Here is a 72089-nt window from a genome sequence, read left to right as displayed (position 1 = left end):
CTTGGAGGTTTGCAGAAGAAGAGATCTCATTGTTTAACTTATAAAACCTACTAATGAGCCCTCTTTTTTCCAGTCCTTTCCCACATCCATTTTTAGTTTTCTTGGGCTTCTGTACAGCAAATGGGTTTGTTTCTCATTAGCACTCCTCCCTCCTCTCACAAGTACCTAGCTTTCAGCTTTCTCTCTCTTTTTTTTTTTTTTTTTTGGTTTTGGTTTTTCTCCGGTACCAGGAACCGAACTCATGCCCTTGAGCTTGCCAGTCAGGTGATTTGCCGCTGAGCTAAATCCCCAGCCCCGCTTTCAGCTTTCTCAAGGAGTTGTGTCAATTGTTCAATATTCATTCTTTTCCACAAATTTGAAATTATATGGTCATTTCTTGTCTGCTATTGTTTTCTTGGGTTCTTTTTCTCTTTTAAGGATTTTCTTGTTTTGTTTATTGCATTTCACCATTTTAATGTTGTTTTAGGGATTTTAGCTAGACAGGTATAAGGGAGTATCGAATGTATTCCATCCACAACATGAGTTCAAGAGACATACTCAAAATACTGGATATCACTATATTACTGTTCTATATTGGAAATGCAGAACCAAATACTAGAACTAAGAAGACCCAAAACTAGGTCCCAAAATACCCTGAACAAATCCATATCAGAATATATCTTTTGAGGCTTTCCAGTTTATATATATATATAAGCAAAAGCATATATATATAAAATGTAAAGCAACTTGTGTTGGTTTGGTGCTTATTTTTGCAAGGGGGACAATATATTACAGGACACATACTTTATGTGATTATTTATAATAGTCACCCAAAGAATGATATACAAAAGGGTGCAGGAAATCTGTCCACACACTAAGACCAAGGAATCCAGCTGAGGGCCTGGATCTCGCAACAGTGTCCTACACGAGTCCAGCTGAATACCTAGAGCTCATAACAATGCCTCCCACAAATCTAACTGGAGGCCCAGAGCTCATGACAACGTCTCACGCAGGCTGACCAGGATGACCAGTTCGCATTAGGAAAGCCAACACAGCAAGCTTTTCCAGAAGGCCAGCAGTGCACCATCCTCCCCTCCGGAACCAGGAAGTGAAGCTCAAAGTGAGGACCAGAGCTCCCCCATAGTGAACCGAAGCCATTCTCAGTGCCAGCGAGGTCCCGGGCTCCTCAGAGGATGAAAACAGCCAAGTTCATCAGGAAAGCCAGCTCCCCACAGCTTCTACCAGCTCTCAACAGCCTCCTTCTTCTTCTCCAGGTCTGCCTCTTATGCTGCGGGCAACAGTCCTCAGGTGGGCCTCCCACACCCAGCACCACACTCATTCAGTTCAGCTGGGGGTTATAAGTTGACCACCAGTTATCAATCTACTACACAACTTTTTACTTAAAATAAACTTTCAAGTAAGTTGTCTCACTTAATATTTACAGAGATCTAAAAAATAAAATTTTTTTATTTTATTACCATTTCACAAGAGAGGAAATTCAGGTTCAGAAATATTACATGACTGCTTAGGATATCATCACCATTAAAAAGGTGGAGATCGACTCCAGACTTTCCAATTCCCAATACTGCACTATGTCTTCATCACTACTACTGTGGGCTGAATATTTGTGTCAGTGAGCCAAAACCTCCTCAGTGGGCTCTCATGGGTGCTGTCCATGGTGCGGCTCGATCATCATTCCTGATTAGCACTCGGGATTATAGAATTTATCACTGAATGTGTTCTATTCATATCTAGGTTTCTTTAAATCAGACTTTTCAAGGTCCTGATGTCTTACATATTTATTTCTCATCCCCTCTATGCTACTGGAGTTTGGAAAGTATTGCAGAAAGAGAAAAAGGACCCCTAATCTCCACTTTGCTATTAAATAGGTGACACTGGAGAGATTATAGGATCTCGATCTTCTTGCGTATGGCCGTTAGGTTGCTTAAATTTTCAAGCTGCTGTACAAAGTTTTCCTGTAGCTGTGCACACTGGCCCTTTAGAGGCATTACACAGAGATGTTTTTAAAACACAAATCAAAATATGCTTCTTAAAAGAATCTTCCACAATACTTTTTCAGGAAATTGAATATTATACTAAATTGGAAACCATTACGTTATTTCAGTTTCCAGAATGGATTCCAAAGGTTTCCTATAATTGCTCATTGAAGCAGGGCTCCTCTGCAAGTCACCACTAAGGAATAGAGTTGGTTGACCATCAAACCCTGTTATCCATTAGTCATAAATATGCATTATCTCCTGAGAGCTATGAGAAAATATCTCTTTGCAAAGAAAAATGTAATGTCTTCTGTCATGAAATTCAAGTGCTAATGTTGATCTGGAGGGAGAAAATGTGAAGAAGACTAAGAAAAATGATAACTTTTATCTAGAGCAGAATTTTATGGGGGGAAAAGAACTTACTATAGTTTTCAAATCCAGGTCATTTATAAATGAACACCTCAGATCTTGAAAAAATATTAAGGTTTGTTATATTTTAAACTTCAAAACTGTAAAATGCAAACTTCTAAATTTAACTAGGCAACTTTTCAATAAAATATTATTCTGCATTAATTTTTAATCACTTTGTTATGACTTGTATCTAGATAATTCTAAGGCTTCTTGCACTCATAGGTTGGGCTTTATAGGTGGCTGGATCATGTGTGTGTGATGCTGGATCTAGGGTGTGTGATTGTGGATTAAGGATGTGATAATTGGGTCAGTTCACTGATTGGTTTAGCATTGTTCTGGCTGTGGGAAATGAAAAGCCCTATGCTGGGTGTGGGTGGCACCAACCCGTGACCCTGTACTCTGGATGAAATATAAAGGGAAAGATGAAAAGCAGGCTGGCTGCTCCTTGCCTGTCCTGCCATAGATTTTCTCTCCTCTGTGTTGCCCCTCTGCCATGCTGCCCTTTGATGGAGCCAGATGACTATAGATGAAGCTTCTGTAAATTGTGACCTACAATAAACTTTTCTCCTTTAACTTGTCCCAGCAACAAAAATGTAACTAAGACAAATTTTTTAGTTTTAATCCTACTTTTCTCCTAGATAATAATGGGACACTTTCCTCAATGAAACCAGAATTTCTGAACTTAAAGACTTAAACCACTTCACAAATAAACATGGCTATATTCTTTCCACATCTTATCAGATATCTATGATTCTTTTCTTCCACAGGATTTAATTACCTTACCAAGAATGCCAATGATATTTAGAAATCTTCCTAACCTGCTATATCTCTCCAGTACTTACGGCTTGAGAAATATCTATATATGTATGTGGCCTTGGAAGAATCCTTTCACTTCTCAAAGACACAGTTTCTTCATTCATAATATGATATGGATAACAGAATGGTTAAAATAATTTGACTGTTTCTAAGGTCCAGCTTTACATCAATAAATCTATATTTACAGCTTATATTTAAAAGCACTGAGTCCAAAGGAAGATATATTTGAGTTATAATATTAGCTTTGCCATTCACTACCCACTAGGCCTTAGAAAGTTTCCTTAATCTACCTAAACTTCTATTTCCTTTAGATACTATCATCTGCAAAACAAAATTATTCTAACAGTTAAATGAGATGATTTGTTTATTTTTTATCAGTACATGTTTGCCGTACATAATGATTACATTTTTCATGGAGCATTGCTATACGTACCTAGCACATCTGAATTCTCTTTTCATCTTCTTTCCTCTCCGATGTCTCCCCTCCTTCCATCTCTTGGTTATTTTTCCTTTTGCAAAAGATTTATCTAATGAGATAATTTATGTAAAATAATTAACATAATCCTGAGCCATGACTAGTCTTTAATAACTGTTAGTTCTTATATGTCCTTTTGATTATGAACTACAGATGTTCTAAAGGATTTTCCTGGAGATTGTTGTTCTTCTGCACCTCCTAGAAACTGTAAGACTTTGGAACACACTTTCAGGGACAATCATACCTCATAGTGTTTTCTCAGGTATTTCTCAGAAAAAGGCAGCATTTCTCCTTATGTACCTTTCTTTAGCAATATATCTCTTTGTTTTCCAACAGAAACTAAAAGGCTTAGAGGTGAACTTGAGATAAAAAATCTTATGACAAAAGTAATTATTTATTAGTTTATTGGTTTAGCTCTAACATTTTAAAGGTCTCCATTTCTCACTGGCCCTGTCTGTTAATATAATTTGTAGCCATTTAAAAAAAAACACAAAACTATTATCGCCAGCATGTAGATTAATAGGCATCCAATCATTTAGTCTGGTGCTTATGCAAATGCTTTGTCTGCCTCTGTACAGTGTGGTCAGAAGGCCAGGTGGTGAGGGACAGTTTGTTTTTATGATAATTTGAATGACTTTGTAGGTCAATTTAGCCCTCAAATCTGATTTTCAAATAGAAGAATCAAATTCATAAATTACCCCAAGTCTAGTCCAATAATTTGTTCTTTGCCTTCTTTACTTGCTCTTTATAAAATGGTATGTATTCAATAAGGCAGTAACTAACCACTATCCTGAATCCCATGATGGACTCCTTTGGAAAACTTCCAGGAAAAGCTGGTCTATTCGCTGAAGCCTTGTTACCAACTGATTGAAATGATTTACAATGTCAGTTCCCCAATTAGTTTGTGATGATTTATTACACAGCAATAGATAGTTTACAGAAATATCAAAGTGCCTGACATATATGAAGCCCACATAAATCATGGACTCAAGCAGTATCCTACTCTACTCATTTGCAACAAAGATATGAATGCAGGTACATCAGGTCTATGGCGCACCCTCTATTACATCTGCCTTCTATTAAGAAAAAATACTGTGACTGGCAGTATATTTTCAGCATTCTCAATTAATGATGTCTATTGACGGGTTCATATGGTTCTTTCACTAATGAATTTGAAGTACAAAAAAGGACCAACAGATTTGGGGCTGGACACCCTACATCTACTGGTGCTCATTGATTGCATGACCTTAAGCAAAGTGATTAACCTTTGAAATTGAAATGCTCCTTCTAAGCGCCATTTCATCTATCAGCAACTCTTGCCCTAGCTCCTTTAAGTATAGCTTGACTCCATATTTTTCCCTCCTTACCACCATTCCAATCTTTCTCATCCACATCTTCTTATTGGACTCTTTTAGTAGCTTCTAATCGGGCATCCCAGCTTCTCCTAATTTTCTACAGTCTAATTCCTGTGCAGAATGATCTTGAAACAAAGAGATTATACTCCTCCCTTGTTTAAAATTACTCTTTGGCTTCCCATACCTGAAGGTTCTTACCAAGGATTCTGAGACACTGCATAACCTGGCCCCTGCCTACCTCTCAGACCTCAGTTCCTCCTTCCCTCTGCTCCCACTGCACCAGCCTCTTTGCTCTACTTTAAAAACTATGGTCATTCTCATCACCGTGCTTTTGAACTCTTTAGTGAGTCTGCTTAGAATACACTTTCTCCAGATTTGTATGTGATTGTTTCTCCTTCTCCTTCATACTTTTCTGTATGAATGTTACCTTATCTAAACACCACCCTTGCATTACTATTTTTCACATAAATCTGTTTCTATAGCACTTATCATAAATTAAAAATATCTACTTAATACTTTCTGCCTGTCCCAGAAAATGTCTTCTCAGGACAAGAATCATGCATATTTTTTTCAGTTATGTCTCCACCATCTAGTTTTATTTTTTTAAGAGTGGAAATTTATTGGAGAAAAGGAATGGGGAATAGAAAAGGGGGATAGGGAATAGGAATAGCTCTTGAAAGACAGGAGAATTCCTGAATGGGTTGCCCCACCATATAGTTTTAACAGGCAGATTTATAAGATGACCCCAAAGATTGATCCCTACTCCCATCATGATGCAGAACATATTTAGCCCCCCTTCCTTTGAGTGTAGGCAAGATTTCTGAGTAAGCAGAATTTTACTCCCATGAAAGGAGTTACACTATATAGTAATTAAGGTCCCTAATCAATAGACCTTGAGTTCATCAAATGGAGGTACAATAATTTAATTAAGTACATCTTAAGAAGTAGCAGGTGCCTACCTAGAGTCATGTGAGACTAGGAGTCTATGTGACAAGGGTTCCAAGGGAGCATCTGGGAGCTGAGAGTGGTCCCCAGCTAGCATCAGTCAAACAACAGGAATCTCAGTCTCACAACCACACACACACACACACACACACACACACACACACACACCAAGTAAATTCTCCCAAGCACTTGCAAGGGTGACAAAGCACACTAAGGACCAGATAAGATTGTAACCAGGCTTATCCCTAGATTTCAGCCTAATGAGACACCGAGCAGAGAATCCATTTAACCCATGCTTGGCTTCCTCATTCATAGAAATTGTGGCATAACACATGTGTATTGTTTAAGCCAATTAGTTTGTGATGATTTATTACACAGCAATAGATAGTTTACAGAAATATCAAAGTGCCTGACATATATGAAGCCCACATAAATGTGGTCAAATGCATGGTTATCCAATTTTATTTTTCTATACATTCCCAGATGTAAATTATATATTTAGTTATGAAAAGGGAAGGGAACATGAAGGAAGGGAGCACTTAAATGGGCGAATGAGAGAGGAAAGAGAGAAACCAAGTATGGACAAATGCTTCACAATTGCTTCCATAACGAGCTTGACCCTTACATCTCAGGAAGTCCAAGTAGTCTGGAACCACTTGCCCAAAAGTCAGGAACCTTTGGAGAAGGAAATACCAGGGAGGCAGACATGAAATGATTGCTTTAACTCAACATAAATTTTAAAAGGTTGCACTCAAAAGAAACAGCCAGAAAAACAATTCAACAAGAATTCCAATCAAAAATGGTAAAGTGCAAATTTTATTCCTGGCATTTCCAGAAACTTAAACAAAGCAAAGACTTTTGCTCATATAACACTCAGTACAGTCTGAAACCTTCAAGTCAGTGCACAAAAAGCCTTAGAGGGCTTTTTGTTTGTTAGTTTTCTTTTGCTTTGTTTTGTTCCTCTTTCCCAAAGGAGTTTAAACCTATTATGCACACCTTAATTACAGCAGTGAGCATTACCTCCTAAAATTTATCAAGCTGCTCACGGAGGCCTCCAAGGGCCTGAGCCTGTGTGAGAACAGAACTGCAGCAAAGTTGAGAGACATTGATTTCCTTTGCAATTCCTGGGCTGTGAGATTAGTGACAAGTCCCTTCAGTTCTAGATCCCGGTAGTTGTAAAGGGGGAATAATAATTTAAGCTATTTATCATCACTCTGGAATCAGTGCAAGGATTGCATGAATAGAGTTAAGTGTAGGAAGCCCTGCAGATGTGCAGCTTAATAAAGGCTGATCACACCGACGAGTCAGTAACATGTTAACTGGCAGAGATCTTGTCTCTCTTTATCTTCTGTTCAACAATCAGGAAAGGACTCTGGACCTAAGAAATAATCAATCTTCCAAGGCTATTGCTGAAGGACTCATTCCATCAACATGCCCAGAAGATAGTGCATCAGGAAAGTGTAGAACAGCTATTGTTGTAACAGCAGTGCACTGGAATTCATAGGTGGTATTCTAGTTATATTGTTGATGCAAATTTTTACCTACTACTTATGCAAGGGAAGTATCTCATGTATCAAAAACTTTCTGTCTGGCTATAGATATTAGAGGTATCATAGCAAATGAAAAAAATCCCTTATTTTCATGCAGGTTCCAAAGTTCTTTAAAGACAATCTTTGCCTGTCATATGCTTTCCTGACTTCAACCAACCCACAAATACTTCCAGGTCTTTTAATCATACCACATTGACGAATTACCTCTTTGTGAAGACTTCACTCAGTTTCCCAGATAAAACTGTCCCCAGAATATCTAGGTACTCTTACTGGGGTGGAAATCACCAGGGACTATCTTCTGTAATATACTTTCCCACTTTATGGCACTTGATCTTCTTGATAGTACCTACAACACTTTGCAAAATACCTGATCTGACTTCAGTGGATTCCCATCAATACTAATGGCTCTCTGCTTTGTTCTTTCAAGATATAATGTTTTGTACAACTTATTGTTGAGAAAAATATAAAGATGATGGATGCCTTTACTTTTAAAAATAATTTACAGGTTATTGAAGATTACCATTATAATATATTACTTTGATTCAAATCATCCTTGAATGTGAGATGAAGAATTAGGACTACCAATCGGGAGCTACTAGCCATTCATGGTCTGAGGTTAACAATAAGAATTTATAATTAATGTGATTCTTATAGATGAATTGGATTATATAAGCCAACGAATAAGCAAACCTGGAGAGTTGATTCTTCTAAGACATTTTAAAAATATTTTACTATATAACATATAAATTCTACTATCTATGCCTATCTGTATTTATATATGGATTCTTTCCCTCTGATCTGACTGCCTCTCACTAATCATTGTTAACAGGTTGGTTCATGGTCTTTCAGGTTTTTTTCTATGTGCATATATAATCATACTCTAAATGAAGTCACTCTTTAAAGCTTTATCCTATTCTACATAAGACAGACATAGTTTTCCACCATATAGTTGCACTGTAATTTCTTTAGCCAATTAAGACAATTAAATGCCAGTTTTGTTAAACAATACTGCAATGGCCAACCCTCTGCATGCAGCTTGATGCAATAGTGTGAATGGATTTTGGCAGGAAAAATTCTTAAAATGTTAAGGACCTCATCTCAATCTGATGAAAGCTATTTATGACAAACTTACTGCCAACATCACATTAGTGAAAAATTGAGTTTCTTCTCTAAAATCAGGAACAAGAAGGGGTTATCTACTATTGCCACTCCTGTTCAACCTAATACTCAAAACATTAGCCAGAGCAATCAGACAAGAGAAAAAAATAAAAGGGATATGTATAGGAAAAGAAGAAATCAAATTATTATTATTTTCAGACATGATACTCTAAAGATAAAACCCAAAAATTCCACCAAAAGACTCCTGAAATTAATAATCAAATTTAGTAGCATACCAGGATACACAATCAACATACAAAAGTTAGGTGTTCCTGTACACCAGTAATGAACTCACTGGGAAAGAAATTAAGAAAATAATATGCTTCAAAACTGCATCAAGAAAAATTCAATGTGTATGAATTAACCTAACCAAGAAAGTGAAATGTTTCTAACAACAAAAACTACGTTACTCTAAGAAAGAAGATGGAAAAAGACATCAGCAAATGGAAAGATAGCACATGTTCCTGGAAAGACAGAAAAAAATATATTCAAAGTGGCCATATTACCAAAACTGTAATACAGATTGAATGCAATCCCAGTCAAAATACCAATAGCCTTCTTCACAGAATGAAAGAAAACAATAAAGTTCATTTGGAAACAGAAGAGACCCAGGATACCAAGTGCAATCCTGGGAAACAAGACCAAAGCAGAAAGCATCACAATTCCAGACTTCAATTTATATTACAAAGCCACCATAAGAAAAACAGCGTGGTACTGACACAAAAATACTCATGTAGATCAATGGAACATAATAGAGGATCCGGGAACAACCCCAGGCACAGTCAGCTATCTGATCTTTGACAAAGGGGCCAAAATCATATGTTGGAGAATAGATAGCCCCTTTAATAAATGGTACTGGGTAAATTTGCTTATCCATATGAAGAACACTGACTCTAGATCAATATCTCTCACTATGTACTAATCTTAAATCAAGATGTACCAAAGATCTAAATGTTAAAATCGAAACGCTTAATCTGTTAGAAGATAAAATAGATAAAATTCTTGAAGTCATAGACATAGGCAAGGACTTTATGAATAGAAATTCAGTTGCACAAGAACTAACATCAAGAGTCAACAAATGGGATCATATCAAATTAAAAACTTCTATACAGCAAAGGACACAAGCAACAGAGTGAAGAAGCACACTTCAGTAAGGAAAACATTTTTCAGCAATTACTAAGACAAAGAACTAATATCTAGAATACATAAAGAACTCATAAAAATTACATCTCCCAAAATAAAGACCCAATCAAAAACTGAGCAACTTAAATGAATAGACACTTCTCAGAAGTACAATTGGTCAATAAAAACATGTTCAACATCTCTGGCCATTAGGTAAATGTACATTAAAACAGCAGTGAGATCCCACTACTCCAGGAGAAATGGTTTTCAGCATGAAATTGAAAAATAACAACTGCGCTGCAGGGAAAATAGATTCTTCTACATCGTTTATAAGAATGTAAATTTCTATAATCATTATGGAAACCCATATGGAGTTCCCTAAAAAAGCTGAAACTAGAAATTCCACTCAACCTTGCTGTTCCTCTTCTAGATATCTTCCCCAAGGAGTTAAAGACAACATATTGCAGTGATACATGCCTATCCATGTTTATAGCAGCATAATTCTGATAGTTAAATCTTGGAAGTGGCATATATGTGCATCAGTAAATGAATGGATAATTAAAGTGTGTTAGTAACACACATGGAATACTTCTTTTCCCTAAAGGAAGATAAACTTTAGTTATTTGTAGAAAAATGGATGCACCTTGAGACCAAAATGGTAAGTGAAATAAATCAGACACACCAACCTAAATATTGCATGGTTTCTCTTATGTGAGAAGACCAAAATAAAGAAAAAATAAAATGAGTAAAGACCAAAATAAAAGATACATAGTAGGAAATAGGAAGTAGGAAGCTCTTTTGCAAAAAGGGAAAGGAATCAAGAGATGAAGGGAGGAGGAAGGAATAAGAGGAAGGAGATTTAAAAAAAAGAATTAATATGTGCTATGTAAAGATACCAACTCTCCATAGGAAATGGAATCATGTACTGTAAACGTGTACTAAAAATAAAAATTAAAAAATGTGTTCTTTGGCAATGTCAGAAGTCAAAATGCACCTTCTCTTTGGCCCTATAGTGTTATATCTTGGCTATTTTTAACAGATTGTTACCTACTCAGTACTTTCTTGTAGTCTTTCACTACAGAAAGTTTTTGAGGAGAAGAAGAAAGCACTTTTATGATACCCAACAGACATGATGATTTCTACCATATGACCAAGGAGGGTGCATGGTTACACTATCTACCAAAGATGAGAATACAAGCTCAAGGATTATATTTAGCAGCCCATTTTATGCAACTTCTCTGAGAATTCTGATTCAGGGAAGTTTCAATGATTTGAAACTCACTTGCCTGAAATTCAGAAGTTGACCTAGATATAATATAAAGCTGGGCATTCTCTCATTTTCCTACCTGCTACCCATCATTTTTATCTCAGATAGTCAGTGATACTTGTCTTGTGGATTACATTCTCCCTGTCATCAGGCAGAAACATGGGGAAGAGAGGACAGATAAAAATTGCATTTCTTTCCATGCATTGACCTATAAATTAAGCAAAGTGTTCAAAGATCTTTCTTCCACAGTTTCTCCACCCCTGCTGCAGATGCAAGGAAACATAGTGCCTCAGAATATATCTATGTTCTTTAAGCCACTCTGAAAGTGAGACTATAGAATGCAGTGAAGGTCTTCAGTGAACCTGAGCTGTTCTTGAACACCACTGAGTGGAACCAATGAAAAGTAATGACCAACCACAAAAAGGTCACCAGGTTTCAGCATGCAGTAGTGGAGAAATCAGGCTCCTGAAGCTTCAAAATCTGCTAGCCTACGGAGAGAATCAAGCTAGGGATTTGTATGGTTGAAATTCTGCAGCAGGGCAAAGCCACCCATTTACTTTAGGTAAGTGCTCACACTGAATGTTTTCAAGTATGCCTACACAATCCTGAATCATTTCAAGAGAGACTCTTTAATACCTAAGCATGGATGATCAAAATCAAAATACAGAGGTAAGCAAGTCCCATGTTTACCTCCTACCTGCTCAGGGGAGTGACTCTGAATGTTAACTCAGGTAGGAAAATAACCATCGTGAACAGGGGAGGGCTTGACAAGCCTATATGTAAAGCTAAAAATTAACCTACACTACACATAATCATCTTTCTCACCACAGCCAACAAGGCAATGTCTATTCTGAGTATGAAATGGACAAAAATTCACCTCATCTCCTGTGATAAAGGTGATGTGTAATGGCATTGCACAGGAAGTAACACAGCAGGGTACCTTTTCGGCTTGAATTTGTTGAAGATTGCCTTACCTGCTTATAAGGAACAAAAAGAAAAAGCCCTCCTCTTTTCACCAAAGCTCAAACAGAATACAGAAGCAGCAGTAGGTGAAACACAGAAGATTCCATAGAAATAGAGAAGTTATTTCTGGATAATTGGCAGCAGACATGTTGCACAGCACATGAGAGGAAGAATCTCCATAGCAACACAGCTGATGATGGCTCCATATTTAAATTAAATGTTGAGTTTTTATATTTCCAGAAACAGGTTTTTTGTAATTTTGGTATTAAGTTCTCTAACTGAGGAAAGCAGACATTCCAGCAGAGGTCCACATAAGGCAAGAAGAGCCTGAGACATGCTGAAAGTAATTCACAGATCTTAAGAGTTTTAACAAAAGGAAGAGAAATTAAGATCAAATTAGAGAACCACTGACTAAACTTTTAATAATTCCTTATAAGTATAAGGTGGTTATTAATTGCAAATCTCATTATACTGCATGTGTAGTTTCTCACATATAATTATTCTGTGTCAAATGTTTAATAAAATTGTACATAATATTTCATAATATTTATTTTCATTGCTCCCTTTGGCCTTTATAGAGTTTTGTGTTATAGATAGAGGCTATCTTGATTACTTTTCTCTCATTGCTGAGACAAAATACCTGATTCCTAGAATTAAGGAGGGAAAGGTTTATTTAGCTCACAGTTTATGGAGTTTTCAGTCCATACTCGGTTGGCTCCAAGGCAGAGTGGCACATGGCAGAGGGCAACAGTTTATATGGCAGAAAACAGCAAAAGTAACAAGAGCAAAAGGGGGAGGAGCAGAGCAAGCAAGCCTCTTTCCCTCCTTTACATTGTATGCAGGTTACCCAACCTAAGGTATGTGTAGCACAAATACCCATGATCCCAGCACTGGATCATGAATCAATCAAAAACTCTAGAAGCCTGCCCCATGACTGGATGAGTCTTTGAGGGTACATCTCGACACAAACACATAACATTGGCCGCTCTCATACAATAATCTGGGTTGACAGCATCCATTGCAGAATTTCTCCTTTGCAACACCTACTTAGGGTGAGCACGGCTCTCCTTCCACTGCAAGGCACGCCAGGATACCCTTGTTCTTGGTCTTTATTTTACTCTGCTCTCACTTGTTAGAAAATGTCATAATGTGGCTGGGGTGTAATGGTGATCTCTATGATGCATGCAATTTACTCCTATTCATTCCTCTTTTAACACTAGATATATCAAAAATTGATTATTGGTTCCTTTAGGAACCTATTTCATTAGTATATGCTGCCCAAGGTAGACACCTTCATGTATCATCCTTGATCCACTAGCAGTGCCACCCTTACTAATCAAATCTTGGTTAAAGATCCAGTAAAATAAAATATTTGCCTTAGTGTATAGTATTAAACCTTTCTATTACCAAGAGTATTAATAGTTCAACATGAGTATAAGCTATTAAATAAAGAAATTCAGACATCAACAAACTCCAAAAGTACTTTAGTCAACATAAATGGATATTACAGGCATCTAGGCAGTTAAATATGTGGCAACATTTTTAAAAATATCGCCCTGTTCTTATGTTAATTTTCTACCACTCCATAGAGCAGTACAATTTATATATAACATAAGAAAGAAAATTTTTAAAGTATTTATTATCTTTTGTATTGTTTGATCCAGAATTTCCATTTCTGGTAATGCTGTCTAAATCGTCCAAAATATGAAAGAGTTTTTCAGCAGTGTTAATCACAATGTCATTTTAATAACTAAAAATTGGAAAAAATCTAAATGTCCATCAATGAGAGTGATTAAGTAAATTATGATACATTCATTTATGATGAAATATCTTGAAATATTAATCTTTGAGCTTTCTTTCTGTGCTCCATTATACATGACCCCTCTCCAAGTTAATCAGAGGCATTCAAAAGAAATTGAGATTGTTATGGGAAAAATGGGGGGAAAAAAGGTCAGAATTCAGCCTTTTTAACTTCCAAAATAAGCTTCAATAACCACAAAAAAAGTTTTGGGAGAAACTTGACTGACAAAGTTTATGCAACAATAGTTGGCTGGGAAGAAAAGAGTAGGCCATCAAGGCTGCCATCTTCCTTGATAGTCATGCTTGGAAGGAAAAATGGGGGAAAATCTTGGACAGCAGATACTGCCTATACTAGATGGAATGGTTCCTAGGCCAACGACACGAGGAGAAACCAGTATCAAGAGACGGTCTGGACATTCCCATTGTAGATAGCCCATCTTGGAGTAGATACTGAGAATTTATGAGCAGTTCTCCCTCCTCTCAGCAAGGTCTTTCAGTCATTTGTGGAAAGATGGACAATTATCTCCCCCTTGAAACTCTGAGGACCTCTGATTCACTCGTGTGGTCCAGTTCCTTTTGGGACATGCATGAGTCCCCCAATTCAGGCTGTCATGTTCTTCGTGCACAGATGGTAAAAGGAAGATACCAAGGAAAGCCCAAGCACTGAAGGATGGTGAAACCTGTCCCTTTATAACAATAAAAACAATAACAGCCATCATTTTCCACTTGCCAAACACAAGACTAAGCATTTTATAAGTATCAAATAATGGCCCTCCCTGTGAGGTAATTACTGTCATTAGTCCATTTTACAGATGGGCTAACTGAAACAGAAGATGTTCGGTGTCTTGCCCATAACTACCCAGCTGAAAACAATGGATTCAGGATTCAAATCAGGCTGTAGGCCCAGGAACCTATAATCCTAATTACTATGCTATGTTGTATCTCACGGGTTGCCATTAAAAATTACTTGTTCCCTAAATTTGTAACAATATATGAAGGAAGCATGTGCTATTTCCTTAATTGTGTTGATTACAATTCAATATAGTGCCTATAATGCAATACACATAGAAGAAAACACATATAAAATGCTAATAATAGTTGACTGTAGCTGATAGGCAAATTGTGATTTATGTTTTCTTTTATGATTTCTTCTGTATTTTTCTGTTTTTCTCATATGCTACATTTAAACTCTGGGCTAAAAGCTTACTTTTAGTATTTGTTAAACTTGCCAAACACACACATGCACGCTGTGCATGCAAACACACACACCCCACCTCGCTTTGAGTTACAAACTCCAGTCCTTTAGAAAAACTGTATATTTTGGCAAATGTAAGAGATGCCACAAACATGCTTCTAACCAGAGTGATTCAAAAGACCTTTAACATTCTTCAGGATAAGCAAGAATTAGCAACATGTTAAATTTGTCCTCTCAGACAATTGCTCTGATAGCAGCTATAGGGGCACGGATGAAAGAGATGATGTCAGTGCAAGTTGCGAGGTCTTTGCAGCTCTGTATCTTTCTAGAGTTTTACAGTGTGGAATGATCTTGATGAACCAACATTCCCAAAGAGAACCAAAGGAAGTCAGCACCAAATTCTTCATTTTTCACTCTTCACATGATGCATTTTTATGAGCATACACTCTTAGCCTTTTCTATGCCTTACCAATCATATCCTTTATGGATTTTATTTTTTATGTCTTGTTAAGAAAACCTTTCATATCTTAAATTCATGAAAATACCCACCCGGATTTATAGTCTTCCCTCTTATATTTAGATATTTAGCACTTGGGATTAATTTTTGTGTGCAGTTAAGGTAGGGGTACAATTACATATTTTTCTATATATATAACAAATATTGTACCTTTCCTGTACTGGTCTGCAAGACCACCTCTTTTCCACAAAATCTCTTTTCTGTTCTATTGGTCTCTTTGTATATACCTATGGGGATACCATAAAAGTTTAATTAGTGAAGATTTATAGCAACTTTTGAGATATGACAGCAGCACTAAACTTTTTGAAACACAGTTTCATGCTGAGAATCACCTAGAGAATTCACTTTGGAACCTCAAGTATTCAAAACAAGCAAAACAAAAACAAACCTGGCAGGCATTTGTGCTCCATTGTTAAATTTTATTAGCCCTGTACTTGTTTATGGCCTCTACACTGCCCTACTCCTACCACATGAATATGTAACTATTATGGACTCATAGATTTATCATGTACCAGGTCCACTCAGCTGAGAATAGAAGAAAAAAACAAAATGTCTAAAAATAAACAGTATTCATGGGTTAAATAACAGAATTGAGTTATAATGAGGGCTTCTGCATCACACTAAGACAAAAGAGAAGGCATGTCCAGATTTCTTGGCAGTATGATTAGGATTCTGATAGGTTTCATTAGCCTTAATTAGGCATGTGGAAAAATCAGTTTATCACCACTATTATGGCGACTTCCAAATTACCCCCAATACTGGCACACTCTGAGCTTGGCACTGGAGATGGTAAAATATCACCCTGGATCTCTTCTTGTTGATATTCATTAGGCAGCACTATATGCCTCTGTTCCCATTTGAAAGAGCCAAGGATAGCTTATCCATTTAACAAATGGACATCCAAAGAAATTATTTTTTTAAAACATGCATATACACACCAGCTTGCATTAAAATAGGCCTTGGATGAAGAATGAAACAAACAGCATCTTGTAGACACTGCTTTGATGTTGTTCTTTGGTTTATTTGACTTTCATCCGGTAGCACCAAGGTCACTACTAATTTTCTCTTCTATGAATACTCAAAACACTTTCTCTTATCAAAGTTTCCCCATACATGCCTAAGAGGCATTGCCTAATAATAGCGTCTGGTAAGTTTGGTTCCTGGAGGCTCACCAGGCAATGACCTAAGAATAAAGGGGTCAAGTATGAGCTCACTGTGTCTTGATTAACTCTGAGGCTTTGGAGTAAATTAATATTTCCTTAGTTTTACTCTGAAGTATTTGCTGGAAAGAGCGGGTCAGTTCTCAAAAAATGATTGCTTCAATTCTCCTTTTTAAAAACCAAATGAGCTAAGTCCTTGCATAATCAAATGTCCAAATCCAACTTGTCTTATTCTTGACAAAATATTCATACATAAGAGAATTTTGTATGGATGATTCCGTTATCAGAAAAAGGAATTTAAAGTCAGTTTATTCACTACTTTGTAATAAATTACAAAATTGCCACATCAATTTCCCCAGATCAAATTTCCCCAGATCATCCACAACTCTTGTTACTTACCCAGCTAGCCACCTTGTCTACAGAGAAAAAGATAAGAATGTTCTAACAAATGTATAGACAACAAATCAATGGCTACTCCTTATATGCATTTCCATCATTCATTTTGTCCAACGTGTCAAAGCTCTAAATTTGGTTAAATTTTTCCTTTTAAAGAAATGAAACTGTATCTCTATACATGTTATAATGTTCCTCTTAGAGCACTCATATCTCCTCCAACATGTACCTTATCTTTGTGGTGAAAACATTTAAAACACTTTTTTAGCTTTTTATATAAAAATCATACACAATGCATTATCACTCATCATAATCACCATACTATGCAATAGAACACGACTAGTTATTTCTTCTATATAACTTCGTACCTGTTGACCAATCTTTCTCCCATTGTCCCTCTCCTCTACTCTCCCCAGCCTCCAGTAACCACCATTCTATCCTCAAGCTCATGAGATCAATAATTTGAATTTTCACATGAGTGAGAACATAATGTATTTGTCCTTCTGTGCATGGAGTATTTCACTTAATATTATGTTTTCTGGGTTCATCTATGTTGTTGCAAATGGCAGAGCTTCCTTTATTATATTTATTGGTTTCTATATATTGAATCATCCCTGCATCTCTGGGATGAAACTCATCCAATTATGGTAAATGAACTTGTGGTGTTGAATTAAAATAGAACTACTCTATGACACAGTAACCCCACTACTCTGTATACATCCAAAGGAAATGAAATCAGTGCATTGAAGAGAAATATGCGCTCTCAGCACTATTCACGATAGTCAAGAAATGGAATCAGCCTAATTGTTCATCAACAGATAAATGGACAAATAGATAAAAATGGGGTACATATGCACAATAAAGTACTATTCAGCCACAGAAAGGGTGAAGTCCTATCATATGTGACAGCATGGATGGAACAGAAGGACTTTATGTGAAGTGAAATAAGCTATACACAAAAGACAATCCTACAAGTCCTCATTTATATGTGAAATCTAAAATAGCTGATTGCATGGAAGTTTAGAGCACACTGGTTGTTATCAGAGGTTAAGGGAGTCAGGGGGGAGATGTTTGTCAAAAGATACCTAATTACAGTTAAATGAAAGAAAGCAAACTATGCAGGGTGACTATAGTTAATGAAGATACATTGTATTCTTGAAAAATGGTGAGAGTGAATACTGAGTGTTTTGCTACAAAAATAAGAGCTGTGTGAGGTAACACAATTGTTAATTAGCTAGATTTAACAATCCCATATATATTTCTAAATATTGTGTAGTACATGAAAATTACATACATTAAATACATCCATTTTAAAAAGAAAGAAAATAATACTGAATGAGTGATTACTGTGTCCCAAGCATTGTGCTAAATGTTTTACTTGAATTATCTCTCACAACTCTTATGACAGTCTCATTACTATTTTAAATATAGGAATCGGGGATTTGGTTGAGTATTATAAAGCATTAGGCCTTGGATGGGTTCCAGCACCCAGCAGGCTGTCAATGAAGTAAACTGAAAAGAAGAAATGATCCATCTACATGTATAATCTATTGACGTGGCATTATGCCAACTTAAACTTCAGTTTCACTAATAATAAGTATCTCTTTCAGGACCTCCACTGCACAGAGTTGGTTAAAGTAGCTAACATTTGCCCATCAATTCTACTTCTTCCAAAGAGAGAATGAAAGGAAATAAACCTGAATCAGTGGCAATTGCTACATTGTACCAAACACCTGACCTCACCCTAGGGATTCTCAGGCATTGAAGAGCTTATTTCAAGACTTTCAACGGTGCCTTCTTTTTAAGGTGGAAACTGGACAACATAAAATAGTGTACATAATTGTTACCCATTAATAGTTATTTTAAATTTTAAAATTCTAGGCATTAGGTTCCACTTGGAGAAATACCCTTATCGGAGGAAAGGCAGACATCCAAGCTCTGTCCACATGGCTTCAAACAGAATCAAACAGGAATTACACAACTGCATTAAAGTTGAGGCTAAGTGTTTTACCCACAGAAGCTGGTCATGTAACATCTGTCCTCTCGATAGGATGAAAACAAGGAGCCCAGAGAGGCTCTGCTGGGAAGCACCCCATCCCTGTGCTAACCCAGCTGCAGGCTGAGGTCTGCAGCCTGGGAATTGTGGCTGCATAGGCCTCATCAGGAGAGAAGCCAAGATTCTGTCTTTAGCTTTTGAAGCAGCTTGATCTTATAAGAATGTCAGCTGTTTGCTTTGCAACACAACCAAGAAGGAAAAATTGCAAATCTTTGGGTCCATTAAATCATGTCTTTGAAAAGATAATTAAATCTCCATAGATAAAGATGCAGGTATAAAAGGCAGTGTTGTTGGTGTCTTTGAGCTCAAATGTAGTTCAGCCTAGTTTATTTTAAAGCAGGATATCATTAGGCTTTACATTAAATCAGTGGAGTTTGAACCTAAGTTTGGAAAACCTTTGGTGTCATAACAGATCTCTTGATAACCTATAAAATGCTCTGAAATTGCTCTGAAATGGGCTTGGGAATTTTGCCATATTCAAATGAAATGACTAGAGTTTCAGCCAAAGTTCCACAGCTATAATGAATTGATTCAACTTCCATCACTGATTGGACTTCATAGGGTTCTATATGAAAATCATGGTCCCCTCACTGGATGTGTTATTTCCAGATCCCAGCACTGGCTCTCCGGGTGAATTCTCACAAGACATGAGATTCTCACATCTTCATTCTAGTCATCTACCTTCTACTCTGTTTCAAGTGCATAAGGTAGATTATACTATACATTTGCTCATTAATTCTACCTTTTCCAAAGACAGAATGAAAGGAAATCAACCTGAATCACAGGATGCAGAGAATAGCCATATAAAGAAAATTGAATGAAAAAATCAAGGCATTAGTTCATATGCATTATGTGAAATAATGGTTTCATTTTGGCACATACACAAAGCATACTTCCATCTTTTCCACTGTACTCTGCCTTTCTCCTCTCCCCTTTATTCTTTGCCCTTCTGTAATAGTCATCTTATTGTCACGTCATCTCTCTCTCTCTCTTCTAGACTCCACATTTGAAAGAAAACATGTGATACTTGCTTTTTGAGTCTGGTTTATTTTCCTTTACATGATGACCTCCAGTTCCATACGTTTATCTGCAAATTACATGATTTCATTCTTCTTTATGGGTGAATTAGACTCCTTTGTGTACATCAGCTGTGTTCTCTTTACTCCAAAGTTCTTAACAGTGGTTGTCTCTGGAGAAGAAAACTGGAGTCTGCACATGTTTTAACCATATGCATTTACTACTAATGAAATAAATAAATGTTTAAAAGTAAAATCTCTTCCAACATAAAAGACAACAATAAATAAAAATACTTGTGTGATGACATTTTAGGTGTCCCACTCAGATCTTGGACAGGCAATGTACCCACAGCTGCTGAGCTTTGGCCACTGATGGGACATAGTGACCTCTGCTTATTTCCTTGCCCCTTGGTGGGATTAACTCTGTGATAGAGATTCTCTCTGTGGGATCTTGGGGTCAGTACAACACCTCCACACCTTGCACATACCTTCTTGCCGAACTCTCCCTCTGCTTTTCCCACATCCTCAGCATGGACTTTTAGTAAGCCACCTGCACAAGAATCCCCATCTTGGGCTAAGTTTCTAGGAAATCTTGCCAAAGACAGTATTATAGAAGTGAAAGGAAGAATGCATGAAATATTAAGGTTAGAAAAACAAGTATACACTTCCCCTACATAACAGTTAATAACAATTGTTTTCTTTGAAAGTAAAAACATGTCCATTTCCTTAAAAAATCTTCCATAATTATCCATTGTTCAAAATTTCTGCACACATATTGCAAGCAGTGCTGCACAATCTGGCCTCTGCCTACCCTTTCACACCCGTCTCCCCCACACGCTTCCTTACTCTCTTCAGACCGTACCCAGGGGCCTAATTTTAGTGTCTTTGATTCACCATGTTCCTTTCCACTGGAGAATATTTGACCATGATTTTCCCCAAAATGCTCTTGCCTCCATTCTTTCCTAACTAACAATTTATCCTTCTTCAGATATCCCTTAGATATCACCTTCAGCAGAAATAATCTTCCTTTATTCTACAGACTTATTTTCTATAGCACATCTCAAAATTTCAATTGTGAGGCAAAGGTACGACTTTTTTCTCTGGTACTGGGGATTGAACCTGGGGGCCCCTTTGCTAAGCCACATCTTCAACCCATTTTTATTTTATATTTTGAAACAGTTCTGGCTAAACTGCCCTGGCTGAGCTCGAACTTGTGATCTTTTTGCCTCCACCTCCCAAGTGCTGGGATGGCAAGTGTGTGCCACCATGTCTGGACAAATGTGTGATTCTTTAATTGTCAGCTACAGAAGACTATAAGCTCCTTTAAGAGAAGATGTTGTCTGACTTGCTCACTCCTGTTCTGCATATCCCGTGTATGGGAAAGGGCTTTCTACACTGAAAGTGCTCTGTAAATACTGGCTGAATAAAACGGATTTCTGTTAATGAATATAACCAGCTGGAATTCAATGCTAAATTTCACTGTAATCTGCTTAAAAACCAAATAAAAAGGAAAAAACAATCTGTTATTTAATTCTCAACCTCCATAGACAAAATAGAAACAAATTAATTATTCATGAGATGGATAATTTCTGGTGCTAAAGTAATAGAAAATGTTCTACACTATGAGCTCATAGAAGAGAGGTCTCATTGAAACATTCTGAAAAACATCTGCACAAAAATGGAATTAATGAAATTAAGTAATTTGTTTCTATCATTCATCCAGAAAATATGTATTGTTTTATGCACCTATTCTATTCTAGAAACGATGGTGTACTCCTGGGAGCAAAAACAATAATGCATAGGAATGTACAAAATTTCTGCTTTGATAGGTAAAATCTAATATATTTTACCTCTCAAAGACAAAAGCAGACAGTCAACAAAACACAGAAGTAAGAGTAAATGCAGTAAAATAGACACATACAAACATGAAAGGTGATAAGATGATTTAACCTAGACAGAAAGTTAAGAAATTTTTTCCCAGGAGAAGCATGGATTGACTTAAGAGCTGAAAGCTGGGTAACATCTCCTAGGAAAACATAGTAGGAAAGGGTATTCCACGCAGATAGTATGGCATGTGAAATCACCCCATGGAAGTAAGCTGTTATGGTGAATTTGAAACACTGAGGCTGAAATAAAGTGTTGTGGAAGAAAATAGTGACATAGGCAAGAGTCAGGTACTGTAGCCATTTGTCCTAAGACTAACAAGATGCTGCTTAAGGGTTTTAAGCAAGTAGATGACACAATTTGGCTTTCATTTTGAAAAGATCACTTAGCTTCTAAAGGATAACAGATGCACAGAGACTATATAAAGATTACAGAGAAAGGAGTAGAATATAGGTACTGTAGTATTTCAGATGAGAGATGATAGTGTCTTTGGCTATGGTCATGATGGGAATTGAGTAACTGAGTATCATAGGGTCAAAGCAGTTCTCCCCAAAAGGCAAAAGCCGTGTGTTCCAGCTACACAGTGAATTCTAAAGCTTAGAGAATCTGAAGACTGGGCTGTTGATAATTCACAACTGTATCTCATAATTGGGCCTTTGAGGAGGTCTTCAGTTCAAATTTAAACTGTCCACCAGGAACAGGGATATTGAAAACAACACAGCCAATAGTGACACACATAGGTTCTGACAGAGCAAGGAGCCATTTAGAAATTAACATTTTCCTATAAAATGTCAAAGATGTTGCTGTATATACTTGCCTGTTTGTATAAGTATAAGCTTTTAAAGAATGTTTAAAGTAATCTGAAGTGACTATACATAGGTATTCCAAAACATGAAAACAGGTGTTTTCTGGTACCTTTACCAAGAGTTCAGGCTAAAAGAACATTTTCAGGTGTCACAGAAAGACATCTAAGTCAGATAGAGTCATTGATGTTCACCATCGAAGTGATATTTCCTCCTGTCTACTTTTCACACAATCTTACTCAAATGAGGATTATTCCTGTTCATTTATGTGTCACTTTATGTATGCAGGAAGGTTTATAGGTAGCTTTTCTAAACAAGGAACACTCTATTTTGTAGACTAGTCAGAACAATTGGTAAGACTGTGAGCTTCAAAAAACAAGTTTGTGAATTCAATTCCAAGGCGGGGCTAATCAGCTCCAAATGAAAATCATAAGATTTCAAGCTTAAGGAATTTCAGATATAATCTTGTACAAACATAAAATTTTATAAATGAGACATGAAAACAATTTCCCTCCAAAGTTCACCAAGCAAGTTAGGAACAGAGTTTTTTAAAAAAATAAATCTAGTAAACACTAAGCCACTACACACATACACACACAGCCAAGACGCTATATAAGTATGCTCTTACATGAGTGGTTCCTCTTATTCTAAGTAGTGCTTTATCTTTATGGCTTGCAGGTACATATAGGGAGCAGCTGAAGCTGGATATTGATCACACAGGTGGAGCTAAAGCAAGAACATGGAGTGCCCGAGGAGAGCCACAGACACAAGCTGTTTCAGCTCCAAGAACAAAAGGTGCTGAGGCAAGCTAGGCAAACAAGTTGTTGGTCAAAGGGGTTTCAACTGAGATCAACCTCCCCAGTGTACAAATAAATGCACTGCCATAGTCGGGTGGTTCTTTCTCTCCCACAAGGAGAGGAGGCTCCACATGACCTCAGTTTTCTGTATCTTGACTCATTTTCCTTCATCCTCCACCAACCCCTCTGAAGTTTCAAGGGCTGTGCCAGACATGACAGATACAGAAACTCAGACTAGGTTAAGGAAAAGAAATTCAAAGGAAGGAAGGAACAATTGATCCCAAAGAAGTCCCAGAAGAAGACCATCACAAGAGATCTCCAGATTGGTTCTTGGGAAATTACCATGGACCCTTCCATTTCTGTACTTCAGATCAAAATTAAAATTTTTAGAACAGAGTACTGCTTCCAGAAATAATGGTCCAGCTTGTACAAGACCAACAGTCTCAATGAAAATAATTTATAGCTACTAAGGTGTCCAGGATGTGAGGAAAACCCAATATTCTGTACCAATTTCCACTGGAGTCATCTATTGATTTGGAAGCAATAGAAAAGTAAAAAACTGATCAGAAAGTGATGCCAAAGTACATGCCAAAGTGTTAAATAAGAAGTTATTCATTCTCAGAAGACAATATTAGAAGAACAAAGGAGTTGATGACTCAGGATACTGGTTAAAATCAGAATTCATGATTGCTGTAACATGAAAATTGAGGAACAAGTTCATAGATATGATGGGAGTAAGCTTTACATTTGGATCCTGCATTTCCTCTTGAGGCTTTTACAAGAGTATACCTATTAGCTGAAAGACCAAAATGTCAAGTAGAAAGCTGAAATTAAAATTCTGACAAGTTAAGCAAGGTTTATAGTTATGTCACAATGGTGGGGAGACCAAACCAGGAGTTATTATCCATCCAAAAATAAGAGGCTTTGATAAATATCTCAAGGTTTTCATTAGGGCTCTGAAGGGCTCCATTGTCAAATTATGGGAGACGTAAATATCAGTCACCTCCTACAAAAACCCAGCTTCCATTCAGATGAATCTCATATTGGGTAATGGGAATCTGTCTTTCATAATCAAAAGCATGTCCTGTGAATAGATAAATTTAATCACGTTAAATATTTTTATTTTATGGAAAAAAGTAAAATAAAACTTCATAATGAACTCATAGAAGAATAACAATAGTTAATACATTGAGTATTGTTATCTTTAAAGTTGTTAATCAGAGTACAAATTATGGGCATAAAACATTCTCCAAACAATATTAGCACAAACCTTTCTTTTCAAAGAATGAAGAGAAAGAAACTAGTAGTATCGCATCTTATATTTTGTGGTTCTTTTACTTTTCCCTTCCTTCCTTTCTCCTTTCCCCTATTCTAGTTCCTTTCTCTTTTTTGAACAATTTCTTCCCATTTCACAATATCTATTATACATTTCAGACCTTGTTTGTGCTTTCAATTTCTCATACCAGGGAGACAATATGATGTTTACACATGTGAGTCTGATTCATTTCACTTATGAATATGGTCTCTCAGTGCATACACTTACCTATAAAAGTCTCAAGCTTATCCTTCTTTATGAGTAGTATTCTTTATGAGTAGTAGGTTGAGTAGTATTCCATTGTATAAAAACACCACATCGTTTTTACTCATTCTTTGATTGGTTGGCATTTGGGTTGTTTCCAAGATTTAGCTATTACAGATTATGCTGTTATAAACATGAGCATACATATATTGCTGTGCTATGATGTTTTTAATTCTTCTGGGGAAATACTCAGAACGGCAATAGCTGGGTAGAGTGGGACCTCTAATCCTAGGACTCTCCACACGGATTTTCACAGAGGTTGCACCAGGCTACACTCCCACCAACAGTGGAGAAGCGTTCCTCTTTCCCCATAGCCCCTCCAGCATTTCTTACTGGTTGATTTCTTGATGATAGCCACTCTTTCTGGAGTGAGATAAAATCTCAGTGTTGTTTTAATTTGCATCTCTCAAATGACCAATGATGCTGAGCATTTTTTCATATATTTATTTGCCAATTGTATTTCTTCATCTGAGAAGCACATTAAAATTTGAAAGATCTTATTTGAACAAAAGATAATACATTAATTAGACAGTGCCAGACTGCACGCAGTTTGGGGCATTGCTAATGGGGCTTTCTATGGAGTAAATATGAAAGCAAGCTGGAGAGAGTATTTGGTTAAAGTGGAGTAGTAGTCTTATTTAGATCATTCCATGGGCAAGTCCCCAGTCAAAAGTTAGTTGGCAATTTCTAAATTCTAATTTTTATGCTCATATCTTGTACTCTGATTAACTATTTTAAAGATAACACTATACAATGTACTAATTATTGTTATTCTATTATATTGTTTTGAACTTTTACTTTATTTTTTCCATAAAATAAAAGATTAAATTTATTTTACTGTTTATCCTGACCTGATTTTAGTTTGCTTATGTAGCAATCCAAGGGGCTGAAACCAGCTCACCCTTATGCCCTCCCAACTAATTATTTTAATAGTCCTTTCTAGAGGAAAATAACATCATCCAGCTTCTGTGATATTTCTACATTTGTCTGACAGTTTAAAAAGTTTAAAAAGAGATGGGAAAGGAGGAAAACAAGGATTTTTTTAAAACTTCAACATTTTTAAGAAAATGAGTAGAAGGATGGGGAATAACAAAACTATGATCTATCTCAAATAACTCAATGGAAATCCTTTTTTCTCAATTGTTATTAGTATATGTTCCTAATACATAGTAAATGCGTCCTTCGCGGGGAAATATGTACACACACGTACAATCCTTTTTACTTCCCCTCCCCTCACTCCCATCTTCGGCATCCCCAGCTCCCCTTCCCTTCCTTTCAAAGAACCAACTCTGAATCATTGATCCTTTGTGGTTTTTTACCTCAACTTCATTAATTTTTGCTCCAATCTTCATAATCATTTCCTCTATTAGTTTCAGATGTGAAATGTTCTTGTCTTTCAAGGATCCTGAGATGCATGATTAAGTTGTTTATTTGGGATTTCTCTAGTCTTTTTATGTGCCCATTTACAGCTATTAACTTCCCTGTTAGAATGGCTTTCATTGTTTCCCCTAGGTTTTGTATGTTGTATTTCCATTATCATTTGATTCCAGAAACTTTTTTGATACCTTTTCCGATTTTTTCTGTTAACCATTGATTACACAATATTGTATTTTTAATTTCCACGTGTTTGTGTAGATTCTGTGGCTTATTTTGCTATTGATTTCTAGCTTCATTCCACTATGATCCAATAGAATGTAGGGCACTACTTCAATCTTTTGTAGTTATTTAAGCATGCTTTATGACCTCTGATATGGCCTATTTTGGAAAAAAGTCCCCTATGTTATTGAGAAAAAGGTGCCTTCTGTGGTCGTTGGGGGAAATATTTGGTAGATATAGGAAATAATTGGTTGATTAAGTCCTTTGTTCAATGGTGTGTTTAGCTCTGTTTCTTTGGTGCTTTTTTGACTGGTTGACCTATGAGAGTGGAGTATTGAAGTCCCCCACTGTGATTGTATTGATGTCTATTTGTGCTTTGAAGTCCAGTAATCTTTGTTCAGTATGCAGACATTCATAGCATAGAGATTTATAATTGTTACCTCTTCCTGTTGAATTGTTCTCTATATCTGTATAATGGCTATCTTCTGGTCTTCTGATAAATTCTGGCTTGAAGTTAGCTGTGTCTGAAAATAAGTTACCTACTCCTGCTTGCTTTTGGGCTCTAGTTGAATGAGGTATATTTTTTTCTCCTTTCACTTGCAGTCCATATCCCACTATCCCTGCTAGGTGTTTCAGCCAATAGTTCGGTGCCCGCCTGAGGGTTATAGTCACTCGGGGGCTCTTAGTGTTTTTGCACTTCTATGCATCCAAATGACTGCTATCTTTGACTGGCTTTATGGCCTGTAGGCTCATGAGGTGCCTCCTTTGCTCCACAGACCCCTCTGCCCAGACACCCCAGGATGTGATAGCTGTAGAAGCTGAAGCATATCCCTGATCACAATGTCAGATGAGAAAAGCAAAGAGACCCTTGAACTCTACGCTGAAAGTATGCAGCACATGAGAATAAACAGTCTGGTAGAATTAATGTCAACATGTTCCAACCAGGCCCCTCAGAAATCCACACCACTGACCTTGCTTCTCACCACAGAGTGTGAGACACCTTATCCTCCAAAACCTGGGTTCACTGCTGCTCAAACTTCCCAGGGGATCTGCGACTACCCATCTTTTCTCTGTGACTGTCTTTTGTGACCATCTCCCACACAACCACTGTGTTAAGTGATCCTAGAGACCCCGAAGTCTGATTCCCAGAGTAAATCAGTTTTAAATAATAAACCGCTTCCCCCAGTTGCTTCTGATTATATTGCCCCTAAGTGTAGCAGACACTGCAGTGAATTTATTCTCCAACTTTATCCTGTTATGTGGAGGAAATAATTTTCAGAGTAAAACCTCATGCTCTATTTGCAGTTTACCCATGTGTTTTGTTGGGCTAGTGGGCTGGCCTGTGGTTTCTTCTTGGGGCTTCTGACCTTTCTGAACATATCTTGTGTTTGTGGAGACAACACCTCATCCCCAGGACCTGGGATTAGCAGTCCAGACTGCTTTATAATTTTCTCTACAATATCTGTAGTTCCCTTAGTTTCTCTGTAGCTTCTAGTTTTCTTATCAGTTCATTCTTCATTCCCAGAGCTCTACTTTTTTTCTCTTTGCTAAGTTACTGTTTTCCACATGTCTTGTTCCAGGTCTCAGAGAAGCTGTCTGAGTAGAAATTCTTAAACTGAAAAAGAAGAAAAAAGATTAAGAATTCACTAAACATTTAAACATGAGACTGGACATGGAAAAGCAGAGAATTAGCCTTTTTGAGGATCCATCAATAGAATATACCAAGAATGAAACAAAGGGATAAATAAAATGATGAGATATGCACAAAATGCAGAAGAGATATACAAAGCTTCTGAAAAAAACTCTGTGCCAACAAGGGAGTAAAAAAAACTGAGACTAGTAGGGGAGGATATAAGCAATTTTTGAAGAGAATTTTCTAAACTGACTTAAAACCAAACCACAGATTCAGAAACTCTATGAATGTCAAGTAGCGATAATACATAAAGCAAAAAAAATTTAAAAAAACAAAAAAATACACAAATACTGGAGCTAACATAGTAATGCTTGTAAAATATAATAGCAATGAGAAAGTTTTAAAAACAGCCACAAAAAGAAACATTATTTTTAAAAGCTATGCTAACAATATTTAAAGACTTCTCAACAGTAACCATGTAAGCCATGTAAGACAATGGAATAGTGTCTCTAAAGTGCTTAACCAAATTTCCATTAATAGCATACTGCTTGGGGGGCTGGGGATTTAGCTCAGCGGCAAAGCGCCTGCCTGGCAAGCACAAGGTCGTGAGTTTGGTTCCCGGTACCGGAGAAAAACCAAAAAAAAAGTAAAAAAAAAAAAAAATAGCATACTGCTTGAATTTCTTTGAGTAAATTCCCATGCATGTGGAGGGTTGGGCATTATGATTTGAAAGCTTCCCAAAGGAAACAGGAGCTGCAGCAAGTGAACAGTGTAGGGAAGAAATAGGTAAGACTAACAGAAACAAAAAGCATGCACTGATTTAATCCTTATTAATTTATATGAGGATCATACATAATAAACTACCAAGTGGGGACTTGAGGTCACACTTCTACCTCTAGTCCCTTAACCTCTATTTCCCTAATGTGCTATGCATAGAAAGAAAGAAGTTGTTAATTAGATTGGTTAAGTCAAACCTGGCAGTCCCAGTTTGGCAGATGTTTTAGCCTTATTCAAAGGGAGATTCATTTTATTTATTGCTTTTATTTTATTTTAAAGAAAACTAGCAATACAAAATTTCAAAATAAGATACTAGGAGATTAGCAATGGTTAATATATTGCGTACTGTTATCTTCAAGGTAGTTGCTCAGATTACAAGATATAGGCATGCAGAACTGATCAAACAATATAAGCACAAACCGATTTTTTTCAATGAAATAAAAGAAGCCGATAGTGTAACTATCTTATCTATCTTTGTACATATATTTTTTTCCCCTTCTTCTTTTCTCCTTTTAGCCATCCCAGTTATTCTTTCTTTTTGAACAGTTTTTTTTTCCCCCTTTTTCAATATCTATTTTAGATTTTGGGTCTTTTTTACTTTTTCAGTTTTTTGCACAGACAGCCAAAATGATGTTTACACATGAGAGTTTGATTTATTTCACTTATGCGTATGGTCTCTAGTTGCACTTATTTACCTATAAAATCCTGGAGTTTATCCATCTTTACAGCTCAGTAGTACTCCATTATATAAAAATTATATAAAACCACATATATAAAAATTATACAAAACTCCATTATATAAAACCACATTTTCTTTATCCATTCCTCAGTTGATGGGTGTGTGAGTTGTTTCCAAGATTTAGCTATTAAAAATTGTGCAGCTATAAACATGGATGCATATATACCACTGTGGTATGATGTTTTCAATTTTTCTTGGAATTCTCAAAGGGCTACAGTGGGATCAAATGAGACCTCTAATCCTAGTTTTCTAAGGAATCCCTATACTGATATCCACAGTATGCATCCACTGATGCCTACCCCTGTGTCTTTAAGATTTGCACCTGCTTTCTCTTCCAATAGATTTAGTGTTTCTGTTTTAATATGTAGATCTTTGATCCACTTTGACTTTAGTTTAGGGCGTGGTGAAAGCCATGGGTCTAGTTTTAGTCATCAGCATGTGGAAAGCCAGTTTTTCCAGCACCATTTATTAAAGAGGCTATCTTTCTTCCTTTGAACATGTTTGGCCCTTTGTAAAAAATAAGGTGGCTGATTGTATTTGTAGCTGTATCTGTATCTCCTAATCTGTTCCACTGATCCTCCAGTCTGCTTTTTTGCCAGTACTATGCAGGTTTTATCACAGTAGCTTTGTAGTATAATCTCAAGTCATAGATTGTGATACCTCCTGCCTTGCATTTATTGCCCAAGACTGCCTATGCTATTCTAGGTTTCTTCTGGGTCCAGATGAATTTTAGGAATGTCTTCTCTAGAGCTGTGTGTTATACTAATGGTATTTTGATCATGACTGCATTAAATCTGTGTGGCAATGTTGGGAGTATGGCCATTTTCACAATGTTGGTTCTTCCTATTCATGAACAAGGGATGTCTTTCCATTTTCTGATATCCTCTTTGATCTCTTTTTTCAGAGTGCCATAATTTTTGATGTATAGATCTTTTATTTTCTTTGTTAGATTGATTCCTAAGTTTTTCTCTTTTTTTCTTTTTTTTTCTTTTTGGATGCTATTGTGAAGGTGTGGTTTCCTTAATTTCTCTCTCAGTGAGTTTTCTCTTTTTGTACAGGAATGCTATTGATTTTTGAATATTGACCTTGTATCCAGCTATGCTATTGAATTTGATTATTAACTGTAGAAGTCTTTCAGTGGAGTTTTTGGGGTCTTTTACTTAGAGTACCATGTCACGGAGATTCATTTTAACATTACATGGAAAATATCAATCTTTCTTTGAGATTAAAAAGAAATCAAGATTTCATGAAAGAACTGACAGTACTATTCTCATATGTAAAATGCCCAATACATCTATTTATCAGCTAATGTGCAAAATTATGCTTCCAATCAAAGACCTAACTCAAGGCAACGAAATTGTGACTGCTCACAATAATAAGCCAAGTAAATTAAATTCCCTCCTATGAGAGAATAATGATAATAAGTAGTGTGGCTATAATGAACCCATTCATCCAATTTGGTTGGTGTTATGTCTCAACACACAAAGGGACACATGGAACTATGTAACTGATGAAGTTGCTTATACTCTTACTATTTTAGTAAATTATACTCTTAATGGGATAAGATAAATGCTAAGGTAAATACTACTGGAACTTGTCCAACTTTTCACTCTTCTTCTTTAATGATTAACAAGTCACAGAAGAGTTATTTTTTCAACCTTCCAAATCAGATGTAATGAATATACATTGAAAGAGGACAACACTTCAAAAAATTGTGCAAGCCCTTCAGAATAAACTCAATCCAACTTGTCTGGCAGAAGTGATTCACTTAGCTTCTGAGTGGTGTTTTCTTATTTTGAGCATCCATTTCACCATCCAAAAACACCCTGTCAAATCAGTCTTAGACACTGCCTATTAAAATGTTAAACTTCACCTGATAAAATGTAATTATAGCATTCCTGACATTTTCACATAGCACACACATGCTTCAAGCCAATTTTGTTGGAGTTAAGATTATTCCTCTAGATGTGTGAATGCATGATGAAGCTGTAAGGAATATCAATATGTCAAACTCTAATATAGTTAAGGAACTGAATCCAAAACACATAAGAAGACTAAACCAGAATATGTATAAAATGAATAATAATGGATGAATGGTGACAAAAGCCACCAAAAATACTTGAGGAGCTCACTACATTATGCAGTTAAATAAAGACTAAAATGGCATCCAGTAGCCAAATGCTTAAAGGTTAATGAATCAAGTTTTTTAATTTATTGGGTCAATGATTCATTATTTAGAGAACTTTTAAAAATTACCAACATATCTACCCAGTACAAGATCTCTTGAGCCAGAATTTCTGGAGGTAAGACCTAGATATGATGTTGTTCCTAAAACCTACCTCTTCCCCAGTTATTGTACTGTAAACATTGGTCACATTTGAACATGGGCAACTATAACTTTATAATAATCATAAAATTAATTATGAAAATAATTATAAAATGAATATCTGAGATGGTTAGGTCAACTTTCTTATACATTATTCTTAAAGATGCATTTGAATCTATTCACAACTCAAGTAACAATATTTTGGACAAAGTGAGATGTGTGGAACTATAAAAAGTTGTTCACAAGTTCTTTGATATGCCTCCCTTAAAATGATAGGACTTACTTTATCTTTGACAAAGGAGCCAAACATGTTCATTGGAAGAAAGATAGCCTCTTTAAAAAATGATGCTGGAAAAACTGGCTTTCTGCATGCTGAAGACTAAAACTAGAACTATGTCTTTCACCACGCCCTAAACTAAAGTCAAAATGGATCAAAGATCTAAATATTAAAACAGAAACATTAAATCTATTGGAAGTGAAAGTAGGTAAAAATCTTGAAGACATAGGGGTAGGAAGAGGGTTCATGAACAAAAACCAAACTGCACAGGAAATACTTCAAAGAATCAACAATGGACATCTCATCTGAAAAGTTTCTGCACATTAAAAATAATCACTGATAGAGTAAAAAGAAAACCCATGAATTGGGAAAAAATATTAGTCAAATTCCCCTCAGACAAAAGACTTTGATCTAAAACATATGAAGAATTAAAAAAAATCAGGCCCCCCAAATTCAAAGACCCAATCAAAAAATGGGCATCTGAGATGAATATGTACTAGTCAGATGAAGAAATACAAATGGCAAATAAATACATGAAAAATGCTCCACGTTATTAGTAATTTGAGAAATGCAATTTAAAACAACACTGAGATTCCATCTCACTCCAGAAAGAATGGTCATTATCAAGAAATCAACCAATGACAACTGCTGGAGGGGCTGTGGAGGAAAAAGGAGCCCCACTCCACTGTTGGTGGGAGTGTAGATGGTGAAACCGCTGTGGAAATCAGTTTGGAGATTGCTCACAAAACTAGGATTAGAGGTCTCATTTAACTCAGCTATTCCCTGTCTGGGTATTTTCCCAGAAAAATTAATAATATCATACCACAGCAATATATGTACACCCATCTTTATAGCACACAATTTCTTATAGCTAAATCTTGGAAACAACCCAAATGCCCATCAACTGAGGAATGGATAAAAAGATGCGGTATTTTTATACAATGGAGTATTACTCAGCTATAAAAAAGATAAACTCAGGGTTTTTGTAGGTAAATGGATGCAACTAGAGACCATACTCATAAGTGAAATAAATAGGACCCACATGTGTAAGCATCATATTGTCTCCCTGATATAGGAACTTGAAAAAGTAAAACTCAAAATGTACAATAGGTGATAGGAAAGGGGAAGAAATTGCTCAAAGGAAGGAACAACTGAGATGAGGGAAAAAAGAAAAAGAAAGAATGAAGGAAGGCAATATAGATAGATACATACATACATACAGATATATAGATATAGATATGGAGAGAGAGAGACAGAAGGATAGCTGGGATAACTGTATTGCTGATGTCTGATGGTATACTGAAAGAAGCAGTTAGTTCTTAAAATTTTTAATATTTTGACCAATTTTGCATGCTTATATCTGGTAGTCTGAGCAACTGATTAGAAGACAACAGTATGCAATGGAACAACCATTGGTGAATTCCTACCATCTTGTCTAGTGAAACTCTGTATTATCTCTAATATTTATTTAATAATTATTTTTTATTCTCTTTAATGGTTTAATCAACCTTCCATTCTTACATCTGGTAATCTGAGCAACATAGTTGAAGATAACAATATGTAATATAACAACCACTGTTAATTCCTATCATTTTGTTTTGAAACCTTGTATCACTTTTAATGTTCTTGCTTTGTTTTGTTTATGTCTGTGATGTTGGCATGTTTCTATTGTTCTTTTTTTTTTACTACTCTCTTTCAAATAAAAAGAAAAGATAGGTCTTATTCTCCTTCCCTTGTGTATGGACTAGACTTAGTTACTCTCTTCTAAGAGATAGAAATCACATTGCATTGCTTTTAAGATTAGGTTGAAAGGCATTACAACTTCCCCTGTGGTCTTTCTTGAATCAGTCAACCTGAGAAAAGTCTTCTTGAATTGACCCTCCAACTGCCCTATGGAGAGATTCATGCAGCAAGGAACTGAGTCCTCCCACCCACAGCTGTCCTGGAAATCAGCTCCCCAACCCACATCGAGCCTTCAGATGACCGCATTGTCAGCCAAAGTCTTGACTTCAATCTCATGAGAGACCCTGAGTCGGAAAATCATAGCTAAGATACTCCTGCATCTCTGATCCATGAAAACAGGAAAACAGTCAATGTTCAATGGCTGAATCTGAGTATGGGGTCAGTTATCAGGAGTCTAGCATTGTACTTAATGTGTGGTAGAAATTCAATAAATGTCTGTGGAATAAATTAATGAATAATTGATAAAATGATGACTTCCCACTTTGATTAATGGAAGAACTTTCTTTCTCTGGAACCCCAGAGAGTACTAGAAGTCAAGGTCTATCTTGTAAAAACTCACTGAGATTTCTGTATGCACAGAGACTAAAGTTGGAAAGAATTAAGGCTCAAAACCTCCAGAAATGTTTCTGCTGCCAGAAGCGACATATATAATGCCCTACTTTGGCTCACTGAAAAATGCCTTCTTATTATTTTTGCCCCTTTGAAAAATTTTCATTGGTCTGAATACTGTTTCCCTAGCTTTTCATTTTAAGATGAATGAATTTCCTTGCTTCCAAAATTCTCAATCTAGCATTAAACAATTTAATGCTCTTAAATAACTAATTCATTATCTACATTTTGTTGCTAATGCAGCATTTCTCTCTTCTCCCATTGTAATCGGCTTCTCTTTCCCTACCAAGTCTTTGGGGAAATATTATTACTCTCACTCATTGCTCAACGTACCTTCTTTTAAGCCATTCCTTGGAAAAAGTACTTATCTTCTTTCTCGTTTGGGAAGCAGGTAAGCTCTCTACAGCTGTCATTTCTAAATCTTGTAAGAATCTCCTGGTGAACCTGATAAAGTAAGTTCCAGGGCCTTGCATCCAGAGACACTATCATTGCAAAATAATAGAAGCACAATAAACCCATAATTTTTAACTGACTCTAAGTTGTTTTTAAAAATTGTATTTAAAAATCCTTGTGCTTTTGTAATTTTAAAGTCATGAAGCCTATTTCCTATGTTTGGCTAATGTTAATGTAGTACATGGGTAATTTTCTTCTCCTTACTCCTTCTCCTGGGTCCTGGACATCCCAAAGATACTTAACAAATGAAGTGGGGGGAGTCACTTGGTAATGCAATTCAAGGTAAGAAATGGATTAAAAAATTTTTAACATAACAATGCAAGCACATGAACCATAGGAGTGCCAGGATGTAGTACAAATGGCTTAATTGCGCAGTACTATAGATGTGCTAAGCATAAGATTTCAAGGCCACTGTCTTCCACCCAACCACACATCCTTAGCCTTATCTTCAACAGAAGCAGTTTTGACTGAGCTACTGACATCCCATTTATAAATTGAGAAGTGAAGAGGCAGAATGGTGAGGTCAGCCAAGAGAGGCAAATGGTTCTAAAGAAGAAGTCAAAAGTGAGGGGTTCAATTCTGCAGAAACTACAAAGGGCAGGCTTTTGTATGAATAATAAAGGACTTGACCCTGTTGAGATGTCGGTAACAAACTGAGAAGAAAAGAAAAGTGAACACCTACCCACGCTGGTCGTCAGTGGCATTTTGTGGTTCAGATTTTGAAACTTGAACTAGAAAGCGATTTTTCTTTTTTGTTTATTCTTCTGGGCTAATTGTGTGTGATATGTTACTATTGAAAATGCTCAGTGATGTACTCAAACATCGGTGTTTCCTATCTTAAGGGGTTTGTTGTGGACTTGAAAACCCTATAATACCAGCAACCATACATTATCTACTCTTATTAAAGGCAAGAAACTTTTCCATAAATGCAAACATGAGCATATTCATAACTTACTATTTCCAAACTGATAGCTGTTTCCAGGGGCAACCATTTGCTTTTAAACTGGCCAAGAAACATTAGACCAGCAATGTTTTCCCAAGATGTACCAACCCACACACATGGCTTCCCAACCTGAGCACACCTGGAGAAGTTCCATGCATGGAAAAATGAAGTAAGTCAATAGCTTCTTCTTCTTCTAAATTTACATTTGTCCTGACAAGTAAGAGAGGGATTGTTTTCAAGGAGGACCCAGGCTATGTGCATTTTAGGTAGAGGAGCATACTTTAGCATACTCTTCCCTTCTCAGGTTGGCAGGTAGGGTACCCTCATAGCTCATGTGGGTTTCCTTTTGCACTGACTGCTGGCAGGAAATCAACTACTTAATGTGACTGGCACGTGGACAGGCAGCCTCCCCTCCAGGAGGTAGATCAAGTTGACTTTTAAGAAATATGCTTGCTGTCTCTGACTGTGTTTGTTTTGTTGCCAAGCTCACAGAATGCCAGCGCTCCTGGAGAGCTGCAGTCTGGATGACTGGCTACAGTTCTGCCAGGAGGCCTGTCTGCCCAAGGCAGGAGAAAAACTTCCTTCTGCAATGAGCTGCGCACACACCTTCTCACCTCCCTGCCCTCTGTCCAGAATCCTCTGTGGTGCTACTTTATTTGGAAATCCACTAGGCTTTTTGCCCTGCTTGTGAAATTGAGGATTTCCAAAATGGGAGGAGATTTTACTCGCTTTCAAAAAATCAATAGCAAATGAGGTTTGATCCTAGTGGTTTCCAAACTTTTCTTTAAGTGACAAGAATATGAGAGAACATTCCAAAATAATAGAAATGTTCTGCAACTGGATTGAGCTGATGTTTATAGGGCTACATTCTGTGTGATTCCATTCACATTACATTCTGGAACAGCAATCTGTGGCAATAGAGAATAGAGGAGTTTTTAGGGGTTAGGAGAAGGTAGGGGCTGGGGATATAGCTCAGTGCCATAAGCACCTGCCTGGCAACCACAGGTCCTGAGTTTGATTCCCAGTACAAAAAATAAAAATAAAAAAAAACCCTGTGGAGAAGGTCGAGGGCTGACCACAACAGGTCTTGGCTGATACAGGATGTGAGTGGAAACTTGTTTCAGTGGTAATGGAAATTACAAGCAAAGTAACAGTACAAATTTATAGGCAAACCTCTAATTGACAAAGAAGAAAAAATGGCAAAAAGACTTCAATTTGAGGAGAAGAAGAGTTGAAGTGGGGTACAGCTTTGAGGGACAAAAATAAGACTGGCCTATTAACGAAAGAATGTGATTAGGTATTACAGGTGTCATCAGATGGGTGGGCAAGTTCGGTAACTTTCCTTTGGGTCATGTGCATGGTAGTTTTTGAGACTTCTCTAACATTTTTAGAGCAATATCTTCTAATTATGCACGTGGGTTAGCAATAATTCTCATCCTTGGAGATATCCTGGTGCTCCCCCCAGGGAAGGGTACCTGGTTCTAAGGAGATATGAGTAGGGGAATAAGGCAAGGGTATATTTCATTCGTTGTTAGCAAGAAAGGATGGGAAAAAACATGCTTTCCCTTTTAGTGGGTAATGCAGTATGGATTAAGGCCTGAGAATGCTTCCATCTCCTGTATTCATGAAGGAGTCTGTTCTGTTTCAGGATGAGGGAATTTTAGTGGTGAAATTGTTCTGTATACTGAATAAGGTGGTGGCTATGTAAACCTAATTACACATATGCTATTCATAGAACTGAACAGTCAACATTACTGTATATAAATTTTTAAAATAATAAGGAAAATGAATCTGTCTTCATTTAAAGCAAATAATTACATTGTAAAAAATCATGATGCAAGAGGAAACATTTGAACAATGGCTGGAATATTTGATAAAAGTAAGAAATTATTGCTTATTTCAGGACTTGATGCTGATATTGTTATTTCTAAAATTGTACTTTCAATGTGATTTTTTAATAAAAATTTTTAGTTTATAATGTATTTTTTAATTTTCATTATGCATATTAGTGAGTCCAGTGTGGTATTTCCATACATTATTGTGCAATGGTCAAATATGGGTACATTTGGAGAGTCTTGCTGAAGTATTTTATTAATGAAATAACATTAGATCTTGGATTAGCTTCAAAGTATTCTCAAGGAAGGGAGGAATATGTGGAGGGGGGGGGCGCCATGAGTTGATCATTGTTGAAGCTGGGTGATAATGACACAAGTGACTCCATCCTGGTTTCTCAGTGTTTTTACTTGTGTTTGAACATCCCCATATTTCAATGCTAATTAAAGGAGAAGAGACCCATCAAGTTAAAATGAAGCTAGAGGCTACAGGTATGCTCTTTTCCTCCCTTCTCTTCAAAAGTCTGCACCTGGGCTACTTCCAATTAACCCTTTGCTGTCTGTGAAGCCCAACTTAATTTCAATGGCTAAAGAAAATCCTCACAATCCACATTATTCAAAATACAAAAACTTAATTGCAGCGCAAGATTGGGACTGTTTCTTGCTATGGTTTGGACTTACTTGGAGGGTGTCCCCAAAGATTCATGTCTCGGAAGCTAGGTCCTCAATGTGATGGTGCTAAGAGATGGTAGGACTTTTAAAAGGCAGGGCTTAGTGCAAAGTAATTGTGTCACTGGGAACCCACCAGAACCATGTTCGTCTCTAGGATTTGTTCCTGCAAGAGAGGATCGTTATAGAAGGAGACTGGCTGCTCTCACCTTCTGTTTTTTCTCCCTCACCATGTGCTCCTTCCTTGACGCCATCTGCCATATGGAGATATAAGAAGAAGACCCTCACCAGAGAGCTGGTGTCATGCTCTTGGACCTTCAGAACTGTGAACTAAATAAACTTTTTATCTATACAAGTTACCCAGCCTGAGGCATTTTGTTATAACAATGAAAGATGGACGAATACTCCCTCAATGCCAACTAAGATTTTTCAAACATGCTCACACTAAAGACTTTGCATTGGGCCCTTTATCTGGTGTGGTACAAGGAGCATTCATCAAAATGCATGCACACTCTGTAATCAACATGTGAGACAAGGTTTGGATCCATGTCATTTGGAGACAGAGAAGTGGTTTTAGAAGTGGATCGTAGGTCAAATCACAGCTATGGTGAAAATGTAGGGGAACTCCTGCAATTTCCTGAGCCCAATTAGTCATCTGATTAAGAGTGAACCAACCAATTTGGGTTAAGCATCTCCACTGGTCCCATGAGAACCCATCCAAGATATGAGTCCTGTTTGCCACCCTGCCCCACTTCAACCAAGTCCCATTGTCTTGAAATGGCCCAAGTTCCATATCAGAGGTAATCACTGAGAATCTCTAGAGACTCCTGATTTCCTTCAGTGACCATTTTAAGCTTCTGTTTTATTAGCATCAGGCACAGCAGCCCTTTATGGCTGCCAACACGACACCCCCAGGGGAAATGGAAGTTTTTCCTTGATATTGCCCAATAATTCTCACTCTAGTGCTTACTGTAGCTTTCTTCTTCAATTAGCAATGTAAATGTGATTGCCTGAGCTTGGTAATGAGCTTTTCATGGTAACAAGAGGAGGCCACCAGTCCCCTGGAGGGCAAAGCCTTCTGTTTGCTGGGGCTCAGCTAGGGGGACATTTTGTTTATTAGAATAATGTCACAAAGTGATTGATAGGCATTTCCAGAGGACTGTTATCCAAAGAATATGATTAAAGGCGAGAACTACATACAGCACTGGCTTTCTCTGGCTGGGAGTTCTGTTTACCCACCCAACAGAACTGGAAAGTACCTTTCCCTACTTGTGTTCCCTCACCTTTCCTTCCAAAGTCAGAAGAGCAAGAAATAATCTCATTTTCTAACCTCATAGAGGGAGATCCTTGAACATACATCAAGTTAGAAGTTGACAAATTGACTTAAGACATACATCAGCCTGGACCTCTTACAGAATAAGTTTCTGACGATGCAAGGAAGTTAAACCAGGGTTATTTAGTGGTGTTTTGTTTGTTCACTTTGGGACTTGCTTGGTTCAGTGTTATTACTACTAGATGCTTGATCAGGATCTCTTGCGAAGAGCAACATTATTTCACTACTATTCTAACAGCCTTATTTGCCTACCTGATCTCTCCAGTGCCTATGTTTCTGCTTTTTTTTTTTCTTACCTCTCCTTCCACTTGCAGCAGTCCCGCCAACCAGCCTTCTGTTTTCTCTCATCTTCAGATTTTTGCACATGCTGATCCATCCAATGAAAGACTATTCATTCCCATCATCTGGCAAATCTTCAGCCGTCCTTTCTGTCTCTGGTACCATTTTTCCAAGAGAGGATTCCCTGATCCTTCAGTCCTCCTTGGTCCCTGTATTATAGATTCTCATAACTGCCATTTTTTTTTTTTTTTTTTTTTTTTTTTTTTTTTTTTTTTTTTTTTTTTGGTACTGGGAATCAAACTCAGGACCTTGTATTTGCCAGGCAGGAGCTTATGCAACTGAGCTATATCCCCAGCCACACTCCCAACATTTTTCCTGCCTAGAGTGTAGCACAGTGGTTACCATATCATTATGTGTGTGATCTTTCCCATTAGCTTGAAAGTAGAAACTACGTACCATATTCTCTACTATAGGACTCAGCACCCAGCACATGATAGATGTTTAGTAATAAACATTGTATGAATTTAATGAATAGAGAAGGAGAGATAGGAGTAGAGAGACACGTGTGGAACTCAAGACATTTTAGCACAATCATAAACACTGAGAAGGGTTTCAAACAAAACAAAATATAAAAACTTTCTCATATGCAACTTCTTAATTCTTACAGTTCTTTTGACCAAGCATTATTCTCTCTTTTTTTGTTGTTGATGAAGTCACTAGAGTTCAGCAAATTCCATGACGTGCTCAAGGTCATGTATGCAACTGACAAAAGCATCACACAGAGTGTGTGAGGTGTCTACTGCCATGGCGCAATATGGGCTCTCCTCTCCCAAATGGGTCTCTTTTTCATCCCTGAAGGAAGAAAATGTGCTGTGACCATCCTTTATCACTTCCCCACCTGTTCTCTTGGAGAAGAGGTTTTTGCCTCTGAAGGAGTTGTTAAAATTAAGGGGGAGCTGCTTGATTTGCAGGTCCTGTAAATAAAGATGAGACTGTTCTGGTCCCAGAGGTGATTTAACTTTAATTGCAGCCCGAACAGATCTTCGAGTGAGAGGTGACTCAGCTGTGATGCTTGGGAGGAGTGGGAAGACAAAATATAATAAAATTGATGTCTTCTTCTTTGCAAAGAACAGTGTTAAAAGCTGGTTTGCACCAATGACATAAAATGACTGTGTTTTGAAGTGCAAAGGGATTTTCATGCCAGGGCACTCAAAGTGGCCATCAAGGAAAAATGGAGATATTTGCCAAACTGCCTAAACATGCTTTAACCTTTACTAACTCAGCTGCAGGAACTGTGCTTCCAAGTATGCAGGAGGTTAAAGCAGGAATATCATTCACACAGTACATTTTTATGGGCACTTTCTCTGTGCCAGATGCTGCCTGAGCACTAGGAATAGAGCATGAAGCAAAGTGAAATGCCTGCCTTCATGGAATCCACCTCTTTCTGAGAAAGTCACTACATATCATTGTGCATACTGCGCACTGCAAAACACCAGGGGTGCCAGTCCAAGTCACCCGTGTGTGTCCCCCAGCTGTGCCACACCCAACCTGGCCAGCTGTATATAATAGCCCTGTATTACTTCCACTGCTCCAACTCTGGGCTAGTGGAAGGGGGGCTACGCTCTCCCAGCTGGCCTACCTGATTCTCCCCTGTGCTCCTGCAGTCTTTTCTCAACACAGCAGATCCATTCTGTTTGTTATAAAATTTAAATCAGGTCCTACCGTACCTCTGTTCACACCCTCAAGTGGTTCCTTGTCTCCTTCAGAGAAAAAGCCAAGCTCCAGACTGCTCTGGCTTTGTCTTCTGCCAACTCTCACGCTTTCCTCCTCCCTACTCCCTGAAGAGGGCAAGCACTTTGCAGTGGATCCCGGCTGGGGCTTTTTCCTGACCTCACAGGGCCTGGAGAGCTCCTTCCCTAGATATCAGCACCTCTCCCTGGTATCTTCCAAGTCATCAGTATCATTTGTTCGGGAAAACCTTCCCTGGCTACCCTACACACACACACACACACACACACACACACACAAGCACACTGGTCCATCCTCTTTACCCTGTTGTTTCTTTTTGATAGCGTATGTCTTACATAAGATTTTTATGACCGTGTAATTTATCTGTAATCTGCTTCCTGCCTTTTTCCCACTAAGTACCTGTAATAGAATAGGTGTTTAGCAATGACAGAGCAAATGAGTGGATGGATTATAGTTGGGGAGACAGACAACGAATGGGGAAGCACACAGGATATAGTACTATCATTCTATATACTATATATGAATGTGTGTTTTCATTTATGGCTGGAGAAACAAAAAACAAGCAAATATACATACCTGTGTAATGTACATGCATAAGCATATACATGTATTGCATATTATAGATGTATATCGATTCACAGCTGGAAAGACACCAAGCATACATATATATACATGAGTATATGTATGTATATGTGTATGTATATATGTACATGTCTAAATTTGCCTGTCCCCTAATTTATTTATTTATTCATTCATTCAACTAATATTTGCTGAGTACCTACTCTAAAAATGTTTATACATATGCACAGAGAGTCCCTACTTATAACAATTTCATAATTTTTCAGCTTTATGATGATGTAAGAGTGATATGCATTCGGTAGAAACTATATTTCAAAGTTAAATTTTGATCTTTCCTTGGGCTTGACTATGATATTCTTTCATGATGCAGACCTGCAGGCTAATGTTAGTGTTTCTGAATGTGTTTAAATTCAGCTAGGCTAGGCTATGATGTTTTGGAGATATATATATATATATATATATTTGTGTGCATAAGTGTGTGTTTTCACACATATAGAATAAAGAAGTGATGGGCCCACCCGCAACAACTTCCAAGAGACTGGGCTTCCAGCACAACAGGAACCTTCCTGAGTGCTTGCCCTCTCCTAAAACTCTGCTTAGGCATTATCTGGTTTGGTTGTCTTGATTCTCACAATCACCTAGAAGATGAGGATAATTATTACCACTCCTAATTATAGAACTAAGGCTCAGAGAGGTTTAATTATTGCTCCAGGTAATGGCGATTTAGTGTCAGAGATGTGATTCAAACTGCTGTCTGGTTGTAAAGGGTCTAAACCTCTGCTGTTCAAAGTGTGCTTCCTGCACCAGTAACGTCTGAATTCCTTGGGAGCTTGTGAGCAATGCAGAATCCCAAGCCCCTCCCAGCTCTGCTGAATCACATATGTATTTTAATAGGATCTACAGCTAATTCAAGTTCACATTACAATTTAAAAACTACTAACCTAAGCCAGTATTCTGGACTGAACATTAGAGTCACCAGGGGAGATTTTAAAAATCTAGATGCCCAGGCTATGCCCTGGGCAAATGAAATCAGAAGCTTTGGGAGCAGACTCTAGAAATGAGTCATTCTTAAAGCTCTCCAAGTTATCCTAAGGCAAAAAAAAAAAAGTGCTTCTAAACCAGTTTTTCAAAAAATTTTATATCAGAAGAATAATATTAGTTTCATGCCTATGAAATCAGAATCACCTGACAATCTGAATATTTAACAAAAACAGGGGTCCTTTTTTAAGATCTCTCACATTTGAGTAGCATTGGTCTGAACACCAGGTTAAATTGAAATTCAATCTCTATAGTCTGTGTTTAGGAATAAGAATTTTAACAATATAGGTTTTTAAAAATGATGGGTGTATAAGAAACTACATAAAGGCACAGTTTAACAAGTATTTATGAAGTAAATAACGTGTAACTATCAGCCAAGTAAAAACATAGAATATGATCAACATTCCAGTCATAATGCCTCTCTCTCTCTCTCTGCAGAAATAATCACTACCTTAAACCTATGGTGATTATTCTGTTTTCTTATCCTTATAGCTTTCTTGTCTGTGTGCATTCTTAAGTGGTATATTCTATTTTGCCATTTTTTCTAATTTTATATAAGCAGGATCATACTATGGTCCAGTATGTATATTATTCTTCATTTAACACTGTGAACATGAAAATGCATGCTCTGGTTTTATTCATTTTTATTTCTGTATACTATGCTAATATATAAAGGCTCTATATTATAAAAAGATACCATTATGTAGATAGATATTTACTTTTGTTCACAGTCTGAGCTACTCTGAACAACGTGCTTCAAAACTTTGTATCCTGCACATATATCCTGATGCATAAATGTATGCAATTCTCGGGGGTAAATTCTTAGGATTCCAGTTGCTGGGTTATTGAATATGTATGGTACCAACTTTGCTAAATCATGTCAAATGCTCCCTTTAAAAATATTTTAAAAGTTCTTATAGTTCCACTTATCTGTCTATTTTATGATGATCCCCCTTATCTAACTCCTAACTACAGAGGATAAAAGGGGCAATTAGGTGGCAGTTTTCTCTGCCATAAAGTCAAAAAACCCTGTTCTTTCTCAGTCCTGTGAGAAAAAGATGGATGTGGAGCAGTGGAAATCACAGGAGTTGTTTAATGATGAACTTGCTCCAGGTTAAGCGTGGATAGCAATCATTTCCTCTAGGTTTCCACCGACGACTCCACAAATGGAGAGCATCTATCAAAGAGAGAGGCAAGGGGAATGACAAGGCACTTGTGCCATAATGATTTTCCTTCCTGTTTATCACAAGGCAGATGATCAATCAAGGCAGGAGCGTTGGAGTAGGGCCTCATACTGAATGCATGCCGACACAGAGCAGATGAGAAAATCCAACAGACCTAGCCAGGAAATAGCGCCTCCTAGATGTGTATCTGTTTATCTGCTCACAGTGCACAGAAGTGTGAGACGATTTCTTCTCTCTGTCTCATTCATTCATTCAACCTGCAGTTATTGCAAGCCTACTAAGCACAAGGGATCCAACACTGAGGAAGCAGACTTAATCCTACCTCTGAGGACCTACATTCCACTAGGAAAATAAATGAAGTCACAGGGCGTCACTCAGTGAGTTTTCATTGACCACATATCTTGTGCTGAATGTTTCAGGATCAGAGGTCCTAAACGATCCCTGTCTTTCAAGAGCTCACAGTCTAGTTTAACCAATCTCTTGTACAATTCACATGCTGTGTGATCCAAACAGGGACAAAGAGCCAATCAGAGCCCAAACAGAAATACCTTGATCAGATTATGCTATTCCATTTACAAGGATTACTTTGTAACTCTCCCTAGTAGGGGAGAAGAGGCTGGAGAGAATGGGACACAGCACTCAAAGGTTTGGCCAGAAATTTTCCAAGGAGAATATTAGTGTGATGAAGTGTATGAAAAGCTTTCATGTTCTCATATTCTCATCAGCCTAGAAAACTTTGTCATGCTGGATTCTCAGTAGAGAAGGCAAATGAAGATGCAATACTACCTCAGACTTGTGCCCATGGGAAAACATTCACTAAGCTGTTTTTATGGTTACCTCATTTAATCCCCACAACTCAAACAGGTAGGCACTAGAATCCTCATTTTACAAATAAGGAAATTATGTCTATGACAGCACAGCTAATAATTTGCAAAACCATAATTTTACCCCCATTCTCTTGACTCTACAACTATTAGCAGTGATTCTATCGTCCCTTTGGTAAATAAGACAGACAAGAGGGAAGTTTAGTTTAGCACCCTTTTCCTCTCTTTGTGGGAGATTGCCCTCCCTCTACGATCACAGTCGTCTTGACTGACCCCAATCTAGTTCACCAAATACCCACTTCCAGAGATGATAACCCACAGTATTTTTTGTGTGACTTTACCCCTGGGAAGAAGAATGCACACCCCTGCACACTCACATGCTTGTATCTGTGTGTACTGGGGAGGTTACTATGAAGCTGAATACAATTATCTATAAGAGGAGAATCAGCATAAGACAGAACAGCTTTGGCTTGGACTATTGTTGGCACAGGTGGGCCAACCAGGACTTCCCCTGTGGCCATAATGAGCCTGAAGCTGATCTCAAGTGTAGAAATTAATCCACTCTGGCTCTTAGACAGATGCCTGTAATGTCATTCATTTATCCAAGTATTCATTCTGTACTCATTCCTCCAATATTCATTGATCCCATTTATTGAGCAACTGCTTTAGGAATAAAGGTGGCATTAAAAACAAGCATCATGGGGCTGGGGATTTAGCTCAGCGGCAAAAGCGCCTGCCTGGCAAGCGCAAGGTCGTGAGTTCGGTTCCCGGTACCGGAGAAAAACCAAAAAATAAATAAATAAATGAAATAAAAAATAAAAACAAGCATCATACCATTCAGTACACACATGAAAATATTAATAATACCCCAGCTGGGTGGCATATATTTGTTGTCCCAACCACTGGGAAGGCTAAGACATGAAGATCTCAGGTTGAGGAACTTACTAACTTAGCAAGACCCTGTCTCAAAATAAAAAATAAAAGGTTTGGAATGTAGCTCTTAAGTAGTCTGTTTGGCCAGCATCAAGAGGCCTGTGGGCTCAATCCCAGTATAACAAAATAATAATAATTATTATTATTATTATTACTAATAAAAGGGAGAATCATTACTGCAGTATTACCTTAGATACCATCAGAGAGTACTTAGCATTTAGCATGTTCTTGCCAATAGACCAAGCTCCTTACTCTTTGCAAATCCCTATGAAGCAGACTATTGCATTGCGTCTTTCATCAGATGAAGATACAAAGGTTCAAAGTGACCAAAATAGCCTTATCAGGGGCTGAAAGCAGTCAGTAGTGACACTGGAAATAGGCAGAATAAGAAAAGCCTAAGTAAAGCTTTGCCCATACACAATATTCATTTCACACTGGAAAGGAAACAACCTTAAGGCCAATGATAGCAAAACTGGTAAATAGTTCTACCTCCATACAATTATACTTCAGTAAGACAACCTATAAATGCATAGTGTAGATATACACATTTACCAAGAAAGATGTTTATGTTACACTAATTTTTAAAGTATACAATACAGTGACTTTATATCTTAGCAGTATTTTAAAACACAAATTTTCAAAGATGTAAATGAGTAAAACAATAATAAGATGGAAAGGCAAGAATACTTTTCCTGTTTGTACATCTCTGTATCCTCACCACTGATATCAGTGCCTGGAACATATTAGATGGATAACTGGTGTTTGTCAAGTAAATGAATGCATTCTTGGTAAATACTTAAATGAGTGAGACACATACATAAATGAGGATGGACGGATGAGTGGATGGATGGTTGGAAGGATGGATGAATGACTATGTCAAAATGCAAGTAAGGATGATCTCTGGGTGATGGGATTTAGGCTGAACAATTTCCCCTTCCTTTTTATCTGTACATTTTTTCATCAATAAACATAGATCAGTCCTATAATTAAGAGGTAGTAAAGATATCCAGTTACCTCTAGGATTAATTAAATGCTAGAAAGAATAGGAGTCAAGAGGCTGAGCTCCACTGCTGATTTTATCACTGAGCCCAGATTATAACTTGATTTATTAACTCCTTAGAGATGTCACTGTCAGCCCTCAACATATAAGTTTTCAATTGCCAATGCCTTTGTTCCATCATTTATAAACCGCCTTTCAAACCTGTGCTGGGCCTCTTCTGTGACACAAAGGTTTCAAAACTTCAGTCATAGAAAAACTACTTTCACTGTTTTTGCCACATCTGGCTTACTTCTGCACCATTATTTTCTTGACATTTTTTCTTTCAGACAACTCACTCTTTAGATTTAAATAATTTACTGAAATATGAAACCATCATAAATACGATCAGTATTACTTGTCATAAATTCTTCTAACAATACAAATTTTAAAACAATAAAAAGTTGAGTTATTTCTAGATACAGTTGCTTGCTAAAGGCTAAGAATCTGCATCCTGACCTCTCTTTATTAAAAAGGGACATATGCAAGTGTCTGAGAAGTGCTGAATACAGACGAACACTAAACTGAAACTGTTCACTTGATATAATTGGGACTGAAGAAAATTGAAATAAAAATATATCTTCACTTTGTGATTCAGTGTTTTGGAACACTGTGTATTTGTGACACTTAAATGAACGTCAAGGACTACCATACTGTACCTTGCACATTGCTTCTTGGCAAACACTACCTTAAACTAACACACTGGTGGATAAAATGAGAATATGCAGACAATAATTACAATAGTAGCTCCTATGTATTGGAATATTTACTACAGCAACCTTATATTCATAGTCTCCAATTATCACAAATACTGAAAAAGATGGTTATTATCCCCATTTTATAAATGAGAAAAATTGAGATTCATAGAAATTAAGTGATCACAAATCAGTTTAGCTCTGTGACAGATTCTGAATGTAACCCAGGATCTTTCTTCCTTTGGATACCATCAGGATGTCTGAGGAAGCAGTAAGGATTCTCATACGCTACTTGTAGTGATGTAAAAAAGAACAATTACTTTGGAGAAAAATCTGACTACTTTCTAGAACTATCTTAGTTTTCTCTTGTTGCAGAGACAAAATACCTGACACCTAAAATTAAGGAATGAAAGGTCTATTTAGCTTACAGTTTGTGGAGGTTTTAGTCTGTAATCATACATACACTCACTAGATGACCTAGCTATTGCAGACCCTAGTCAAGAGAAGTAGTTCATATATTCACACAAGGCCTTGTACACAAATATTTGTAGCAGCTTAATTCACATAGAAAAAAACTGTCAACAACCTAAGTGTCCATCAAAAGGTTAAAAGATAAACAAATGGAATACAAAGAAATACTACTCAATAACAAAAAAGAATCAAGTACTATTAAAACAAAAAAAATATTGTGTAGAGTGAAATTAAAAAGAGTATGTACTGCATCATTCCATTTATCTGAAGTTCAAAAATGATCAAAATCAATCTAGAGTAATAGAAATCAATCTAGAGTAATAGAGTGCAAGTTACCTCTGGGGAAGGAAATTTATGGGGGAAGAGTAGAAGGACATATCTGCAGTGAAGGAAATAGACTATTCTTGATTCAAAGAATATATATCTGTAGGATTCTTCTACACATATGCAGATATCTAAAAAGAGAATTCAGTTGTTCACTCAACATTTGTGCATTTTATTCTATGTAAATTATACCTCAATAAAATACTGACTGCAAAGCCTGTATAGCACTACACAAAAAGCAAACATACCTCCAATTAGAACTCTAAGCAAATCTGCAAGGTTTCTGAGAATTCCATAGAATACTAGCGTAAAAGACCACATAGCTGCACTTAAGACTTCATCATTTTAAATCTTAGTCTTAAAGCTATTACATCAAACTGAAAGGCTTCTGCACAGTACAGTAAACAATCACTAGGGTGAACAGACTATCTATAGAATGTGAGAAAATATTTGCAAATCCTATACGTGACAAAGAGTTACTAGCCGTAAAATATAAGAAACTCAAAAACACTCAATAGAGATAAGAACATATTGCCACTATTTAAAAAGGGCCAATAGACCGAAATAGAATGTGATAAAAAGTGACCAACAGGTGCATGAAAAAATGATCAACATCACTATCATCGGGGAAATGCAAATTGAAACTACAGTGACATATGACCTCACTCCAGTAAGAATGGCTAGTACCAAAAACACAAAAGATGGCAGGTAATGAGAATGTGGAGAAGGAGCCCCTGCCCACTGTGGGTAGAATGTAAATTAGTACAGTGAGTACAGAAAATGGTATAGAGTTTTCTCAAAAAATTAAAATTAGAACCACCATATGATCTAGCAATCCCACTACTGAGTAGATACTCAAAGGAAATGAAATCAGTCTGTCAAAGAAACATCTGCTCTCCAATGTTCATCATGGAACTAATCATAATAGCCAAGAAATGGCAATCTAAGTGTCTATCAGCTGTAAAGAGATAAAGAAAGTACAGTGCATCTACACAGTAAAATACTTTTCAGCCATTAAGAAGATAGTCCTGTCATTTTGAAAGCATGAATGGTACTGAATGCCATTATATTAAGTGAAATAAGCCGGACACAGAATGACAAATACCTCATGATCTCACTCATATGAGGAACTGTCTCAGTTACCTTTCTCATTGCAGAGACAAAATATCTGACACCTAAAATTAAGGAATGAGAGGATTATTCAGCTTATACTTTGTGGAGATTTCAGTCTGTAATCAGCTGGCTCCAAGGCAGGGTGGCAGAGCACAGGTGCAACACTTTAAGGTGGCACAAGACAGCAAAAGCAGCAAGAGCCAAAAAGGAGAGGAGCAAGCCACTGTTTCCTTCTTATATTGTGTATTGGCTATCCACCCACACCCACACCATCTCCATGCTCTCCTATTGCACAGGCTCAGGATGAATACAAAGTAAGGACCCTGGCTCCATGCTGAGTTACATAGTTAACCTTCTAAACTTCTCAAGTTGACACAATGACCAATATCCCAGAGTAGCAAAGGCATGTCCTGGGGATTTAGCTCAGTGGCACAGCGCTTGCCTGGCAAGTACAAGGTTGTGAGTTTGATTCCCGGTACCAGAAAACAAACAAACAAACAAACAAACAAAAGGCAAGTCCTTTTCACCCCGGGATATAGAACTGATGAGTTATTTAGTTAAGCTTCTAGACTCCACAAGGTGACACAATGTATCAACCACAACAGAAATATACAAAAGTTCATCTCTCAGAAATTGAGAGTAGAATGGTGACTACATGAGCTTGGTGGGAGTAGAGGGTAACTGGGGGATGGAGGCATATTGATCAATACCTACTAAAATATAATTGCATAGGAACAGAAGCTCTGGCCTGCTATTGCGCAGTAGCATGGCTGTGAATAACAACCATGTTATTTCATGATGGAATATTATTCCACCTTCAAGAAGACTGAAAGCATGCCATTTGCAGGAGAGTGGATGGAACTCAATACCATCATACAATGCAAAATAAACCACACTCAGAAAGTGTACTCTTAAAGAGACTACAGTTGCAGCTGTTCAATTTAGAGGTCTGGATTCACAAACAACAAAACCCTCTAACACCAAAGTAAAGGCAATGAAACAAAGTTTATGAACTGTTGGTTAATACACTTGATTACACAGAAGAAAATAAAAGTACAACAAAGTTACATCATCAGGTCCAGTGAAGCACTAACTCCTGAAAATCCAGCTGCCAAGGTCCTGACTTGGGAAATGTTTGGGCAGAGCACCCTCTCCACAGATGAAACCTCTAATCTCCCTGCCAGTAAGGGCCCTGCTTTTGACAAAAGCAGCAGTGTCCCAACCGTGTGCCTGACCAGGGGTAGAGGGTTTCCAGCCCTCAGGAACGGGCCAAGCACCTGAAGGCTCCAAACATCTGTACTGTCTAGATACGTGTTTCAGAGACAGAATGTCCCTGAGAGCATAGAGCCAGACCTACACGGAGTCCTACTTGGGTCAAATGCTCTACCAGGCATCTGGACAATTAATCTTCAGAACAAAACTACAGCACTGTTATAAACTGGGAAGATCTTTCTACATTCAACTTTAAACCTTCAGGAAGTTAAATATCACATGTTTTCTCTTCTATGAAAAACCTAAAAGGTAAATAAATTAGCAAATAAAATAAATGACAGATGATAGAAAACTAGAAGACAGACCTTCAAAGACAGGAAAGAGGATTACAGGAGTGGGAAGAAGTAGGAAAGGGAGGTAAAAAGAATGAAAGAGATCAAGATACACATACACATGTACCAGTTCCCCAATGTGAGTGTCAGTATTCTGTACTACAAGGACGGACTAATTCTCAAAAACCCAGAAAAAAGGATTTTGAATGTTTTCACCATAAACAATGGGAAATGTTTTGCAGATGTGTCTTTAACCTGATTTAACCATCGCAAAATGAGTATACATACTGACATATCACATTGTACTTCTTTACTATGTATAATTTTATGTTTTTATATATCAGTTAAACTAAATTTAGTTTAAATAAGAAAATAAAAAGAGGCCCTAGCCTTGGGATTCTTTGTAAATTATAACACTTCTCTCAGTAGATTTTGGTGGTAAGGGATCCACCCTGTCTCATTCATATTGTTACCCTCTCCTGTGTCTTCCATTAAGCCAAATACACAGTAGTTCAATAAATATTTGCCACACTGAATTTCCATGATTTCAAATGGTATTTAGACAGTTATATCATGATAGTTTAATAAAGTTAAAATCAAATTCTAAATTAACATATTTTAAATGTGCTAATTTAATGAATTCTCATTCAGCTTTATTCTCATTCATTTCAAAGTCCCCCTCCCATCCCAGCACCCTCCATTCAGATCCTATGGGCTACAGCTGGAGGGAAAAAGAAACAAGTTTTAGAAGAATAAGTCAATCTTCTTCTGAACAGCCCTCTAGCTTTTTATAATCATCTCCTTAAAAGGGAAGTTTTTTAAACTATTTATAATTATTATGTGGTGGAACATAGAGCTAGAAGAACAAAATCAGGTTTTATGATTATAAGCCCTACGACAATAAAAAAAGGGTAAAGTAACAAGGCTATCCTGGCTATGGACATCCAGTTTACCAAAATATTTGCATTCCAGATGGTAATAAATTATGTCTCTTACCAAGAAAAAAGCGTTAAACCAATAAAAAACTGGGCATTGAGCTTATAATCGATGACCTTAGGAATGTCTGAACTTATGCAAAATAACCCCCAGTATTTCAGTAATGAACTTGAACTGGGAGGACGTGGACATATGGGAAAGACAGACTCTAAGGACAGGAGACTGGGAAGGATACCTCTGATGAAGCCTTAGACTGTGATGGGACCACAGGGTTCTCATATTATTTGTTCAGGTAATTAATGAGGCCCAATTTTTTGCCTTTGGGGACAGATACCTAAAGATGGGAGCCCAGGAGTAGTCAAAGCCATGGTCTACCACAGTTCTCATTCATTCTGTGGAGCATTTAAATTATTGAATACCCAGATTATTGACTACCCTCACCTGGTACCAAAGGGGAAAACTGGCACAGTAGAAAAAGTAGGAGCTGTTCTATTGTTGTAGGCAGAATTTACAAGGGAAACAGTTTAATACAGGATACATAATTTATCGGATTTATAGTAGTCACCCAAAGAGTCAAGTATGAAAGAGTGCAGGAAATTATCCACACACTAAAGAACAAAAGAATCCCCCTGAGGTACTGGATCCCACAGCAATGTTCTGCATGAGTCCAGCTGAAGACCTAGAGCACATGACAATGCCCCCCACAAGTCCAACTAGAGGCATAGAGCCCAAGACAATGTCTCATGCAAGTCTGTTCAAAGGATCTGTGCTGGGAAGGCCCAAAGGTCAATGCTGGAAGCTAGAAAGTCAGTGCCAGCAGGATGAAGTATCTGCACTACAGCCAGGAAGTGATGCTCAAAGTAAGGACCAGAGCTCCCCCGAAAATTACCACAGCCATCTTCAGTGACAGGGAGGTCCCAAGCCCCTCTGATTATGATAACAGACAATTTCATATCAAGAAAGCCAGCCTGACAAGATTCTCCAGGACAACCAACAGCTCCTAACAGCTCCACTTCTTCCTCTCCAGTTGTCCTTTTATGTCATTGGCAACAATCCCCAGGTGGGCCTCCCACACCCAGACCACACTGATTCAGTTCAGCTGGGTGTTACAGGTTGCTCACCAGCCACCACACGTGTCCTTCTTTAGATTGTATCTTCTTCAGTTCCTACACCAAACATACATGTCTATTTTCCTCTTAAAGGAGCCTGGCATCAGAATCAAATCAATAATCAAGTATATACTGTGTGCCCAGTACTGTACCTACCGATTTATATTATTCTATGTAATCTATCACAATATTTCTATGAATCGATATTTTTCCCATTACATAGGCAGGAAAACTGAGGCTCAAATAAGCTTGATGAAAGTTATTGGCTAGTAAGTGATAATACTGAGAGATGGATCCAGTTTTCCTGTGTTCAGAGGGAAGATTGAAGTAAACTATTTCTCCCATCCTGAATCCCTCTGGTTACTACAGGAACCAACAAAGATTTCTACTATATAGAAGTAGAAAGAAAGAAAGAAAGAAAGAAAGAAAGAAAGAAAGAAAGAAAGAAAGAGAGAGAGAGAGAGAGAAAGAAAGATTATTACACATCAAACCATGACTTCCCTCTCACCACTAAAATTGAGCGATAACCCTATCCCCTGGCCTTAGTTAGTATTATAATGAATGCTATTATTGGAGAACATAAGTACCACAAGGCAGCTGTCTTACTCCCCTAACTTCACATGCCCATCTTCTCAGAATCCACTGAACATGAAAAGAAAACAATGTTCATAACATCTTCATAACACATCATTCAATTTTCAGAGCATTTATAGATCACTGTGGCATCTTCCTCTGGAATTCTATAAAGAATAGGAATTGTTCAGATTTCCTGATTTGTATTTTGAGCATTGCCAATATAAGGTCATAAAAAAAGCACAAAGTGAACTTACATCATATCCCTTTACATGGAAATAAATGAAAATCTCTGTTCTTTCTGTCCTCTTCCTGAGAAATTTGACAGTATCTGCAGTGCTCATTTCATTACATATCTCACAAGTGTCTCATGATAGTACCATTTGGAGCACCTCTGGTTAATACAATACTGTTTCTCTTTTTTCCTCTCAAGGCTTCTGGCCACCTGAGCTACAGTGATGCTACCCTTATCATAACCTCTTCAGCTGCAACCTAATCTCTCCACCTTGCCAGTGACTGAGAATTAGGAAAGCTGCTGTCTAAAAGGTGAAAAATTATATACATGTCATATATGTCCATTGTATACAAGACCCAAATTTTCCACAGTTCTTACAAAAAGGTATAAATAAAAGAAAATAAAGTGCAAATCAAAAAAACCATCAATAGTGATTACTAACAAATATATAGGTTCAATGCCAGTAGCCAGGTCTTGAAACCACAGCATCCTCTACTCACTCTCATTTCTGGTGCCTGAAATTGCATCAGTAAGAATGCTATTTGTTTAAATTAAGAAAATAAAAATGAATGCTAATTGAAGTTTTACTACATGGCATATGTTCCTCTAATTCTCAAAATAACTGAGCAATGAGCCACTTTTAATTGCCATTTTATAGATGAGGAAGGCAAGGTTATCCCGCTTGATCAAGGTCACCTGGCTGGTAAACAGCTGAACCAGAATTTAAAGTGAGAATCTGAAAACTAGATTTTGGTCCTATGAACAGGCACTTTCCTTTGGGATGGGAACTACTGAGATGTTACCAATAATTCTGCAGTAAAATAAACAAATAAGTGTCCATTATTTTTTAAAAAGAAAATGAGATCCAACCTGGTGGTTTAGAAGAATTAAGAGTAAGAATAAAGACAGCTTCTCTGAACAACTTCTCAGAACCCTGAGTAGATGGTTTATAGGTCCATCTGCCCTATATATCTGTAATATAGGGATATCCCCATATCTGAATATAGGGATATAGATATCTGTAATATAACAGGTAATATAGACATCTACATGCATGATATAGGGTCAAAAGCAAACATGTAAAAGTTGATTGGGTTCCAACTGAAGAACTCTAGATGGAGTAAACTGGTGCCAGAAGTGGGGTTTAATTTTGACTCCAGTTTTTACACTAGAATTGATGCATTAAAAATAGGATAGGAAAGTTGTCTTTGACTCTCCCTCCCCCACTCCTTACATCCAATTAGTCACCATCTCATCAATTCTATTTCTCACCTGTTTCAAAGTGTTCTCCAAGTTAAAGTATCCTTCTACTGGGTTCAGACCTCGCTGACTCCAGGGTGGCTCTAAATTCCTCCCACACATCTTCCCAACTGTAGGTAGAATGGTTAAAGAATGAGTTCTACCCTTTCTCCTTTGTGTTTATGTATCCTTTAACTGACTATCATCTATAGGAAAAAATCCAAGTGTCTTGTCTTTGTATAAAAATTATATTGCAATTTCTCTCCACCTCAAGTTTTCAAACTCATTTTACACCAGGTTTTTCCTCCTAATATAGCTGTAGATTTACCAACCATAATAGGCTGTCCAACATAATAGGCTGTTTCAGGCCTGTCTTTCCAAATACCCACTGTTTTGATTGCCTGGAATGTTCCTAACCTCTAGGTTTTTAATTGCACTATTGCAGTGTTACCATTGTATAAAAATCTGTGCTTATTTAATGAATATATCTTGATGACTTTGGAGAAAACCACACACTCATGAAACCATCACCAGGGCCAATGATACACTACAGTGGCACAGCACCTGCTTGGCAAGGACAAGATCCTGAGTTTGATTCCTTGCACCAAAAAAAGAAACCATCACCATAATTTATGCCAAAAACATATTCATCACCTCCCAAATATTCCTCTCACACTATCTATTAAAGTATGTTCTGAAGTCAAAAACAAATTAACAAATGCTTTGCAAACCTGCACACCAATAAATTGGACAATTTAGGAGAGAAGGGAGTATTCTTAGATACATATGAATTATAAACACTGAAGCAAGAAGATTTAAAAACCCTGGGTAATTTAATAATAAGCATTGAAATTGAAACAGTTATTAAAACAAAACACCTACCAACTCTAAAAAGCCCAGGTCTGCCTGGATTCACGGCTGAATTCTACAAAAACTTCAGGGAAGATCTAACACCGATACTCCTGAAGCTCTTTAATGAAATTCAAAGGAAAGGAATACTCCCAAAGTCTATCTTGAAATGTAGCATTACTCTGATTAAAAACCAGACAAGGACCCAATAAAAAACAGAACTAAAGACCAATCTCTTTAATGAATATAGATGCAAAAATCCTCAATAACATGTTGGCAAATGGGATGCAACAAATCATCAAACAAAAACACACACCATGAAAAAATAGGCTTCTTCCCAGGGATGTAAGAATGGCTAGGCATATACAAATCAATAAATGTAATATATCACATAAACAGAAATAACAGATCATAAACAAAATTGCATGATTATCTCACTAGATGCATAAAAAGCCTTTGACAAAATCCAACGTTCTTTCATGATAAAAACACTAAAGATAATAGGCATAGAAAGACTTTATCTCAATCTCATAAAAGCCATTTATGACAAACTTACTGGCAATATCAAATTATATGGGGAAAAAACTGAAAACTTTTCCTCTAAAATCAGGAGCAACACAAAAATTCCACTATCCTCACTCCTGTTTAACATAGTATTTGAAACATTAGCAATGGGAATTTGGCAAGGCAAAGAAATAAAGGAATATGTATAGGGAAGAAAGAAGTCAAATTCTTCTTATTTGCAGATGACACAATCCTCTACATAGCAGACATTAAAAACTCCACAAAAGACTCCTAGAATAACAAAACTGAGCAATGTGGCAGAGCTCAGACAACACACAAAAATCAGTTGCATTCCTGCGCACCAATAATGAACCCACTGTGAAATGAATTATGAAAAAAATACCATTCATAGTAACAGCAAGGAAAATTAAATGCCTAGGAGTTAACCTAACTGAGGAAGTGAAAGACCTCTGCAATGAAAACTACAACACTCGGAAAAAAAGATTGAAGAGGACATTACAAAATGGAAAGATATCCACTGTTCGTGGACAGCCAGAACAAATATAGTCAAAATGGCCATACTTCCAAAACTGATATATAAATTTAATATAATCCCAATCAAAATACCAGCAGCATCCTTCCTAAAACTGGATCAAACAGTCCTAAGATTGACATGGAAAAAGAAGAGATCCAGAATAACAAAAGGAGTCCTGCATAAGAGCTGAGTTAAAAGCATCACAATCCCAGATTTGAAGTAATGTTACAAAGCTACAGTGATAAAAACAGCACAATACTGACACAGAAAACAGACATGAGAATGAATGGAACAGATAGAGATGCAGAAACACCACCAAACACATTCAACTATTTTGTCTTTGACAAAGTAGCTGAAAACATGTACTGAAGGAAAGACAGTCTCTATTAAATGGTGCTGGGAAAACTGTCTGTCCACATGCAGAAGACTGAATCTAGATGTATATCTGTCACTGTGTACTAAACTGAAATCAAAATAGATCAAAGAACTAAATGTTGAAACAGCAGCACTTAACCTGCTAAAAGATAAAATTCTTGAAGTTATAGGCATAGGCAAAAATTTTCTGAACAGAACCCCAGTTGCACAGGAAATAGTACCAAGAATCAAAAAATGAAATCATATGAAGTTTAAAATCTCTGCACAGCAAAAGAAACAATTAACAGGGTGGAAAAAAAAACACCCACAGAATGGGAAAATAAATTTGCTAGCTATTCTTCAGACAAAAGACTAACATCTAGAATATACAAAGAACTAAAAAAATACTCCCCAAAATAAAAGACCCAATCAAGAAAAGGACAAGTGAAATGAATAGACACTTCTCAGAAGCAGTACAATGGCTAATAAATACATGAAGTACTGTCCAGTGTCACTGATCATTAGCGAAATGCAAATTAAAACAACCCTGAGATTCTGTCTTGTTTGTTTGTTTGTTTGTTTGTTTGAGAGAAGGTCTGACTGTATAGTTCAAGCTGGTCTTGTCCTCACTATGTAACCCAGACTAGCCTTTACTTACAACAATCTTCCTGCTTCAGCCTCACAAGTGCTGGGATTACAGGCATGCTTTCACCATATGTGGCTCTCAGATTCTATCTTACCTCCAGAAAAAAGTAGTCATCATCAAGAAATCAAATAATAACAAATTTTGGTAAGGCCACAGGGGAAAGAAGAATGCTTTAAATTGTTGGTGGGACTGTAAATTAGTACAACCACAATGGAAATCTATATGGAGATTCAGAAAAAAACTAAAACTAGAATTTCCATTTCATCCAGCTGTTTCACTTCTACATATCTCCCCCAAAACTGTCAAAGACATCATACTACAGTGATACACGCATAACCATATTTATAGCAACATAATTCTTAGAAGCACACTATATGTCCTTCAGCAGATGAATGGATTAAAAAAATGTGGTATTTATACACAATGAAGTATTACCCTGTCATAAAGAAGGACAAACTTGAGTCATTTATAAGAACGCGGGTGTACCTTGAGACCATAATGGTAAGTGATATAAATGACATACAAGTTTAAATAGCTAATGGTTTCTCTTATTTGAGAAAACCAAAATATAAATAAAGGGCAAAATAAAAGACAGATATTAGGAAATACAAAGATAGATGCTTCTCAAATGAGAAAGGGAGCAAGAGATGGAGGAAGGGGGATGAAAAAGGAAAAGTAATTAAGACGTGTTATGTGCATGTTCCAACTCCACATGAGTAATGTAAACATTAGGTACCGTAAACACATACTAATAAAAATGGAAAAGTGCATGTGTGTGTGTATGTGTGTGTGTGTGTATGTGTGTGTTGAGAACATTCACCACATGATTTGTCTTCTTGGCATTTAGTATATAACACAGTGTTTTTAACTACAGGCACTACGCAGTACAACAGATCTGTAATACTTATTATTCACCTTGCATAACCAAGACTTTGCAAGCTTTGTCTAATGCCTCCCTATTACCCATCTGTTATAGCTTGTGTCTAAGTCATAGAGGGGTTGTTTTCAGAGGTGTTGGATGTAGAGTGCATCATGCTGGGATTGGTTCATGGTGCAATGCTAGGATCAAAGGCACTAGAATTAATGGTATAAGTGCGACCTGCCTTCAGTAGCCTGGATAAGATATAAGGGATAGAAAGAGCTGGGGTCATCCCTTGCTTGCTTGCTTGCTTGCTTGCTTGCTTGCTTGCTTTTGCTGTCATCTGCTGCCATGAGCTGTTTTCTCCTCTATAATGCCCCTCTGCCATGCCACTCTGCCTTTGAGCCAGCCAACAATGGACTGAAACCTCTACAAACTAGGAGCTAGATAAATTTTTCTGCCTTTGTCTTTGTCTGTTGGGTATTTTGTCTCAGCTAGAAAAGTAACTAAGACACCATTCCCCAACACCAGCCTCCAGTAACCACCACTCTGCTCCCTGCTTCCATGCATTCAAATATCTTAGATTCCTCATATGAGTGGGATGATGCAGCTTTTCTCCGACTGTCAGATTTATTTCTCATGGCATAATGCCATACAGGTTTGCTCATGTTGTAGCAAAAATTTTTTTTTCCTTCTTTTTTGAAGCCAGATAATATATGCCCCACTTCTGTTTATCTTTATGTTCCTTGATCATCATTTAGATTGTTTTACACCTTAGTTATTGTGAGTAATGTCACAAAGAACAAGGGAACACAGGTATCTTTTCCAGGTTTTTATTTAAACTCCTTTGGTTGTATTCTAGAGATGCGATTGTAGATGACATGCATGGTAGTTCTGTTCTTAAGTTTTTTGAGAAACCTCCATACTGTTTTGCAGAGTGACTACACCAATTACCACCAACAGAACCCAAGGGTTCCCTTTTCTCTGTATCTTGATCAACACTTCTTACCTTTTGGTTTTTTCCTTAAAATAATCACTCTAACAGTGATATAATAGTATCTCATTGTGGTTTCATAATTAGTGATACTAAACATGTTTTCATATGCTTGTTGACTATTTGCATGTCTTCTTTGCAAAACAAAATTTTCTTTATTTTTAACAGAGTGACTTGGGGTTTTGGTTCTTGTTCGGTTAGCTGGATGTTTTGGTTTGGCTTGTCTTTGTTTTTGAGTTGTAGAAATGTTTTTATATTCTAGATATTAATGCTTTAGCAGATATACATTTGCAAATATTTTCTCCCATTTCATGGAATGCTTTTTCATTGTGTTGATTGTTTCCCTTGCAGTACGGTCTTAATTTAATAAAGTCCCACTTACTTATTTTTCCTTTGTTTTCAGTGCTTTATTTGGCATGTTCAGGAAGTCATAGCCAAGACCAATATCAAAAACTCTCTGTTTTCTTCTATGAGCTTCATGATTTCAAATCTTATAAGTAAGTCTTTAAATCTATTTGTAGTGGACTGATGTGTATGTTTTAATATAAGGATTCAATTCCATTCTTTTGTATGTGGTTATGCCATTTCTCAGCACTAATAACGGGGTTATCCTTTCTGTATTCTGTATTCTTAGCACACTTGTGGAAGGCCAGCTGACAGTATATACATGGGTTTATTTCTGAACTGTATTCTGGCCATTGATTTATATGTCTGTTTTTATGCTAGTACATTTACGTGTCTTGATTACTGTAGCTTTGTAATCAATTTTGAAATCAGAAAGTGTTATGTTTTCAGCTTTGTTATTCTTGTTCAAAATAGCTCTGGCTATTAGAGGTCTTTTGTGCTTCCATACAAATTTGAGAATTTTTTTCTATTTCTGTAAAAAACTGCCATTGGAATTTTGATAGGGACTACATTGAATCTGTAGATCACTTTAAATAGTATGAACATTTTAGTACTATTAATCATACCTACTCAAACAAACGATGCTTTTCCTTTTGTAATTGCTTTCACCTCTTTCGTCAGTGTTTTATAGTTTTCAAGGAACACATCTTTCAACCAACTGCTGGTTAAATTTATTTCTAAGTATTTTATTTTTTTATTATATGTGAATGAGATTATTTTAAGTTCTTTTTTGCATAGTTTGTTGTTACTGCATAGAAACATAACTGATATTCTTACACTGATTTTTAATCCTGTAACATTACTGAATTTATTTTTCTCACCTCTTTTCCACCAGAACTCCTAGTCCTTTAAGCCACTGCATAAATGTCACTTCCTCCTGAGAAACTCCTACAAAAGCAATCACTCCCTTCTCTATACTGCCTCCATATCTTATGAAAACTTACCAAGTATTTAGCACAGTGTCCATTAGAAGTACTCAATAAGATGCTGTTGTTGTTGTTGTTATTATTATTATTATTATTATTATTTTATTTCAGTGCTATAACATTTCCTTATGGTCCACCTCCACTGCTCTCCTCAGTGATTTTTAAATAGGGACTGATGATTATGTACCTTTGTATTTCTGTCATCTTAGTACAAAACCCAGCCCAGAGTAGTAAGAATAGTACACTAACAACAACTCTTTGTTCAAGAAAAGAGACTACTAATCTTATAGGACAACAGTTCCCAGGGCAATGAGATTGAGCCCAGATTACTATTAAATAGGGTCAATCCGTCTGGTCCATCCAAAAAGCCAAATCCTACAGAACAGTTAATCAGGTCACCCTGAGCCCTTTGTTCTTACCCTCACACACATATTATTGAATGCTCATCACTTTCTGGGATAGAAGATGATACAATTTAGGGGATCTTCTGTCAGAGGATAACAGAGGTCTCAACTAATTTTTATATAAGGCCACATATCTATATCAGTCCACATTACCAGGAAATTCTAAAATCACAGCTCTCACACAATCTTAGCAAAACAATGCAATAGTACCTTGTTTCCTGCCTGTTTGAAATCTTATATAGAGAACATATATTGGGTGTGGAATGGCCTCCAAAAATTGCTTGTCCATATGCCTTTTATATTATGCTTTCCATAATGTCTTATTATTTCTGAGACTCGATACCCAATGCATGTTTGTTAATTTGCATCTGCCAGGAAGCAGATCCACAGTAGGACCTGAGCAGAGTAAAACATTCCCAGGTGGATGCACAATTTGAACATTCCCTCTCAACACTGAGAGAAAAAAGACACACAGTTTCTACTCAAGAGAACTTTACTGCTTTGTTCCACAGCTTTTCATTCTTCTGTGTAAAGTAGACTTCAGTGCTTTATTTCTTAAGAAAGATTGATGATAAAATCAGAAACATGAAGGCAATAGAAGCATAAACTTAATGGCAAGCATGTAATCAATGTTTTATAATGTTTTTAGAATAGGAGGATATATAAGGTCTGCTTTGTATAATTTCTTTCCCAGACCTCATAAATAAACAATGACTCTTTTTCCCCATGTTCATCTGATTTATAGGGAGATCTTTAAGTCAAGTGTTTCCATTCATTACTAATGCATTGCAGAATGCACTGTAATAAGTGAATATAGCTTGAGCATGGCCATTTAACATATTAATAAAGCATCAATTTAATTTAAAGCAACAAGCTTTTCACTTTACACAAACAATCATTGGATAAGAAACAGGAAGAATTAAGACTGAGTAACCAGTATTCAAAGTAGTGAGACCCCAGAAATCTCCATTAGTCACAGAGGGACTAGCAGAAAATGACTAGGCATTCAGTTACTAGAAGCAAATTCTCAAGACTTTTGCTATACAGTCGGGAACAAGCACGTCCCCTGTTCTTCTCAGAGGCAGCCAGAATCAGCTTTGTTTTCCCACTGCAAAATTCTGATTCATCAACATAGCTAAGGTGAAAAACCTGGCTGGTGAAAGCTAGCTCAAGCTACCATTTCAAACCTGACACACTGACCTGTTGTGCAACCTTATGGGAAATTAGAAAGGAGCTCTTTGCTGAGAGCAGAACTAACCTTTGTCATTTAATATTTCATGCCATCCTGTGGCTCCCTAACAAGAACAAATGGCTACAGCTGAAATGAGGCTTATTTATCCTGAGTGAGATTTAATAATAAAGATGGTAGAGCAACATGCTTCATGAGACATATTTTACCTACAGTCGCTTTTATGATGTTGTCATATTCATCACACAGTGGGAAAAATTAATGCCCCCACTTTCCTGTCTGGAACACAGGAAAATAGCTATTATTCAAGTTTGAAAAGGAACATAATTAAATAAGAAAAAAATGATTTTCCCCCTGGAGAGTGGGATGTAGGAAGAGGGAGAGTTATGAATGCTACGCTTTGTGTTTGAGGTAAGATGGCTGCATTCCTGGGTTTTCAGTTTCTGTGGTCCTGCTTCTCTTTTGCTGTTATCCACCAAAGGAACATCTGTTTTATGAACTAGGCTCTGGCAGTCCTTCCTCCTCATTTTTCAGATGATGAACTGCCTCTGCATTGTGATTTATGAACCTCAGAGCTCCCGTGGTGAGCCTGGAGAACTCAGCATTTCTGTTTCAGTTGGCAAGACTTCGGCTAAGAATGTAAACCTTTCAATAAAGCACAATGAAATGAGCTCAAATTGTATGGAAAATGGAAGAGAAAAGGTGATGCTCACTGAAGGACATGAACGGTTACAAAAATGACCAGTTGGCCACCAAAGATTGGTTCTTCCAACCCAAAGTATAGAATTATTACTAGGAAGTATGTACCCCAAGGGCCATATATCCCAACATTCCTTGTAATTAGATGGGCCATGTGATTTGTTCTCAGTAATTGGATGCGAGCAAAAATGATATGTATTTCTTTGAGTACAAAGTGAGTAAGAAGAGATGTGCCACCTCCATCCTCTTTTTCCCTGTTGGCCAGCAAAATAGAGAATATTTTGTAGCCCAGTAAGAGGGCAGAGCTACAGAATGGAGAGTTGAGGTAGAAGCTTATTCATTTATAATAGTCTTTTCATGAGCAAGAAATAAATTTCTACTGAATGAAGTCACTGAAACATCCAAGAATATAAGTTATAGGCCCTAATACTAATTCAGTTGTACACAAATCAAAGCACTTTTGTAGAAAGAACAAAACCAAAAGGCAAGATAATGATCTAGCCTTGGTCATTGTGATTTAGGACAAACCCCTTTTCTTTTCACACTTCTTAAATGACCATTTTGCCTTTATATTTTCACCCCGCCACTTCTAATATATCTGCCCACAGTTAACCAGATTCCTTTTACCACATCTTCATTACTGCCTTCAAATTCTGACTTAACTACATGATTTTCCCTGCACATGGTTATTCTAATTATTTTCTAAATCTCAGCTCGATATCACTTTTTCAAGAAAGCCAGTTTTGCCTATTCTAGCAGGAAATAGAAACATTCAGTATTTTAGTGTTGGTGTACACAGTTGATGATTTTTGTTATTGAGTGGTGGTGTTCCATTGGAGGGATATACCTTATTCATCTATCCATTCACCCACTCATGGACATTTGTGTTGTTTCAAGTGTTTACTGTAATAAATCAATTTTTATGAAAATTCTTGTACACATTTTTAGGGAACTTATGTTTTCATTTGGCTTGGATAAAACCTAAAAGTGGAATGGCCAGGCCATTGGCTGGATATATTTTTAATTTTTAAAGAAACTGTCCAGCCATTTTTTTCTAAAGCCAATGTACTTTATTTTAATCACACCAGTAAGGTAAGCAAAATCCAGTCCCCTCAAGTTCTCACAACAGTTTGGATTGCTGATCATCTTGAACGCATATTCATGCCTGTTTTTTGTTTGCATCTACCTGACAACTAATGTTGCTCAGAATTTCTTCCTATGCATATTGGCCAAAGGTGTACATTCCTTTGTGTTAGCAGCTGTTCAACTCTGATCAAACCCAAATCAAAAATTTGGGTTGATTTTACTGGGCTTATTTTAATAAGTAGAAAGGGAAGAAAGAAAACAGAAAAGAAGAAAGAAACAAAGAAATGGAGGAAGGGAGGATGCTCTCTTCAAGCAATTCATAGTAACGCCCAGAGGTTTCATGCCACACTTAGATCTAGGCCACATCCAAATCCAATATATATGATGATCCTACCAAGAATCTCCTTTCTGGCTACAGAGAACCAGAAACATTGATAGGTCCATCTCAATACCAGAAACAGTGAAGTGACACACAAGGGCATGCCAGAAGGAGAAAGAGAACAGCCCTCCCATCAAGTCATGTTATAGTGTATACTAGACTTCCCTGAGGATGTGCTCATGGGTGGGCCATTTGGGAGGCGATTGGATCAGGATCAATCACTAATGAGCTTACAGCTAAATGTGATGTTGGGAGGTAAAACCTGGTCTGAGGAGGTGGGCCTCAGAGTGTGGCCTGGAAGAGTATATCACCCTCCCTGCTGCCTTGATCTCTCCCTCTGCTTTCCGTCTACCATCTCATGAACTGTTTGTCCTCTGCCATGCAGCTGTGCCTTGGAACCATCCATCTATGGACTAAAACCTCCACAAATCGTGAACCAAAATATACCTTTCTTCCTTTAATTTGTAGGTGTCAGATACTGTGAGAAAGTAAGTAAGACAAGGCAAAGGAAGAAAGAAGAAGCATAAGGCAGAAGAAAGGCACTAGTCAGACACAGGTGATTCCAAAAGTAGGTAGAGACTTCAGCAACTACCAGCAAAATTCCTTGATGGCCCACTGATGCATCCAAGAACAAGAAATTTGAACGTAATATATAGTAAAATATCCACAATCTTTATGCAAAAATTCTAGCTCTAATAGCTCCTTGTTATTAGAACCATGCACAGTCAGTGCTGAAATGACACCATCATCCATTTAGAGGAAGAAATCCTTAGCTGTCAGATGCTTTTAATTTTAACATGAAACTCAAAAGTGCCACCTTTCCTAAAAGGAAGCAAATTGTGAGTGCATAGCCATTTGAGGGCACAATTATCATGTTTGCCCCTACAATTAGGAAATGACTTTTACTAATTGGGTAATTGTGTACCTAAGTGCCCAATTTGTGTGGGCAAATTGAAGATACAATATATGCAAATTAATCTGCATGTAAAATTTTTGTCCCATTAAATCTGTCATTGAATGTCAATCACAGCAGCAACCAATCATATCTATCTCTTTCTGAGTGAATCCTTTTAGTCAAAGTGATTTTTTATATTTGAGTCTCACTGATGATATTAAATAATAATGCCTAGCTTATATGATACCTAGCATTACACATGAATCATGTAATCTTCCTGGCAAAACTGTCTTCTGCGCTGTGGATTCTGATGAATGGTTGATGCTGATTTCCTGGAAGAGGATAAGTCAATTCTTATTGCTTAAGAAGATGCCTAGTAAGGGGTTGAAAGTATGTGTTCTAAGGTTCTCTTTATGGTTCTCAATGGCTGTCATGCACCAGACCCTGTACTAAGTATTTGACATTTAAAATCTCATTTAATCCTATACAACCCTGTGATGTATTTACCTTTATAAGTCACCATTCATAGATGAGAAGATCAAAGCACAGAGACTTTAGGGACTCGCTCAAGGTGGCAGGATTACCAAGTGGCAAAATCGGGATTTGAACCCACCTCCTTCTCTCCCACATTTCACCTCCAATCCATTCTCAAGTTATCTAGATGCTGTCTCTTTAATTTTTTTCAAATCAAATTATTTTCTCCATCTACACTGCCGTCAACCTGGTTCTAGCACCATTACTCAATAACTTTTTGAGATGACTTATTCTCTCCCATGTTACAGCCAGGATGATTTTCTGCAGTGCGAATATGAGTGTCAGTGCTCTTGCTAAGGTGCTATTGCCCTGATGAAGTTCAAAACCCTTTGCATAGCAACCAAATCTCATCACGTTCTCTCTCAGAACCTTGGAGAAATCACTAGAACTCTATTCTCCACTCAGGCTGTTGTCCTCTGCACAAGCATGGAACTGCTCTTGTCAACACCGCCAAGTGACCCCACAGCGCAAAGCCATGGCCAACACTCAGCCCTCGTTACACTCAAATTAAGATCATTAGACATAATTGACGATGTCCTCCTTATTGGGCTTTTTTCTCCACTTTGATTCCTATACTTTACCCCCACTGGTATTCTCCTTCCTCACTGGCTGCTCTTTCTCACTGTCCCAGGGTCCAGTCCCTGACCCTCTTTCCTTCTTATGTTTATCCTTATTCTCTCAATGATCTTGTCCAGCACCATGGCTTGAAATAACATCTGTACAATAAGGACTGTGAAACAGGTTTTCCACTCTTAACCTGAATCTTAAACTTCAGACTCAACTTTCTCTGATTACCCCGTTAAGTTTCTACTTGAATATCCATTGGGCATTTCAAATTTAACATGGTTGAAAACTATGGATTCCACCACTTACCCCTAAAATGCATCCATATAAAATACAGCAGCTGGTTCTGTCTGTAAAGAATACATCTTAAATCAGACCACTCTTTCCCATTTACACAAGCACTGTGATCCAATCACCATCATTTGTCACCAGAACTACTGCCATAGCCACCTCCATCTCCCTGCTTTCTCTTTGGCTCCCTCCTGTCAGTTCTCAATACTATATAGTGACATTTTCAAAACATGACGTGCTCCTCTCCTGGCCCCAGTCATTTCCCTTCACACTCAGGAAAAGAATTCTAAATCCTACATTCTAGATCCTCTAAGATCAGTTCTTGCCTTCCGTGCTCCTCTCTTGCACACAAAGTTATGCTTTAAACAACTCCTATCTTAGTATATTTTATATCCTTCTTAGTTACCATTCAATAGTGCATCAGATTTCTCTCTTGATCAATATTCCCATTAAACAATAATGACTACCGCTATTGTTGGGAACTTACTGTGTACTAATCACTTTTCTTATTTGGTCAGCTTCCTCCCAGGACTTAGAAAAACCTCAGTCATGTCTGGAATTGCACTACTTGGGCTCAGCATGACGCTCAGGTTTATTTTTCTTCAGCCAAATATAATGTCTGTAGTAAGTACTGGCCTCATAGTGACAACCAGATACCAGTCCAGCTGTATTAATTTCAGCACAAATATCTCTGAGATTTCTGAGGACAGACTGTCTCCCACCATGTGACCTTCAGTAGAGACCTTTTGGTCTGGGCTTTTGCCCAGTTCCTGGGGGAGACAAACAGATGTGGTTTTACTGAAGATCCATACTACTCTACATCATTATTTCAAGGAAAACAGACAGACTAGCATGAGGCCTTCTCTTGATTTGAAGCCATTAGAAGGGACCAGGCAAACCAGTTCTCTGACAGGGGTCTTGATACCTTAAGAGTGGAGCTATGAATATGTTCCTAGTGGCCTAACTAACTAATTGCCACCATCACTTTCTTCTTTAGTAACAGAAACCAGATTATTTTTTTTGCCAGTGTAGTTGACAAATCCTTCCCAAACTCCCTTCCAGTTAGTAATAAAGCATGTGATCCTGTTCTGACTAGTGAGAAGGAAGTGGAAGTCTTACTGGGCAGGGCTCTTGGAAAATCCAGTTTTCCTGCTAAAAATGAAGTAAATCTAGCAACACTTGCCCTTCACCTTTCTTCCTGTCTGGAAAGTATATACAATGCTTAGATACAGAGACATGGAGAAAAAAATTGGGTCCATTTTTACAAAGATATGTGCAAAGAGTAGTTGAAGAACAATAAATAAATAAATAAACAAACAAACAAATGAGCCCATATCCTCAGTAGCACCTTTAATTTGCCACCCCGGACTTCCTAAATAGCTCTAAATTTTAATTAAATGATGAAAATAAACCTATTACTTATTTAAGCCACTGAGGTTTTAGATATTCTGTTTCATAAACTGAATACAAATCTTATCTGATATTTACTCTCCCTGTTCCTCATTTGTATCGATTTAATCATTTATTGAGTAAAGAATAAGAAAGGTAATATTGTGTTGGTTAATGAACATATTCTACTTTCCTGCCCTTACAAATCAATAAAATTTGTCCTTGCACCAAGATTTCCCAGTCATGCATTCAGTAGGCATTTACTGAGTGCCTCTGATGTGCAACCACCAGTAAAGTGTTAAGCTACAGTGAAAACACTTCCATAACATACCCTTACATTAATCTTGCACTGACCTAGATGCTAACATACTTTTCATTTTGTTTACTGTCTTACATAATAGAAATTCTTTTTCTTAGACACCAGAGGGCTAGTAGTTCAAGATCTAGGCATAAACAAGGTCAGTTTCTGAAGATCTTTCTTCTTGGCTTATAAACACCCATCTTCTCACTATGTCTTCACAGGGTAGCAGGAGAGGAGAGAGAGTCTCTAGTGCCCCCCTTTATATAAATACATTGGTTCTAGCTTTTATTTTCATTTTAATTTGACAAATATAGTTGCCTAATGAAATCCTTAGGAGTTTGCTCTGGCCTGGCAAGCACAAGGTCCTGAGTTCAATTCCCAGTACCAAAAGAAGGAGGAAGACAGGAAGAGTAGAAGAGGAAGAAGAAGAAGAGAAGGAGGAAGAGAGGAGGAGGAGGAGAAGGAGGAGGAGAAGAAGGAGGAAAGGAAGAGCAGAAGAAGGAGGAAAAGGAGGAGGAGAAAGAGGAGAAGGAGAAGGAGAAGAAGAATTTTCTCTGGAGCCTTTCTTATGCCATAGAACAGCACACTATTCCTCTCTTTCTCCTTGGTAATCAACCTTTAGCTGATCTCCAGATCTGGCAAGTTCAGGCCAGTTTAACATCACTGTTCAAATTTTTTGTACAATCTCTTGTACACTTCCAAAGTTGGAGGAGGAGAGTATCATGCTAGCTAAAAATTCCATGAAAGTTGAAAGTATCTTGTTACTAAAAGGTCAAGAATAGATGATTTCTAAAATTTCTTAAATATCTGATATTCTGAGTTCTACATGATTTTCTCTTTTTCCAAATAACTCTACACTGCCCCTGATGAATTTCTCATTAAGGAGAAATTAGGGGCAATATAAAAATGCAACAATATCTTTAAATTCGTATATGAGACCAGCATTACATTCGCTTTATTTTCATGCAGGCAATAAGCCTTTTATTATACAAGTAAAGAAAAATTCAATCAGTTCCCAAGATGAATGCCATTTTTGAGAGCAAGAAAAGATAACAGGATTGAGAATCCTGAATAATTGAATCCAAAGGCCACGTTGGTGCTTTTGTCTTTTCCTCTTCTTCTATTACAGAATCTCAATATATCCCCCTCTCTGCGGCTCTCTCTCCCTCACCCTCTGTCTCTCTCTCCGCCACAGAAATTTTCTATGACTTATTATATATCATAGATGCCTAGAGATGCATATGTGTGAAACAGTAGTAAAGGGAATCATTTCAGTCAACTAATCTGTCTGGGCATAGGTGCTCCTAAGAGACAGGAACTGCTGAATCTTTGCTTTGGCAGTTTTCTCTTTTCCCTCAAGGAGGTCTTTCAGGAAGGAACAATGAAATCTTGACAAGTAACTTAACCCTGCACTTTCAGCAGCAGGGTTTCTCATCCTAGACACTTTCGAGCCTTGTAAATAATGTCTGTTGTAGGGCCTGCCCTGTGCATTGTAGGATGGTTAGCATCACCTCTGGCTTCCACCCACTAGATACCAGTATCAATCTCCTTCCACCCCTCTCCACTCAGATATGACAGCTGAAAATGTCTCCAAACATTGGCAAGTATTCTCCAAGGAAGAAAATTGCCCCCGTGAGAACCACTGCCCTACAAGAGGCAGATCTCAGCTGTGCTGATTTCACATGGGAGTTAAATTAGAGGGTCAGGTCCCACATATTCCTGAATCATGTATTGCTAACACCCACCTCCACACATGGGGACAATGGGTCACCATGTAAAGAGAAATCTGCTAAACCCTCATCATACTTAGAAAAATAATGTAGATACAATTTTATCATCAGATATAAAGAAGTACATGTATTTGCATTTATTATTCTGATTAAAAATTTTTCCTTGAGGTGCCCCATTAATGCAGTAAACAGCACATCAGTCTCATAAAAATTATCTCTTGAGACAAAAGCCACCATGTTCCTTCTCTGACACTGAACCTCTGATTTCCTCCTAGTTTAAGGAAACTCCTTTTCCATCTTATCAGCAACTCCTCGTCTTCTCACCCCACTCTTCAGGTCCCTGATGCCACAGACTTGGCACTTTATTGTTGCTCTCTCTTTGCATCCGTGGCTTCCATCAGCATCTTTCTACTGATGACTCCAATTTTTCTTCTGGTCTACACTTCCACTCTGAATTCCAGACCTGCATATCCAACCACCCACCTGACATCTTCTTTCGGATGTCTCACAATATCTCTCATTTCACA

At 37.3% G+C, this 72089-nt stretch overlaps 1 long non-coding RNA gene across 1 annotated transcript; it reads right to left on the bottom strand.

Moving 5' to 3' along the window:
- Positions 1 to 28122: 28122 nt before the first annotated feature.
- LOC102019332 lies at positions 28123 to 67369 on the bottom strand. The gene is made up of 3 exons (XR_262114.1): positions 67261 to 67369; positions 56063 to 56160; positions 28123 to 28449 (listed from the first exon to the last, which is right to left on the bottom strand). It is a non-coding gene; the product is annotated as an uncharacterized LOC102019332 (long non-coding RNA).
- Between the last annotated feature and the right edge of the window lie 4720 nt (positions 67370 to 72089).

This window comes from Chinchilla lanigera, unplaced genomic scaffold (assembly GCF_000276665.1).
Source record: "Chinchilla lanigera isolate Chin_1 unplaced genomic scaffold, ChiLan1.0 scaffold00041, whole genome shotgun sequence".
In the NCBI taxonomy this organism is placed as follows: Eukaryota; Metazoa; Chordata; class Mammalia; order Rodentia; family Chinchillidae; genus Chinchilla; species Chinchilla lanigera.
Note: the sequence above shows the minus strand (reverse complement) of the source record. Positions and strands in the feature narration are given on the sequence as shown.